Raw genomic sequence first — 72,089 nt, 5'->3', positions numbered from 1 at the left:
TAGTCACACTCACGTGAGCGCATACTAACAGGATCACTGCTGTAAGTAAAACAACAACAACAAACAAATTAAACAGCTCCTCACCTTTGAAAACGATCGCGACAGAGGGAAGTTTGTGTGTTTATTTGGCAACCTGAGAGGAGGGGGGCTAAAGGGGGGCTCGCTCGCGTTTACGGCCCCCTTCTCTCAGGTTGCCAAACAAACACACAAACTCTCTGCCTTACACAGACACAAACACACACGCGCACTCAAAAACACTGCAAGCACTAAGACCCAGCAGGGGAGACGATAGGTCTCGGCTTTACAGCGCCCATTCTCAGGTTGCCAAATAAACACACAAACTTCTCTCTGTCGCGATTGTTTTCAAAGGTGAGGAGCTGTTTAATTTGTTTTTTGTTGTTGTTTTACTTACAGCAGTGATCCTGTTAGTATGCGCTCACGTGAGTGTGACTAAGAATGTTCCTTGCTAATTTTTTAAAAGGTTTAAAAAATGGTCTTTCCGTTAATGTGTGTGTGTGTGTATTCACCCAGCAGGAGAGGCGATTACCTCTACTACCTGCTGCAAGAGAGAGAAAAACCGTTGGCTCACTTGTGATGATGTAACGCTCGTTGTTAAAACAAGAAGCGCATGCGTGAAACATGATACTCGGTGCTCGTGAACTAAGACAATGCTCGTTTTTTCAAGTCAAAAATGATAAAAAATTGTTGCTCGTTTTGCGAAACACTCGTAAACCGCGTTACTCGTAATCCGAGGTTTCACTGTATATATATATATATATATATATATATATATATATATATAGTTAAATATATGAGGAACTATTTAAAACACTACGAGTGCAGTTGACACAGTTCGGATAGTTTTAATGTAGTCTTTTGCTTCATTGCCCAGAAGAAAAAAATTTTCCTACACCATTGTAGGTGATCCTAAGCAGCGCTGGGTAAAACAGGCTGTAGCGCACGCCCTCAATGCCACGATGTTGTCTCTGGACCTCATTAAAAGAAGCACAATCTTTTGCAATTTTTGCTGTGCGTTCGAGAAAAACTCTCTGGCACGCCATAAAACATCAAGGCATTTACTGTAGTAGTGAAATCTGGCCACAACGGTTTAAGGTCGTTCACCGGACTTTGGTACAGGCTGCAGAGTGCGGTGAGATCTGTCCAAGGTCAGCTCCTTCACCAGGCTGAGTGCCCCTTTAAGTAATGCAGAGATACTAGAGGTAGTGCAGCTGTTAGGACACTCAGGAACACAAATTATGTGAATATTATTATGCCATGATTTGGCCTCCAAATCTTCACATTTGTTATGCAGTTTAACTAAATCTGCAGTAGGACGTTGTATCTTAATTTGCACCTACGGTACCTTTTAGCGCAGACAGTATGGCATCAGTGACGGCCGTATCATTAGCCAGTTGTGTCTTTACAGCCTGTAATTCTGATTTAATTGTGGACACGTCACCCCTCATTGCAGCACACAGTTCCGCCATTAAAAAATTTTTCGTTCCTCAGTGAGGGCAAGATCTCGAGATTTGAAGCACCCGTGTCAATCACAGAAACTGCCTGGTGAACCGTGGGGTCAGCGCGCGTTGGCGAATAACGCGAAGGTGAGGCTGTGACCTGTGGATTAGGCCTCAGTTGTGACTGCGTTGTGCTGTGGGTTTTAGTGTTTTTATCAGTCATTGTAACCACCTTTAGAGACAAATATACAAATAAAACTGATAATTGTAAAGAATAACAGTAAAATTTAAACTGGAAAGCGCAATTTAATAACAACTTTAACAATAATTCTCCTTGAAAAGCTATTAGGCCTGGAATTACAATGATTTGACTACCTAATTGTTAGGTAGGAATGATGATGTTGGATTGTTATAAAAGCCCTGACGCAGGGCTTTAGAGGGGGTCAATGAAATAGGAGGTGGTGAGAGTGCTTATCACAGGCACGGCAAGATCGTCCCGTTTGGAGAAGGCATGGGATTATTAATTAGGAACTTAAAAGGAAACAAAAGAAAACTGAAAACACAAAATAAACAAAGCTCCGCCATCTACGCGAGAACGGATGGGGATCTGGAAGATAAAACTTCCTCTCGCGACCTTTGCCCTTACCGAGTATTTATTGGAGAGAGAGGGGGGTTGTGTGAATTTTGCCATGCTCTCTATTTCTCTCTCTCTTTCGCCGGCATCTTAAGGAGGCAGAGGCTGCGTCCTTGCCTCTGTTTCTCGTCTTTCTGCGCACTTTATTAGAGTAATTTTTATTTGATTTCATGTGATAATCAGGGATGTGCATGCGAAGCGGAGCCATAGGCCTCTTGGAATGTGCTTGCACAGGAAATTTGAGCTATACATTGGGACATCTTTAGTGTGCGCTAAAGAGAGCCCCTAATAGAAAACAGATGTTGGAGAAATGTAAAGCGAACTGTATATATCTTTAAACGACAACTCAAGACGCATCTGTTTCTCCAGTACTTGAAATAACCCAGAAAAAAAAAAAACTTTTCGCAGTTGTGTTGGACTAATGGCACTTAGTTATTAACCTAGTTAACCCAGTGTAAGTATGTACAGTGGTTACCTAATCGGAATGTAGGTTCTACCCTCGCGGCGCTCGGCGGTACCGTTTGGCTTTGTGCGTTTGAGGCTTTTACCGCTGAGTGGCGCTATATAACTACAGACTGACGCCTCATGCCTTAGTCCATTCTCTGCTGGATTAATGAGACACGGAGTTTTAGAACTGCACGTAGTAGCGGATAAAATCAAGTAAAACATTGTAGTTAAACAAATTCATAATCACAGAATTAAAATGACACTACAAATGTAGAATTCAAATTAAATTAAATCTTATTAGGATCAAATTTAAACAAAATAAATGTTAACACAGTGAGCCTTTAGATTTTATCACGTGTAATTAGAAAAGACGCGTGTAGGGTTTTGTGTCATATTATATCTTGTGTTCTTTAAATTTATAGTAGATTTATTAACTGAAATAAATGACCATAAAATTATAACATTGTCAGGACGTTCTACTGCATCAGCTGATCATTCAGCCCCGCTTGTGTTTTTGCGCTATTATAAGAATGAAATGCAGTAGACTGTTATGATCTGTAATTTGTTCGACCCATGTTGCACGGGCGGCACCATAAAGCACGGACACGAGGCGAGGTCTTACGGGGAAAGGTGTAATTTATTTAGGTAAAATGGGGAAGGAAAGTGTTGAAGGAGGGAGAATGGAAAGAATGGGATAAAGGTTGTGCATGTGCAGTTCCGGGGGCTGTGCCACACTGGCATGCGGGCACACAGCTGACGATAAGTGGCAGAACTGAGCACGCGGAGGCAGCGCTCCTGCACGCTCCCTCGTGACGGCGCTTCTCCCGCTGTCAATGGCCGGTGCGAGTTCTCGCTGACGCAAAAACCTAACCACACTTTTCCTCTTCGGCAGTGGGGCTGCGAAGGCCGGCACGGTGCGGGAGTGAAGATGCCGCGGGTGCTCGCGCAGCTCTTTCTCGCGCTGTCCTCAGCGCGGAGATTAACGGGCGGAATTTTAGTGTCCTTGTTTAAAGTCCCTGGGGCGCGTCACATCACCTCACTGACATGCTTCTTTCATATTCTCCATCACATCACGTACTTCCCAGACCTCAGACAAAACTCCGCGCCTTGCTTTTATAATGCGGAGCAAGCCCGAGATCATATTAACGTTATTATCGCCAGCTGGCACGAATAGGCGGCTCCGTCCCTTTGTCGCCTATTCAGGGAGCCTACGAAGTGAGCGAGTAGCGATAGTAGATTTGGGCGCACACCCATCACAGGCACACGCCGTGGCAGATCATCATAATTGTCCTAAACTTGTATTTCATAAGGTTTTCCCAGCGGAGGTACAGAGCAACGGGGGTCATTATTTACTATTAAACATTAAACGAATTTACAAAACTTTATGCGTGCGATTAAGCGCTGATTCTACGTAGGAAAGTAAAGAAGAGGATCATGATGCTCAACATTCCGAAAACCAAACCCCATTTAAATTAAATAAACAAATATTAATTTGTTAATTTAATTTAAGTAAAAACAAGTAAAAACAACAGCCTACGTTTAAAAAAGCATTTTCATTTAGATTATAAAAAATAATCCTGCATCTGTTTTAGGTGTTCCAGCTGCCACTGTTCTAGAATTAAAATTAAATCAAATCATATTAGGATCAAATTTAAGCACAATAAATGTTAACACAGTGAGCCTTTTGATTTTATTATTTGTAATAAAAGGGTGTAGGGATTTGTGTCATCTTATTTCTTGTGTTCTTTAAATTTATAGTAGATTTATTAACTGAAATAAATGACCATATAATTAAAACAGTGTTAGGACGTTTTACTGCGTCAGCTGATGTCGGTCATTCAGCCCCGCTTGTGTTTTTGCGTTATTATAAGAATGAAATGCATTGGCCTGTTATGATTTGTAAGGGGTTCGACCCATGTTACCCAAACGACTCAGTTCAGATGTAAGTAAATGGATAGAAAGTAAATGGCTGTTTGGGGGAGGGACGTGCTAATGGTTTGGTCAGCTCTGTGTGTGTGTGTGTGTGTGTGTGAGAGAGGGGTGTCGCGGTCGTTTTCAGTGAAACAAAGGCTCAGCTGAAAAATGTTAGGCACATCAGTCACTTAACCCCCAATAAAAGGTATTTGAGTGTTATGATAGTTGTAACAGAATGCGCACTGAATACTAAACCTAAACCAGGCACGGAGATTAATAAACCAAGATAGCCCCCATACCCGTTTAAAAAAAAAAAAAAAATACCAAAGAATATTATTGTGTATAGACTGATTAAAAACATTGCAATTTACGCTATCATAAGGAAAATCTCAAGTTCTTCCATTCCAAGGATTAAAAAAGGTAACAATGTCAACTTTAGAATCTAGAATCCAGAAGATTAAAATTACACAAATTTAAATCACTGAAAGTCTCCAGAAGAGCCTCAGATTCAAGAGGTTTTTAGAGTGTGGAGAGGTCCATTTCAGTTCCTCTGAATGTATAGGTGAAAAGAGCTGATTCACACCTGGGGAGGGTGAATAATTTGTATTTGAATGTTGTCTGGCATTGTAAAGCACTATAGTGACACTAAAAGAACAACCCAGGATTAATAGGAATTATTATTATTATTATTATTATTATTATTATTATTATTATACTGCATAAATATTATTTAGCACAAAAAAAATCCTCGCACTCGGAAAAACTATGCGTGCGGTTGAGCGCTGATTAGACTTTAGGAAATTGAAGCGGAGGGTTTTTATTTAGACTATAAAAAAATTAACCTGCGTCTATTTTTAGGCGTGCCAGCTGCCACTTTTAGTTTGGAGTTTTCAATACAAATCTTATAATGCCCACATGAGATGATGGAATAAGGCACGGCTGGTGATGATTGGGGTTTGTTGGATTACAGTGAATTTTACTACGCAGTGTGAGTGCAATGGCTATCCGTCCGCTCGCGCTGACTCTGCTCTCCGTGGATGGCCGGACCGGCCCCTCCCACCTCTCGCTTTTTTGAAGTCCCTGGGGCGCGTTCCATTTGCTCTGCTTGCATGCCGCACTTCCGTGTTGTTGCACACGCGTTGCATACACAGCGCGTAGTAAAATCCACTGTAGCCCAACAAACCCCGAGTATTTTATAGCGCGGGGTGCAAGCCCGGGCAACGATAGCTCACCAGTCATGTGTAATTCTGCGGTCCCACTGCTTCGCATGTCTAAAGGGGAGGCCGCCTAACTAGTAAGCGAGGAGCGATATTGATTTGGGCGCACGCCGTGACAGGCTGAAAAAACTGTTGTCAGATTAATGTGCAAAAACTATATAATAAAACTATATAAGACTACATGGCCTTTATAAGACTCAACTTTTATTTAAGCGCACTCACAATAACGAAAAAACGTTGTGAGTTTGTAAGTGTTGTAAGCTGCGCTGTTCTGTATTGTTTTTGGTGAACTTGAGCGCGTCAGAAAATGAACGCAAAGGTTTTTTTAAATGGTCAGAGTCAGTCTACTTGCTGTTTTCCCGATGCGTTCATAATCATTAGTCTACTTCTGCCAGTGCGCTCTGGAAAACTTTATGCATGCGGCTGAGCGCTGATTAAAACTATGGGGTAAATTAAAGAGGAGAATCACGATGCCGAATCGAAGTCCTGAGCCCAAACCTCATTTAAATTAAATTAACAAATATTATAAGTAAAAAACAATAGCCCACGTTTAGAAACCGTTTATAAATTCTTTCCGACATGAGTTGGCCCGGTGTTATGCGCAGAGCGCCGGGAGATTTCCTGAAGCTCCGAAATCACTGGGGCATTTTTTCTAAATAGACGCTATCTTTAATAACTGATGGAGGTTTTGAGCTGTATACGGACGCATTCCTGCCTAAACAACTCTTAAAACTACACCTGTGACACAATAACAGTAATATTTTAAACATTCTGCAGGCTGATATTTGAAGAAACGAAAGAATAATGAATAAACCAGTTGTTAGGTCAAAATAACCCAATCAGGGGTTCATTTGTAAACTACATCTCATATCAGCCAACATGAGCAACCCAACAATGTGTTTAAAGTACCTAAAATAATCCAGAACTTAAATAACAATAAACAGATACAGAGATATGCTGTATAACAGTCACTATTGTATTTACTGCAACAAGCAAAAATGTCACTTTGCGCCACCTGGCGGCCGCTGACGTTTTTACACGGCGGTGAGTGCGATGGTAATAACCATTCCAATTGATTAACTACTGTATCCAATTATGTAAACTTTAAAGCACTTTTTGTAAGTCGCTTTGGATAAGAGCGTCTGCCAAATGCCTAAATGTAAATGTAAATGTATATATGATGAAAGAAACTGACGAGAAAGTTAGTTGCTCCAAGGACTAGCTCCGGGCGTTATTACTGCGAGCAGCAAAAACAGGTGGCCATCTACAAAGGTAAGCAACTTTTGCTTATATACTTAGTTTGTGTTGTTTGCTGAGGATTACCCATGGTGGTAAGGATGCCTGATAAAGACCCCTCCAAATTAAGTTATTTTTGTATGGGCCTTATTTCTAGAAGGAAATGAATGCATCAGCTTACTAATCGTTGTATTGGTGATACTGTACATAAATAGTAACTGGCAAAATAAGCATTGCATTGGTCTGTTTTGCTGTCAAGAGGGCTTTGATAGATGACAGCGATAACAGACGGGTGTGAAAAAGTGCATTTGAACGTCTATTTGTGTTGCTAAGAGGGCTTTGATAGATATCAATACAGGTAGATAGGCTCCATATTAATTTGTACTCATTGTCAAGAGGGCCTAGATGGATGACAATTGAGCAAAGCAGGTTAATAAGAAAAAGGTGCGCTTAATTAGTAATACTGCTCGTGTAAGGATCTGCAGTGGTTAATATAGATACCCTTTTATGAGGAATATACTGATGTATGTCAAAAAAATTGTGGAGCCACCTAAAAACTAGTATTGTATGAGTATTATGGCTGTTATAAATACCTATTTATGAGGTCATAGAGTTGTATGTCAAATGAGTTGTATTGCTGCTGGTTAATAAGTATTGTATAAGTACAGTGGCCATTGTAGATTTTTATGAAGAACATACGGGTGTATGTCAATGACTTTGTATGCTGCTGAATAACTGACATTGTATGAGTGTAGCAGCCATTAGACATATCTTTTCTATGAGGAGTACCGCCCGTGTGCCATTCGGTTGTATGCAATTGCATTGTTTGTGTCTAATTGATGTTGTACTGTCTGATAAACACAAAAAAATTCAAGATGGCGCCAAATATGGCAGCCTCGTCACGAGCTCCCTTAAGCAATAGTGTTTTTTTGTGTCTAATTCTATTTTTATTTTATTTTATTACTAGTAACATGTTTTGTCTTTTTGTTTATGATCGCCAAACCTTACTGGACATAAGAGCAAGACTTTCTTAACGTTTCCCGGGATTTAAGTTTTGGAACACACATCCTCCATTTACAAACTCCCCATTCATCTCATCGGAGACGCCTTTGTCCTGAATCCCTGGAACCCACAAACGACGGCATAGAGGCAGAAGATTCAGCGTTTTGGTTCGACTGAGACAGTGCACTAACAGACCACCACTCTCCAGCTTATAACTGGCTAACGTGCAGTCTCTGGAGAAAAAGCTTTGTGAACTTCGGGTACGAATTTCATTCATTCGTTTTTCATGACTGGAGACTTTAACAAAGCCAATGGAGTTTTGGTAAAACTTTCCTCAAGTTAACACATTCAGTTCAACACACAAGGAGAGCGGCTGCTCAACCACTGTTACACTTCCTTCCAGAATGCATACAAAGCCTTATTCGGCCAGTCAGATCACTGCTCCATCCTGCTTCTACCTGCCTATATGCAGAAGCTAAAACAGGAAGCTCCAACCCTAAGGGCACTCAGACTCCATGTTACAGAACTGTTTTGATCACATGGACTGGGAAATGTTTCTAATGGCTGTGGACAACATTGATGAATATGCAGACTCATTCTGCAGTTTTATCAGGAAATGCGTAAATGATGTTGTTCCATCCAAAACAGTGAAAGTTTGACCAAACCAGAAACCATGGATAAACAGTGATGAACCGGAACATTCCTCAGATCAATTTTGTTTGAAAGGTCGTCCAGTCACGCAAGCAGTGCGGCATTGGAGCACAGCATCTCGTTCCCACTTTTTCAGGGAACAGGGATACAGCAAAGTAACCCGAGATGTTCCCTTTTGAAAGCTACACTCGATGCTGCGTGAAAACGCTATGGGAACGAGAATACCAATGCTGCCGCACTGCAAGTGTCTGGACCCCCAAAGTTGTGTAGCGTGTGCGCACAAAGGCCAAGCAGGTCTCAGAGCTCCTGCCGTGTACACACTTGCTGCAGGGGAACACCTTTTGCAGCGCAATAGATGAGGCAATTCCCCTGGATGAATGAGCCCTGTATCCTAGAGGCGAAGTGTGACCACGTGCCTCGTAGGCTAGGGCAATAGCATCTCCCACCCGATGTGGCAGCGTTTGGCATAAAAAAGGCTGCTTTGATTTACGCCACTGGCTAGTGCGGGGATGTAAATCTGAAGAGTGCGTACTGAAGACAGTAATTGAAACCTTTTCTGCTCCGGAGCTGTAAAAGCGGAGGACAGAAGCTTCGAGGAAGACTGAGTGAATGGTCAAGAATGAAAATAGTTCAGGAAAATAGTTCTCTGACTAGCCCAGGGGCAAAGTCTAGGCATGATGGGAGGCCTGCAGATCTTCAGGTATCTTGAAAGAAGTAATTATAAGAAAAACTATCTTAAGAGTGAGAAGACAAACAGGCGCTGACTTTAGTGGTTTGGAAGGGGTGTCAACCAGACCCCATCAGTCAGAACATGATGAGCCGAAATGGCGGCTACACACATTCTGGGGTTACTAGGACATAAGCCTGAGGGCAATTTTTTTTTTGCAGAATTCCAGCCCTGAAACAATTCGGCAGTGGACTGGGTCTACATGTTTCATCATGCACCACTTTCAAACACCCTAAGTTCCTCTAGTGCGTGAAGGTTCCATATGCCCTGAAATGTAAATTGCCTTGAGGGACAGGAACTCTTTCTGTGCCCAAAGCAGAATCTGCTGTGCTAGCCTATTCAAGGCAAGGCAAGCACAGTCCGCTCTGGCGATTAGGTATGAGACTACTATAGTGTTGTCCACCCGCACTAGGACATGGTAGCCTCAACTGCTGGAGGAGGTGTTTCAGGGGCAAAATAAAGCCATCAGTTGGGGCAATTAATGTTCCACGCAAGAAGATGGCCTCTCCAGGTGCCTTGGGCTGGACGGTCATCTAAGACCGCACCCCGTGAGGGAAGCATCTGTCGTTAGTGCCTCGCGACGACAAAGACGCACATAGAGTGGGACCCAAAGAAAGAAACTGGGGTCTAAACCACAAAGAAAGGGTACGAAGCCCCTGGCACGTAACAATTATTTGCCTCCGGGGATTGGCCCTGAGTAAAATCCCCTTGCTTTTAGCAACAACTAAAACGATTTCATGTGCAGAAGGCCCAAAGATATTACCGTGGATGCAGCTGCCATGAGACCTAAAAATCTCTGAAAGGGGTGAACAATTACTTTCTGGCCTAGCTTGGTTTCCTTTAGGGTGTTGGAGATGGATTCGACATGCGCAGGAGACACCTGTGCCTGCCTTGCGATTGAATTCTAAGTGACACCCAAATATGTTGTGTTCTGAGCAGGAAAGCGAACGCTTTTATGGCGTTGAGTCTCAATCCTAAAGAATCAAGATAAGCTAGGACGACATGTCTATGTTGGAGCGCTAGCTTCTGCGACTCAGCCAGGCCAGTTGCCTATGTCGTACAAAATACGGATGCATTTTGTATATGTGCGGGTGACAGAGAAGGCCAAATGGAAGGACCCAATAATGGTAAGCTTTGCACCTGAAAGCGAACATTCCTGTGTTGTGGCAATATTTCTATGTGAAAATAAGGTTCCTTCAGATTGATTGTCACAAACCAATCCCTTGGTTGGATTTGTGAAACAATGATTTTGACAGTTAACATTTTGAACCTGTATTTTTAAGATAGCGGTTCAGTACGCGAAGATCTAAAATTGGACGCAGCCCCCCGTCTCTCTTAGAACCAAACAAATATTGACTGTAGTAGCCTAACTCTCTGTCTGGTAGGGGAACATGTTTTATGGCCCCTTTTCCCAGCAATGTCTGCAATTCGAGAGTCAGCAGATGCACCCCCTCCGAATTTCACGGAAGTGGAGACCACACCGTTGAAACGCGGAGGGCAATGTGTGAACTGGGTACTGTACCCCTTCTCTACAGTCCTTAATACCCAAGGAAATACACCTGGCAGTAGCTTTCACGCTGTCAGTTTCTCCGAAAGGGGCACCAGTGGCGGTGAAGCATGAACACTGACCTCCTGGGGGTGCCAGGGAGGCTTGTAAAGGGTGGCGAGCTGTACCCCAGTCTTTACGAGGGGGTGTGCGGCTGCTAACACTCTCTTTCTGCACCTCTCATCTGGCGAGAGTTGGACCAGGTCGAGACTGGGTGGCCGACAGTCCCGATTCATGAGCACGGCGGGGAAGTAATTTTCCGAAGGCCTGTTCGTGAAATCTCGCCTCCCTAAACCTGGTGGCGATGGAATTAACACTAGAAGCGCCGCGCCAGTGTCACCTACTAATAACGCGGTTTGCGGTCATTTGACCGCCTATTGTTTTGAATGAGAAGCTGCTGCTGACACACAATGATCGCTAGATGGCGCTTTCACCAAGAGCAAATAGTTTAGCTCCAAGATAAACTTGCACTTGGACAATGCGCCATTCATTCCCGCGTTAATAATCAGCGGTATCTTTTTTCATATTCAACTGAGAAAACCTACTACAGAGTCTCTAAGGGGACAAAGAAAGAGGGAAAAAACAGCAGAAAAAAAACAAGTCATGTTTTGCATTATAACCCAAAAAGTTTTTGGCATGACATTTTTCTGTCGTTTTTTCTCCTCCTTTGTCCATCTAGGGGCTTCGTACTATAACAAAAAGGAAAGCTCTACTTAATTTTATATCGTATGGAGAAAATTTATTAGTTTTTTCATTCTATTTGAAACTTCTGAACATCTCGGGTGGTGCAGGAGCAGCGATTTAGTTCTGAACTCGCTTCCGTGAAATTATCGCTAAAACAATATTGTGTTTGAATAAATCAGATCTACCACAACAGATAATAAACTATGCTATGTCATAACCGAAGCAAACACCAAGATTATGCCTCGTTTCGTTCGACGGGAACGTGGTTCACTTGGTCGCGGTGTATTATAAACCTGCGGAATGTTTCACTGTTTATGCCCACATAAGATTCATGTAATAAAAGCGAGTGAAATGTGGAAGTGACCACTCAATGAGAACTAAACCAAAGATTTCGGTAACTACACTGAGTGTATAGTGACACTAAACAGCTGAACAACTTTATCGTTTACCTCTGAGAAAAAAAGCTGTATTTTGTTTGTTTATATTTAGAATTTTTATAACAGTACAAGCAGACACACACACACACACACCTCCCCTGAGCCCTCGGTAAACATGCAATCACCGTCGGTATGCAAATGAGTCAAGACGTAGCCTAACGTGGTGTCGTGTCGGATTTCAGCGGTCACGGAGTGGAAAGACTTTTGAGTCCACGTTGTTTCACTGTTTATGACATAGTGACACTAAACAGCTGAACAACTTCACTTTTTTGAGAAAAATAGCTGTATTTTGTTTGTTTATATGTAGAATTGAATAAATAAATGAATAACACCTTCATATCCCCTCTCAAGAGAGTGCCATAGTCTATTGTTAGTTTTAATGATTTGGCTGAAACTAATTATCACTACATAAGTACCCCAACACCATTGATCATGAGTTTCAGCTGAAACTAATTCATATATGTGTGTGTGTGTGTGTGTGTGTGTGTGTGTAATCGAGGCCGGCTCTACGCAGGGCAAGAGGGGCAGCGTACCCTCAAATATATGTGTGCACATGTTAATATATATAATTCCTAAAATTTATATATTAAAGTGGACCAGTTTATATATTAATCTTAATATTAATATATTAATCAGTTTATATATTAATCTAAGCTTGAACTTATTAGCATTGTTTCGTTCAGATTCCGCTTCAGTGTGTTTCTTAATATTTCCCCACATTTTTGTGTCAATCAAACTATTATACACACACACACACACACACACACACACACACATTTGGATATATATATCAAATAAAATCGGTATTACTTGACCCTGAAGTTTAGTTTAGCACACAAAAAACAGAAACGTCCTTTCTGGTAAATCAACTGCATATGTGTTTTATTTACAGCAATTCTTTAAAAAATAAATATACATTGTACAGTACAAGGTAAACACGAGGAAGATTACAAAATGAAAAAACAAACAGTGTCTACTTTATAAACAGCTTAGTATACTGTGCGTTGAGATGCTGAAATCCCTTGCATGTTGCCCCTATATTTTGTGCTTCCATTCCAAGTGAAAAGATATTTGACCGACAGCCTAGAAACAAAAGAACTGTAGGTGTGATCACAACCCCCTCCGAACGACCGTGCCATCAATCACTGACCACCTCAGAAGTTCCCTCCAATGTATGCTGATGTTTTGAAAGTATTTTTAGCACCATTCAGTATTCTTTGGGGTTCTCAATCTTGTTGTTGTTTTCTTCCTCATTCATATTACACCCTACTTTTAACTCACTTGGGGTAGCTTTTGGTTTACAGTTTGACATTCCAAACCTTTCAAGCATTTTGAGGATGTACATTTTCTGATTCATTTTAATTTCTCCCTCTTTTTGCGCAAACTGAATCCCCAAAAAATAAGATATTTTTCCTAAATCCTTCATGTTAAATTTGGACTTCATTATTTCTTTAAAACTGTTGAGCTGATCGTTACTGCTTGCTGCAATTATCAAATCATCTACCCAGATGATCACTATGATTGTCTCATTTTCAATCTGCTTTCTATACACACAGTGATCAGACTGATTTCTTTTAAAGTTGTTTTGTTTCAAATGATCATTTAAAAGTTCGTACCAGTTTCTTCCAGACTGCTTTAGACCATACAGAGATTTTTTCAACTTGCATACTAACTTGTCTCCTATGTCAGATGTTTCTTCAAAACCCTCTGGTTGTTCTAAGTATATGTCTTCCTCTATTGGAGCATGTAAGTATGCTGTTTTGACATCCATCTGATGAACTAAGAAATTGTTCTGAGCAGCTATTTGCATTAATGCCCGTACTGAGGTGAGATTTGCTGTAGGAGCAAATGTTTCATGGTAGTCTATGCCTTCAGTTTGGTTGTATCCCTTTGCAACATACCTAGCCTTGAAGATTTTTCCTGTTTCTGCATTTTCTTTAAGGGCATATACCCATCTTCCCCCTACTGTCTTTCTGCCCTCTGGTAGAGTTGTCAATTCAAATGTGTCATTTTCTTTAAGTGAGTCCGTCTCTTCCTTCATAGCATGCTCCCATCCGGGAGCCTCAGGTGACATAAGAGCCTCTCTATAGGTTTGGGGGACTCCACACACTGCCCTGTAACAATAATCAACACCCACATTGGTTACGTCATCTTTGGAGTATGTCAGATAATCTTGTAAATACTTTGGGGCTCTCTTTTCTCTTTTTGAGTGGTAATGTTTTTGACTAGCCGTGTCTGTTGGACCTGTACTGTTTTTGTTGTCTTCTGTGTCTACTTTTTCTGTAGTTCCATCATGTTCTGACACCTCTGTATTGTCTGTATCAATAGTCTCCATGTTACCATCTAGGACCCTGTTCTCTGTGCTTTCCTCACTTTGTGGGACATCACTACTGTTCCCACTATCCTGTGTCCTGTCTCTGTATTGTATTTCTAAGTAATCTTCTTCGGTTTGTGTCTGCTGTTCAGCACTGCTCTTCCTAATGAATTTCACCAATCTATGTTTTGACACCTTTTCTGTCTGTGGATTGTATACCAGATAAGCTGGGCTATTTTTACTATACCCCACAAATATTCCCTTCTCACATCTAGGATCCAATTTCTTATGATTGTGTTTGTACGCATAGCATTCTGATCCAAAAACCCACATTTTAGAAAGGTCTGGCTTTCTTCCTGTCAACATGAAGTATGGAGTATTCTTAATTCTGTCATTATAGCATCTGTTTCGGATGTGAGTTGCAGTTTGGACAGCATAAGGCCACAGAACTTTTGGTAATCCCTTCTCTATTAGCAGACACCTTCCCATTTCAAAGATGGTTCGCCATTGTCTCTCAGCTGTACCATTTTGATGAGGAGAGTAGGGAGATGACGTATCATGTCTTATACCCTTTTTTCGTAAAAGTGACTGAAATGCATTGCTTGTGTATTCTGTGCCATTGTCTGATCTTATGCATTTGACTCTACCGTATGGTGCACTGTCTGCAAGGAACTTCTCTGTTGCTAGAGTAGTGTCACTCTTGTTCTTAAGGAAGTAAACAGATACTGCCCCTGAAAAATCATCTGTGAATGAAACTGCATACTTATATCCATCTTAAGAAGTTTGTTCAATGGGACCTGCTAAGTCAGTGTGAACCAACTCTACGGCCTCACCAGCTTTTGTGTCAGTTTTCCTATTTCTGTTGTTGATGAACTTTCCCTCAGTACAAACATTACAGTCTAATTTGGTATTACCTGTGATTTTCATACCCTCAACCACTTCAGGTAATTTCAACACATCACTAACATAACAATGTCCAATGATCTCATGCCATGTTTTAACATCACAAGTTAGACTCACTTTGTCCCTGGACATCATATCAGTAACTGATGCATCAACACATTGTTTGTTGTTATTTACCGTTTTCAGATAGTACAGTCTTTCGTGCTCTTTTATGCGGAACACAGCTCCATCCTTGCTTATCAGTTTATTCTGTCCTTCCTGGAAGATCACCCTGGCCCCATCTGTTGTAGCAGCTTGAACGGAGATGATGCTCTGTGGGTATAATGGTATGAACAAGGCCTTCTTTAGAGTGATCCTGACGCATTTCCCTTCCACGTCCAGTAGTAGCACCTCTGTGTTGCCCCGCTTTAATGCCATGTTGTTCATCCTGGCTCCATCCGCTAGCTCCATATAGTGTGATTTTGGGTCGAAACTCTCGTCAAATTTCGTGAAATTGTTCTTCTCTGTTAAGATGTGGGATGTTGCTCCACAGTCTACCATTAGTCCATTTTTTGTAATATTGTCTGGAAGAAATGTTTGACTGACTTTGAACACAAATGTTTGTTCTTTCTCATGCTCCTCTTGTTTTTCTGCAGCCTGTTTTGCTTCATCTTTGTGTCCGTCCTTTCTCCGGCGGCATGTCTCATCACTGTGTGTTGAACTTCTATGGTAGTTGCACCACTTAGGTACGCCTTTTTGGCGGCAATCGCGCGCAATATGACCGCGGTTTCCACATCCGTAGCAGGTCACGGATGCTATGTGCACTTTCATCACATTGTCAGATTTGGGTTTATCATCAAATTTTTCTGTCTCTTCATAGCTTCTTAGTTTGCTTTTGAACTGGGTTAAAGTCAATTCTTCACTACTTTGTGTAGTATGGATAGCGAAAGGTTTGTAGGAATCTGGCAGGCCCTTTAGGATCATAGCTATTATCAGACCGTCACTTATTACTTCTTTTGCGTTTCTTAGCGAAGTCACCGCTTTCTCAGCTCGGATAATGTAGTCTGTTATCGTCTCGTCAGATTCCTTCTTTAACGAAGTTAGTTCAGTGTATAGGGCGATAATTCTAGGCTTACCCTGACTAGTGTAGTGATTTTAAAGTATTTGCAGAGCTTTCCTGCCGTCATCAGTCGCCTCTCGCATCACCAGTGACAAGCTTTTATCATCGAGAAATTGAATTAGTTCAGCGTAGCACTCCTCATTTGCTTCCTCGTCTATGTCCCCGGTAGACAGTATTGTTTCTTTTAAACCCATTAATTCTCAGATGGACAAGAAATTTTACTTCCCATAGTTCGTAGTTGTTTTCGTCTCCGTCGAAAACTAGCCTCTGCCATCTTCCTCCTGTAGCATTGGCGCGCCTGGGCCCATAACCTGTTAAAGTTTCATTTCTATCCGTCATGTCTATGTGCAATATGTTGTTGTCATCCATCCATTTAATAATAATCCAGATATAACTTCTTAGTATTATTTATTTGTTCGTTTACATCTCAACGCACTGGTATAACATCAGAGCTCGAGGGAGAAGCAATCACACACACACAAAAAAAAACGAAGTACACAGCACTAATGTCAACATTCACAACTTGAGTCTAAATAAAAGTCCCGTTTGTTAACACTTGCGCACAACGAACTCTCGCACATTTTTGGCATACAACAGTCAGTAGTATAATCTAAAAAAAAAATAAAAATACATAACAAAACATAAATTTATATGATTAATGAGAACATATAACTCAACAGAGGAGGTCTCTCCTGTACAATCACGAGAAGCGCCGAAGTGTGCTCGCGAGGCGGACGAAGAAACGTTCCGATTGGGAGAGAGACTAAGAGAAGGGAGTGGAGACTCTGTCTCATACGGCTCTTCCAGATCCACATGTGAGCCCCAGGAATGCGCTTGTGGTTTCTCTTTAAAGAAAGCAAGGCGCGCGCGGAGCACCTTTATCGGGAGGAGGAGAAGCCCATGGAGAGCGTGATCTTCTCCCAAACACTGGAAACAAAAAGTATGGAGATCGCTCTCTGATAGGATTCTATCACATGAAGAAACACATCTCGTTTAAAACTCAGCCATTATATCGGTGAGTCAAACACTCTTTGTTCTTTGTTTACACACTCACACGTGAACACAATACATCATGAAGACAAAAAGATCTAAGGAATGTTCCGGTTCACTCCTATTTATAACCTGCATGCGTGCTTCATCAGATAACATCATCTGACCAAGGTTATATATGCCAAAATCTGGCGTGTTTGATACACACATGCTTCACATACGGCAACACAGAAAGATGTTCCCATAGCGTTTTCACACAGCATCAAGTGTAGCTTTTAAAATGGAACAGCGAGAGTTACAAGCAAACTAGTAAACAGTGGCAAACTAGTGATAAATTCCTTATAAAAGCACATACCTTTCTTTCTTCGAAACCAGACCCACATGTCTAAAACTGACGCTTCTACACCGCACTCACACCGCGTAGCTACACTCCCCGCTGTATTTTATATAATTTCTGTTTGTTATCACCCAAATGAGGATGGGTTCCCTGTTGAGTCTGGTTCCTCTCAAGGTTTCTTCCTGTTGCCATCTCAGGGAGTTTTTTCTTGCCACTGTCGCCATCACACTTGGCTTGCTCATCAGAGACATTTCATACATCATTCATCTCATTATTATCTGAACACATTTTGTAACACATACACACTTCCATAAATTTTCTTTTTTTTTTTATTTCTTTCATTTTTGTAAAGCTGCTTTGAGACAATGATCATTGTTAAAAGCACTATATAAATAAAATAAAATTGAAACTGAATTAAATATTTTATTGTGTGGGGTGCAAGCCTGGGGTCATTAGCAAGGATAGCTCACCAGCCGTGCCTAATTCTGGGGTCTTTCGCACATCTGAGGGGGAGCCCCCTAACTAGTGAGCTTTGGAGTAAGCGAGGAGCGATATTGATTTAGGCGCGCCTAGGCGCACGCCGTGACAGGCTGAAAAACTGTTGTCCTTAAAAATGTAAAATGAACCGAAACGTGTATAGTCGCCTCACAGACGTGAAAAAATATATATATTTATAGAAAGCGAAATATCTGCTTTTATATAACCCAACGAAAAAAAATGTAGACGATGTAATTTGTATGAAAAGTGGGTTTTTGGCGCATCCACTGCTGTCATCACCACAGCCGAAACCAAAGAGACACAGTATATTAAGCTGTTTATAAAGCAGACACTGTTTTTTTTTTCATTTTGTAATCTTTCTCGTGTTTACATTGTACAAGGTATATTATTTTTTTGTTACGAATTACTGTAAATAAACTACATACAGTATGCAGTTGTTGAGTTACCAGAAAGAATGTTTCTGTTTTTTTGTCCTAAATTCAGGGTCAACTTAAAATGATTTTATTGTAAAAGCTTTGTTGACAACATTGATTGCAACATACATTATTAAAAATAGCATGCATATTTATATATTTGCAATCTGCATCTACATTTTCTGTTACATGTATAGAATTAGTTTTAGCTGATGGTAGGGTACTTTGTAATATTTAGTTTCAGCCAAATCATTAAAACTAACAATAGACTATGACACTCTTTTGAGAAGGGGTTGGGGGGTGTTAATCGTTGTCTACGTACTTGTACGTCAGAGCCTGCCTGATTCATATTTCATCAAAGAAATCTTTTATCCAATATTTATTTTCTACAAGGGCACTAACTGCACAGACCAAACTGTTATTCCCTTGTACTGTTATAAAAATTCTAAATATAAACAAACAAAAAAAAGCTTTTTTTCTAAAAGGAAAAGTGTCCCTATGCATATGTTACACCCCGTGTAGTTACCGAAATCTTTGGTTTAGCTCTCATTGAGTGGCCACACATCACTTCCACATTCTCCTCGCTTTTCTTACATGATTATTATGTGCACATAAACAGTGAAACATTCTGCAGGTTTATAAAACGCAATAATAAAGTTTTATATACTCAAGAAGGGTTATTACATTGTTTTAGCAATAATTTCACGGAAGCGAGCTAACGAATTAACTTTTGTCAAATGAATGAATTTTTGTCAAAGCGTTTTAAAATTGAGTAGAGCTTTCGTTTTTGTTATAGTACGAAGCCCCTCGATAGACAAAGAAGGAGAAAAAACAGCGAAAGTTTTGGGTTATAATGCAAACCATGACTTGTTTTTTTTTGCTTCTGCCATTTTTTTTCTCTTCCTTTGTCCTCTTAGAGAAAAAAAAATATATCGCTGATTATCAACGCGGGAATGAATGACGTATTGTCCAAGTGCAAGTTGATCTTGTAGCTAAACTATTTGCTTTGGGTGAAAGCGCCATCTAGTGATCATTGTGTATCAGCGACAGCTTCCCATTCAAAACAATAGGCGGTCTTATGACCGGTACATCGCCAATGTTAACCAATTTTTTGCAAAAGTTTAAGGTGCTAGAAAAAAGCGTTACACTTTGCTGTCACTCAATGTGATGTCACTTAATATGATGTCACTTATATTGAGCTCATTAAAATGACCACTCACTCATACTCACTCGTCATCCATACTGCTTTATCCTGTATTCAGGGGTGGAGCCTATCCCAGGTTGCCAGTACATTGCAGGGCCCACACACATACACACTCCTTCACACACTATGTCCAATTTCGGAATGCCAATTAGCATAATCTGCATGCCTTTGTGCTGTGGGAGAAAACATGGGGGTACCTGGAGGAAACCCACCAATTACAGGGAGAACATGCAAACTGAGATGGGAATCAATCCTGGCTTAAGGACAGGAATCGACCCTGGCTAAAGGTAACCTTACTCACTCATCTTCTATACTGCTTAACCCTGTATTCAGGGTCACAGGGACCTGGAGCCTATCCCTGGAGACTTAGGGCACGAGGCAGGGTGCCCCCTGGACAGGGTGCCAATCCATCGCAGGGCACACATATACACACACTCACATTCACACACTCGGGCAATTTGGGAGAGGCCAAATAGCCTAACCTGCATATCTTTGGACTGTGAAAGGAAACCCGAAGTACCCGAAGGAAACCCACCAAGCACGGGGAGAACATACTAACTCCATGCACAAAGAGACAGGAATTGAGCCTGGCCGGGAATCGAACCCAGACTTTGGAGGTGCAAGGCGACAGTGCTTACCACTACACCACCGTACCACCTATTTAAGGTAATAACTGTGCAAAATATATTGTACAACTATATACAGTGGTGTGAAAAACTATTTGCCCCCTTCCTGATTTCTTATTCTTTTGCATGTTTGTTACACAAAATGTTTCTGATCATCAAACACATTTAACTATTGGTCAAAGATAATATAATTGAACACAAAATGCAGTTTTTAAATGATGGTTTTTATTATTTAGGGAGAAAAAAATCCAAACCTACATGGCCCTGTGTGAAAAAGTGATTGCCTGTGGTTTATCACACCTGAATTCAATTTCTGTAGTCACCCCAGGCCTGATTACTGCCACACCTGTTTCAATCAAGAAATCACTTAAATAGGAGCTACCTGACACAGAGAAGTAGACCAAAAGCACCTCAAAAGCTAGACATCATGCCAAGATCTAAAGAAATTCAGGAACAAATGAGAACAAAAGTAATTGAGATCTATCAGTCTGGTAAAGGTTATAAAGCCATTTCTAAAGCTTTGGGACTCCAGCGAACCACAGTGAGAGCCATTATCCACAAATGGCAAAAACATGGAACAGTGGTGAACCTTCGCAGGAGTGGCCAGTGTTGTGGAAATTGATTGAAGACCCAGGCTTTGGTTTCAGAAGATCACGACCTTTATTTATCATGCAATAACGGCCGGGGGAGACTGCAGAATCGCAACACTGTCCCGTCGGCTCCCCACTTATATAGTCAACCAGGACAAAAGAATTCATTCTACATGCAATGATGTCATCCTAAACATCTGGGGTTCATCAAGCTTCCCCAGTCTAAGGGCCTCAATGTATATATCAGACTGTTTATGCAAGCAGTATCTCAGGCCTATACGTGCAGCTTCGCACACACATTTCTGAATACTTGCATATGGGCTACCATTTATTCCTTAAAAGGAAGTAAAGTTACATAAAATCAAATAAAATCAAATAAAATTTACTTCCATATCCCCCCCTCTGGGGCTTATAACTCCCATATCACTGGTTATCTAGAGTGCAAATCCATGTGCTAGCCCTTCTTACACTAGCTAGCGATTAATTTAAATCACTGGACTTTTATCAATGACCAACCCATGTATTTGTACTCTAGCGAAGATCGAGCCAAACTTCTCCGCCCTCATTTGACTAGGACAGAGTAAAAGACTTGACCTCCTTTATCTTATACAGTACTTTCCATAACACAATAACATGACATGCATATATGAGTAATACAGTGATTTCCTAGGATTACATCAATTGAATAAATCATATAACCTACAATGTAACATACATAACACAATACAACTTTTAAGAATAGATAGAATTTTAAACAGCCTTGTCGTAATATAATAGTCTTCAACCCAGATGCTTTGCGCATCGTAGAGAGTCAGTTGGAGCCCACAAGAGAGGTTGCCAGCACGTCATTATGGGCTCATGCCATGGACGATACGCATCAATATATGAACCAGTAAAGTCTCTTATTAGAGTTATATATGGGTGAGTTAGGGATGTCCTTGATGACTGTGTCCAGAAATTTATCATTGTCTGTTGTTGCTAGGAAATGCTGTTAATTTAAGAAAACCTTTGGTTAAATATAAATCACATTCATAAAATTCATTAGACACAATAACATCACCCATTAGCTGCTTCAATTAAATTTCTGCATCTGGAATAAAAGAGAACATTGTTTAGTGGCATTACACATTGTCATAATTTGTTTAAGGCTTGCTTCCTTCTCGTGCACTTTTCCTGTGGAGGAAATTAAAATTAGTTGTCGCTGCTGCTGTTTTATCTGTGAAAGCAATATAATGTTAGTTAAACAGAAATGCATTTATACAATATAGAGGACATGAATCGTTGTCACACATAATTTGTACAGTTGTTTGTCCTGTCAATTGTGTCAGGGGAAAAATGGTTTCAGTCAGTCAGTCATTCTCGTCTGTATCAGGAGTGGGGTGCTGCTCTTGAGCAGTTTCTTATACTTAATTTGGAGCAGCGTAGTGTTTGACGCTGCGCATTTTGGTATCCAACTTGTGCCAATAGTTGGTTATTTCCCAATAAAGATTTACTTTCTTTGCACTTTTGTTACTATTTGATGTTAGGTCCTTCTCTCTTTTTTTTCATCGTTTTCTGTCTTCATGTTTTGGGGATTCTTGTGTAATGGCTCAAGTGATACCAGTGGTTTTGCCTTTCACTTGAATCACTGTTGGAGTGGATGCCACAACTTTGTAGGACTCCTTTCTCCTGGGCTTGTGCCATATCCTCCTGAACACTCGCAAATAGACCTGGTCTCCTGGAGTGGTGGGACATGGAGCGTCTTTTCCTTCATCGCCTCCTTGCTCTTTTCCTGCACATAAATTGCTTTATATATGGCAGTTAGTTTCTTCATATAAGATTTTTGCAGTTGTTTTAGCGGTGGGCCTTTATATGGCTTCTACAGAATGGCACAGGCATGTGTCGACCCGAAAGCATTTTATGCAGTGTTAAGTGTGTATTTCTGTTAGTTTGCATGCTTGTTAATTCATTTGTGCAAAAAGTAAAGCCTCAACCCAGTTAAGCTTTGTACTACTACAAATATTATTAATCATGGCTTTGAGATTGCCATTTATACTTTCTACCTTCTCCTGGGACTGTGAACATACCCAAATCTTTGCTATGTTCCCAACCGTTGTAATACCTGCCTTATATTTTTTGAATGAATACTGATCCATTATCTGAACTGATCTCTAACGGAATTTCAAATCTAGGTATCACTTTCCTTGTGATTTGATAACTGTTCCTGCCCCTTCGTCTGCAGATGGTATTAATTCTACCCATCTACTAAATCTGTCGAGTTAGTAGGAGCATGTACCTTTCGCCTCGAACCCTACTTTATCATGTCCACATAGTTCACCACAAAGTGCTTGGTACCGGTATATGACCAATAGGTGTCGCTGCTTCCTTCATGACATTATGCTTAGCACATATTTCAAATGAAGCTAGGAACTCATCCAGCATAGCATGCAGATATGAAGACCAATACCCAGGTTGCCTGATTTTTCTCACCACCTCTCCTCTTGCACAATAGTCAAATCTATGAGCATTTAAAACCAAAAATGTTCAACAGTGCTGTGGGTGCTATAATCAGACCTTAATGTGAACGCCAAATACCCTGTGCGTTCTTCTGCGCTCCCCTCTGGAGCCACATCGAGTGCTCGTATGGACCTGCTGGATGTTGAACCCGAATAATATCCTCCAACTGAGGCTGCGGTTCTATAAGGACTATTGGCACCTGCACTGCCAACTAAAACTTTGTTGCTCGCTTTGCTTTTAAGTCTGCTATAGTGTTACCCTTAGTGACATAGTCATTTCCCTTTTTATGGGCCTGGCATTTAATGACAGCCAACCGTCTTGGTAGCATCATAGCAGATATTAGGTTACTTGTTTGTTCAGCATGTTAAATGGAAGTTCCTTCACTCCTTTTAAACCCTCTTTGCTTCCATACTGCTCCAAACAGATGACATGCACCATGCAAATAGGCTGAATCTGTAAAAATGTTTGCCATTAGCCCTTTTCATAATTGGCAGGTGGCTGTGGGCACTTTTCAGCTCAGCTAATTGAGTGGAACACGGTTACGAACAATTCTAAGATAAGACGGTTTAAAGTTTTCTCCATTCTTCATTATTATTGAATACCCAGTGTGATTTCCTACATGGTCTCTAAAACTAGATCCATCAGCAAAGTAAGTGATTTCTGCAACCAATATTGGTTTAGACTCGATCAGGCCGTAACCTAGTAAATGCCAATGAACTCTCCACACAATCATGAGACACTCCTTCATAGGCTTAAGGGATTAATTTAGCTGGGTTAGCTGTGTCACATCGCTTTATAGTAATGTCGGGATATGTGAGCAGTAAAGAATGACCTAGAATGCGAGCTTGAGTTAGAACAAATTTCCCTTGTTTTATCAACTCTACAACCTATAAGTAACCGAGTCAATGTAGATGATTTTCCATATGCATAAGGTACAGCTGCAAGACCCTGTTGATAGCATGGTGGCTATCCTTAAGCTATATTATCTAGCTTAGTGCTGTAGTAAGCTAGGGCTGGTTTTTCCTATCACTGCAAGTTCACCACTACATCGATATAGCTGAGGCAGATCCATCAGCTCGGTTAGCCACATACAGATAGAACAGCTTGATATCATCTTGATATCAGATACTCCTCACTCCAGTCAGCATGAAACCTGTTACCCCTAGAAAGGTCATCACTGTTTATCTGGTTGTGACACTGGTGCTTTACTTATGCCTTCTAATTAGGTAGGCACAACGGCTATCGTCTTATGTGAAACTAGTCACCTTACCCATTCAACTTGAGGCTCGCAGTACTGTAGTTTAGCGTTGGACACTCTATGGCCTCCCTGAGCTACATAGCTTACTGAGTACCTTAATGGAATCCCCATGGCATGCTTCTAATGATAATAAACATATTAAACACTCATCCATATGCTGACAAAGGCTATTTTCTATCCTTAAACCTCCTAAATCAGCTTCCAAATCTGATTGAATATATGCAGTGAGTGGTTAAACCTCCATGGCATTTTTGGTACATATACTGTTTGCCAGTACATGTAAATGCAAACAAATATCTACTCTCTTCTGCCACTGAAACACTGAAAAAGGCTGAACAAAGATCAATTACAGTGAAGTATATGGCTTTGGGAGGGACATTAGTTAGCAGTGTATGTGGATTTGGAACATCTGCTGGATAATTTACCTGTTATACTATTAAACATCCAAATCATGCACAAGACGCCATTTATTTGTACCTGGCTCGATCACCGGGAAAATTAGAGAATTACAAAACTGGTTGTCTCTTCTAGTACAGATGCCTTAACTAGGCTTTCAATAATGTATTTTTTATGCCAGCTTCTGCCTCAGATCGCAAAGGATATTGTCTTATTCTGAGCAGTTTTACATCTGGTTTAAGTTGTACTTGAATTGAGCTGGCTGACTTAATTAGACCTACATCTGTATCATGCCGAGACCATAATTCAGGTGGGACCTGATTCTCCATGTCCCTATACAATTCCTCCTCGGCAGTATCAATTACTTCAGAGGCTGATGTCATTTGGGGTTGTGAGTTGCTGCTAATTACCACTTCCTGAAAAGTACAAATCAAGTTATTACCACACAAGATTTTCATATAGTTTTTATCTACAGAATGAAAAATCAATGGATTTATGGTTGATTCCCACTGGACCTCTTTAGCTTTTTTCATCATTGGTCCTAAGTCCTTTGAGCTGTAGTTTTTTCCTACATACAACGTCACATGAGGAACAGAATCAGTTACATTAAACCACCTTTTTACAAAATCACACTCGTCTACACTGATAGCTGCTCCTTGCTGGCCTATGATGATGTACTGTGTGATTAAATCAACCTTGTTCTCTCTTGTCTCTTTCTGCCATGTCTGTTCTAAGTCAGCGTCCTTAGCTGGGTCATAAATCATTGTGCAGTGGAAAGCCGAACAAGGCAGTTGTGCTTCAGGAATTTGTGCTTCAATAAACTTTCCCCATTTATGGATTATTTGACTAACGTCTTTTTCCAGCTGTCCCACCCAATACACATTTGCTTGTGGCTCAAGCATTACCATTTGATTTTTAATACCTTTCATGTCAACATACACACCTTCTGGGGAACACAATATTTGCAGTCCTAATTTACATAAAGCATCTCTTCCTAATAAATTTACCGGTGTCTGACTTGAAACTAATACAGGTAGGGTCACACTTTTGTTGTTAGTTTGTAGACGGACTGGAGCGGTCATAGGAATTAACTGCTTTTTTCCCGAGAATCCTACTGTCTTGGCAAATTTTCCAGACATGGGGAGATGTGAGGCATGACTTAAGTTTAAGCATGTATAAACCGCTCCTGTATCAACTAACATGGGTGTACTTTTACCGTCTACCTCAATGTGTAACATGGGTTCTTGTTCTGCACTAGTTGTTAAAATAGGTAACTGATTCTCCCCTGTAGGATTCTCTGGGCACCCCTAATATCCCTGTTTTGGATTCCCCTCTTCAAGGATTTACTGGGCCTTGAACTTGATCTCGAGGAGGATGTTGCCACCCCCCTCCCATCGCATCCCTCGGGGCTGGGGCCATGAATGTTAGGCAGTTTGATCGGTTGTGTCCAGCCTGTCCACATCCCCAACACACGACTTGTGGGATAGTTAGACTGAGTGTTCCTTTGTCCTCTCTGTTGCTGATTGGCTCTCCACTCCCTCTGCCCTGGCTTTTGAGTGAAAATGTTAATGACAGGCGCCGGCATCTGGTTTGAGTTTGGAGAGAATGCGGCTGGTGCTGTCATTTCAGTAACTGCCGCTGGCTGGACTGTGGGTGATGGATTGCTTGGGGCCCTCATGGACATTTGCTTTGCTTCCTCTGTTCTTAGAGTAGCTTGGACTTTTCTCTTGTTTTTCTTTGTTAATTCTTCAAGCTGTAACTGAGCCAGTTTTCTTTGCAGTTCTTTTTCTTGAGCTTTCAACTTCTGCTCATTTTTTCTATACTGTTCAACAGCATGTGTGACGTGATCACAGAATTCTTTGTGTGATTTAGAAGTTAAGCCGACCACATCTTCCAGTTTACTTTTCACTGGTTGAGGCATGGCATTTACTATGGTTTGTCTGAACAATGTAGACAACAATGCATCTCCTTCTGGATCACTTTTAGTCTCTTGCTTCCATCTTTTTAGCTGCTTCTGGATGTACAGAGTTGGATTCTATGTTTCTTCCAACTCTTCCCCTTTTAAAGCTTTTGGGTCCACTCTAGTTGGATATTCAGTACGCAAGGCTTGCCACACAGAAGGACGATAAGCATCAAACACAGTTCCATCCATATGGTATGTATCTATGGCCTCGCTCAGGTCAGAAGCCTGGAGGATCTCCTCCAATTTCTCTCCGCCTAAAATCTTTGCCAACAGAGCTTTCATGTCCCCCACCAACAACAGCTTGCCTGACGTCTCCTCTTCTAAGACCTTAATCCATTTCCCTGCACCCTCGTGAATGTTAGGGAGGCGGTTGACAAGCCCCTCGAGATCTTGAGCTGCCCACGGTACAGTATAACTGTCCCAGTGCACCTTTAACTAAAATTTAAGGTAAATTGGAAATTATGGAGCTAGGTTCCTAAGACTTCCAGTGTTCCTTCTCTGTTTCCAACTGCCCATATTAAATAACAATCCTCTTCACCTTCACCCCCATTACTGTACAAAGACCTATGCCCAGTCCTTAATGTTGTATCTATCTGACTTCTTACTTGTCCTGGTGTTAGTGCTCCTGTCTAACCTCTCTTACTTATCTGCACCCTTTTCAGTTCAACATTCAACATTTAACATTCCCTTAAACATGGGGAATTGACCTTCTGTCTGCACATATGGGGGAGGTGTAGCGCTTCCCCTCTATTACTGTTTTTCTGTGCCTCACTGTCTGACTTTCTCAACTTTTTCCTCACTTGCCTTTTCTTTCTTACCAACTCTACTCATTCTCCCTTAAACAGAGCTAGGACCTCTCTTTCCTGCTGTCTTTTCACGCTTTTTCTCTCTTGCTGCCATTTTATAATTATAATTAAGGTTCCATCTCCTCACCCTGCCACATCTAAGGTTCCCTCCTTTGGCCATTTTGTAATTATATCTTTAGTTCGCTTTTGCCATTTATTGGAGATCTTAGTTATGAGATCTGCACACAAAGGATGCTTCAGCACTAATATCTCCACTGGAGAGGCTGCCATTATGCTTTATAGCCTGTTACCACAACTTAGATATTCTTACGTTATCTTGTGCCTAAGCCCTTACTTAATGATTAAATTTGCTTACAACAACTTACAACAAGAACTTACAATCACAGAGACCTTTCTTAACAAGGCTTAACAGTTATAACCACTTTTTAATATACAATATTGCACTATTTGCCTATTAGCTTGCCAAAAAGCAGAATATTCTTTTACACAGTGAACACTTTCATCAATAACTGATTAATGCCACAGTACTAATATGGGGTTTAGACACATTCACCACTCCACACTATTTATTTATTTATTTATTTATTTATTTATAGGCTTATGCATTCATACTTTGTCCCTCTTTTCCTAGAAAATAGGGCTTATTCTTTGCATACTTGTCCCCTTTGCTAATTAGGGCTCATACACACACACATCTCTGGTCCGGCAACAAGCTGCCCCCCCTCTGAGGGTTGTACACACAATTCCCTCGGGAGGTCCAGCCCTGTTCACTGGACACAGAGCTTATGGTATCACTTATCCAGATTTCATCTCTCTCTCTCTCTCTCTCTCTCTCTTTCTCTCTCTCTCTCTCTCTCACACACACTCACACACACACAGACACACACTTAGGCGAACATAGAGCTCTCACACACTCAGACAGTAACAGACAGTAACAGACAGACACAACATCAATTAGGCCCAAACAATTGCAATTGCATTCAACTTAATGGCACAAAATAGTGCTCCACATAGGAAGTTATCAAATAAAAGCCACAAAACTCATACAATACCTTTTTTGGGTGGCTACACAATGCTTATGATGTACAACAGTACATTCCTCATAGGAAAAAAGATATAAAATAAAAGCCACAAAACCTCATACAATACAAATTTTAAGGTGGCTACCAAATGCTTACGACACCAAAAGGTGTTCCTCATACGAAAGGGTATTTTTTATTAATTGCTGCGTATCCTCACACAAGCAATATTACTAATTAAGCGCAACTCCGTATTAACTTGCTTTCCACTCCTTGTCATCCATCAAGGCCCACTTGACAATGAGTACAAATTAATATCAAGACTACCTTTTTACATTGCCCTCTTAGCAACTTAAATAGACACTCAAATGCGCTCTCTCATACCACCTGTTATTGTTGCCATCAATCAATGCCCTCTTGACAACAAAACAGACAAATGCAATGCTTATTTTATCAATTTACTATCAGTACAACAGTTAGTAAGCTGATGCATGCATTTCTTTCTGGAACCAAAGCCCATGTAGAGACTACTTAATTTGGAGAGGTCTTTATCAGGTGTCCTTACCACCACGGGTCATCCCAGCAAACAACACAAACTAAGTATATAAGCAAAAGTTGCTTACCTTTTTTAGGTGGCCACCTGTTTGTGCTGCCCGCCAAGGATGCCCACGGTGATCAGCCACACCTTTGCCCCTTCACCACCCTTGCTCGCAGCGCCAAGATGTTGTGGAAATTGATTGAAGACCCAGGCTTTGGTTTCAGAAGATCACGACCTTTATTTATCATGCAATAACGGCCGGGGGAGACTGCAGAATCGCAACACTGTCCCGTCGGCTCCCCACTTATATAGTCAACCAGGACAAAAGAATTCATTCTACATGCAATGATGTCATCCTAAACATCTGGGGTTCATCAAGCTTCCCCAGTCTAGGGGCCTCAATGTATATATCAGACTGTTTATGCAAGCAGAATCTCAGGCCTATACGTGCAGCTTCGCACACACATTTCTGAATACTTGCATATGGGCTACCATTTATTCCTTAAAAGGAAGTAAAGTTACATAAAATCAAATAAAATCAAATAAAATTTACTTCCATACCGGGCGACCAAAAATACCCCAAGAGCACAGAGACAACTCATCCGAGAGGCCACAAAAGACCCCAGGACAACATCTAAAGAACTGCAGGCCTCACTTGCCTCAATTAAGGTCAGTGTTCACGACTCCACCATAAGAAAAAGACGGCCTGCATGGCAGATTTCCAAGGCGCAAACCACTTTTAAGCAAAAAGAACATTAAGGCTCGTCTCAATTTTGCTAAAAAACATCTCAATGATTGTCAAGACTTTTGGAAAAATACCTTGTGGACAGACGAGACAAAAGTTGAACTTTTTGGAAGGTGCGTGTCCCGTTACATCTGGCGTAAAAGTAACACAGCATTTCAGAAAAAGAACATCATACCAACCGTAAAATATGGTGGTGGTAGTGTGATGGTCTGAGGTTTTTTTGCTGCTTCAGGACCTGGAAGGGTTGCTGTTATAGATGGAACCATGAATTCTACTGTCTACCAAAAAATCCTGAAGGAGAATGTCCGGCCATCTGTTCGTCAACTCAAGCTGAAGCGATCTTGGGTGCTGCAGCAGGACAATGACCCAAAACACACCAGTAAATCCACCTCTGAATGGCTGAAGAAAAAAAAAAAGAAGACTTTGGAGTGGCCTAGTCAAAGTCCTGACCTGAATCCTATTGAGATGTTGTGGCATGACCTTAAAAAGGCGGTTCATGCTAGAAAACCCCTAAATAAAGCTGAATTACAACAATTCTGCAAAGATGAGTGGGCCAAAATTCCTCCAGAGCGCTGTAAAAGACTCGTTGCAAGTTATCGCAAACGCTTGATTGCAGTTATTGCTGCTAAGGGTGGCCCAACCAGTTATTAGGTTCAGGGGGCAATTACTTTTTCACACAGGGCCATGTAGGTTTGGATTTTTTTTCTCCCTAAATAATAAAAACCATCATTTAAAAACTGCATTTTGTGTTCAATTATGTTATCTTTGATTAATAGTTAAATGTGTTTGATGATCAGAAACATTTTGTGTGACAAACATGCAAAAGAATAAGAAATTAGGAAGAGGGCAAATAGTTTTTCACACCACTGTAATTATATATAAATGAAGGATGCATTAGCCATTTTTTGTCATACGTTTAAGGCCTCTTTACAGCAGAAACATTTAAGATATAAAAAATACCATCGCAATTTTGCATCCTGGATGTCTTGAGTTTATATAAGCCGGATTTGGTGTTATGTTTATGGGAATTTTTGACCATTCCAGAAGCACATTTGTGAGGTCAGACACTAATGTTGGATGAGAAAGCTTGGCTCATAGTCTCTGCTATTATTAATCCCAAAGGTTAAGGTTTCAGGTTAAGGTCAGGACATGACTGCGTACCAGTGCACATGGCAAGGTTCATAAAGACATGGATGTTAGGTGTGGTAGAATTTGACTAGTCTGAACTCAAACCGATAGAACATCTTTGGGATCATTTGGGATCACTCATATTGAGCTTGTTAAGGTTATCATCATTGTCGGGAAGTCTTTTCCTCCGGCCGCCATTTCTAGTGAATGAGTGATAGGATGGCAAGAGCGATTTCACTATTCCTTGCATGATCATTGTGTGCATGGTCAGTGTAGCTAGATCAACGTATTTCTCCACTCTTAAAGAAAATAACAAAAATAATCCTAGATTTTTATTTAATACCGTAGCCAAATTAAGCAGAAATAAGACCACTGCAGAAATCTCCACAACTGCTTCATGTAATAGTGAGGACTTCATGAACTTTATAATAATAAAATTGGAAATATTAGGCATAAAATTGAGGCTTTGAAACCAAACAATGTAAGTTAAGCCAGATCGGAACCTAGAATACTTTACGCAGTAAATATTTAATATTTAAATATTAGCAGTTATTAAACCCGATTATTAAGAAACCTGACCTTGACCCCAGTCAGCTGTAAAATTAAAGGCCAATATCAAACCTCCCCTTTATCCCTAAGATTCTGGAAAAGATAGTAGTGGAGCAGCTATGCTCATATCTACAGTACATGGAAATGGCTTACATGAACTGTATCAGTCAGGATTTAGGCCTTATCACAGCACACAGACAGCACTCGTTAAAGTGGTAAATGACCTCCTATTGGCCTCTGATCAAAGTTGTGTAACCATGCTTGTATTACTCGACCTCAGTGCAGCTTTTGACACCATTGATCATAGTATTCATCCTATTGTTTTGAAGCCTTCTGTCCTCCGCCTTTACAGCTTCGGAGCAGGAAAGACTTCACTTACTTTGTTCAGTACGTGCTCTTCAGATTTACGTCCACCGCATCAGCTAGTGGCGTAAGTCAGAGCAGCTTTTACATGGTCTGGGGCCGCAACGGGGGGTGGCCCCCACTACACTGGGCTATTGCCCCCTCCTTTGAGGCGCGTGGGCTCACTTCGCCTCTAGGAATCAGGGCTCATTCAACCAGGGGGATCGCCTCATCCATTGCACTAGCAAGAGGTATTCCCCTGCAGCAAGTGTGTGACACAGAGGGTTTTTGCTGTAACCATGTTCCCTGAAAAGGCGGGAACGAGATGCTGCGTCCCAATGCCGCACTGCCTATGTGACCGGACGTCCGTTCAGACAAATTAATCTGAGGAATGTTTCCGGTTCACTCCTATTTATAACCTGCAGGTGCGTCCTATCAGATGACGTCACCTGACCGAGGTTATAAAAGCCAAAAATTTGGCGTGTTTGGTACACACATGCTTCACAATCGGCAACATGACAAGATGTTCCCATAGGGTTTCATGCAGCATCTCGTTCCCGCCTTTTCAGGGAACAGGGTTACAGCAAAGTAACCCGAGACGATTTTTATTTAATACCATAGCTAAATTAACTAAAAACAAGACCACTGCAGAAATCTCCACAACAACAACATACAGTAGTGAGGATTTCATAAACTAAATTCATAAATATTAGGCAAAAAATTAAGGCTTTGAAACCAGACAATTTAGGTGATACAGATGATAAATTGATCACATCACATCAGAACCTAGAATACTTTACTCCCCTTGAAGCGAGAGAACTAATTTCACTCATCTCCTCTTCAAAATCGTCAACCTGTGAATTAGATCCTATACCGACACATTTTCTCAAGCATATAGTTCCAGCAATAACAAAACCCCTGTTAAAAATAATTAACTGTTCACTCAGCAGTGGGTATGTTCTCAAATCCCTTAAATTAGAAGTTATTAAACCACTAATAAAAAAAACCTGACCTTGACCCCTGTCAGCTTTCCAATTACAGGCCGATATCAAACCTCCCCTTTATCTCTAAAATTCTGGAAAAGGTAGTATCACAGCAGCTATGTTCATATCTACATAGGAATAGCATACATGAACTGTATCAGTCAGGATTTAGGCCTCATCACAGCACAGTGTTACTCGACCTCAGTGCAGCTTTTGACACTATTGATCATAGTATTCTCCTTCACAGATTAGAAATTGTAGCTCAGATCCTATTTGACTGATCGTTATCAGTTTGTAGATTTAGATGGTAACCATTCCTCATGTTCTCAAGTTGAGTTTGCTGTTCCACAGGGTTCTGTTTTAGGCCCACTGCTTTTTTCCCTTTACATGCTTCCTCTTGGCAACATAATTCGTAAACGTGGTATTAGTTTTCATTGTTATGCTGATGACATACAAGTATACGTTTCAGCAAAACCAGATGAGAAAAACGAGTTTACTAAAGTTGAGCAATGTGTGCAGGATATAAGAGATTGGATGTTAATTAATTTCCTTCTGCTTAATCCTGATAAGACAGAAGTTCTAGTCATAGGACCACAAGCAGCTAGAAGTAAGCTTTCTGATCACACTGTGATTTTCAATGGCCTTTCTGTTCCATCAAGTGCAACAGTAAAAGACCTTGGTGTGATTATAGATTCAAGCCTTTCATTTGAAGCACATGTAGATAATATTACCAGAATAGCATTCTTTCACCTTAGAAATATTGCGACGATAAGAAATATATTGTCACCAAATGATATAGAAAAACTAGTTCATGCTTTTATCACGTCTAGGTTGGATTATTGTAATGCCTTACTGTCTGGTTGTTCAACTAGGTGCTTAAACAAGCTTCAATTAGTCCAGAATGCAGCAGCGAGAGTCCTCACTCGAACCAGAAGATATGAGCACATTACCCCTATCTTATCCACATTGCATTGGCTTCCTGTAAAATTTCGCATCGATTTTAAAATACTACTCTTGATGTATAAAGCATTAAATGGTCTCGCGCCGCAGTATCTGAGTGAACTGCTAGTATCTTACAATCCGCCACGCCTACTTCGATCAAAGGATGCAGGCTGCTTGTCAGTACCACGTATTATTAAAACTACAGCAGGGGGCAGAGCTTTTTCTTACAAAGCCCCAAAGTTATGGAATAGTCTTTCAAATAGTGTTCGGGACTCAGACACAGTCTCAGTGTTTAAGGCTAAAAACCTATTTATTTAGCCAAGCATTTTTATAAATAGATTAGCCTTAGGTAAAGGAGCAGATCTGGGGGACTCATGGACGTAGAGTATTAGGTGAACTGGTATGTTTAGATGCTGTCTTCCCCACTCTCATTGATCACTCAGGTTTGTTGACGGTAAGGTGATTGGTTGCTTTACATCTCTGGAAGCCCTCATGTCTGTGTTTCCTTCTGGCTCTCCCTTTTTAGTTATGCTGTCATAGTTAGTCCTGCCGGAGTCCCTACTTGCACTCTGCACTAAATATACATTCACCTTATACATTGTTCAACTGTGATCATACCTAACTGTTATTTCTTCATCTTTTTTGCTCTCTCCTTTTCTGCTCTATCCTTTCTCTTTCTCCGTCTCTTCTTTTCCCTCTACCTATCTCTCTGTTGAGCTATACATGTCGCTCCTGAGCTGCCAGTGACCCAGACCCCCTCTGCCCGCTGGACCTGTCTAACTCATCCTGGAGTCCTGCTTCTGGTTGGAGATCTCATCACATGGATGCCCCGTGTGGTCTGCCTGGAATGCGTGTGGTGACTGGGGATGGTTCCACTTTTCCATGAAGGTGGTCCTGTCCTCGACTGATGCAGACAGCTGTTCTCTGAGGACCTGTGACTTCAGTCACTCAATAGTTCAGGACTGGAATTTCTCACAGTCTACCTGAGCCTCCAGGAACAAACTGGACTTTAATCGTACACATCTCCTCTTATAGTGAACTTCCAGTCTCGCATATTATTATGCACATCAATCCCTGCTATCTGTTTTCACCCAGATGAGGATGGGTTCCCTGTTGAGTCTGGTTCCTCTCAAGGTTGCTTCCTATTACCATCTCAGGAAGTTTTTTCTTGCCACTGTCGCCGTCGTCCTAGGCTTGCTCATCAGGGATAATCATACACATTTACATTTCATACAAACTTAATTCTTTTGATTGTGTAAAGCTGCTTTGTGATGATGTAAATCGTTAAAAGCGCTATATAAATAAAATTGAATTGAATAATATTAGCTACCCTAGAGTGTTCAGAAGGGAAGGAGGACACCTGGAGCTCCAACAGCAAGGAGCATTGGGACAAAAAAGAGTGAGTTTCCAGGTTCCCCATTGTACGGTTGTGGGTTTGGGAGCTGGGGTTTATGATGTGAGAGTTATCTAGGAGTTGCCGAAGTTAAGTGGTAATGGAGGAAGAGTCTGGGTTACCTGCTGGATGTTTTGATGGTGAGAGCCCAGTATCACCCCTCATTGTGAAAGCGCCTGCCTTAACTGATCCAAGTCTACTGGGTCCGTCATGGCCTAAGTATACTGTCAGGGGCATGACTGAGCGGAGGGGAGGGGAGATCACTGGACAGACCTGGTAAGCCCAATTGGTAGTGCGGGTGAATTGGGAACGTCTAGGGGAGGCCCCTGTCTAAGAGGCCTTCAACTTCCACCTCCAGCTAAAATTTTCGAGCATCTCTGTAGGAGCTGGGGACATTGAATCAGAGTGGTCCATGTTTGAAGCTTCTATTGCTGAAGCTGCAGCTGTGAGCTGTGGTCTTAAGGTTCTGGGTGCCTCTAGGGGCGGTAACTGAAAAAAGAGTTCTTCAGGGATATGTTACCCCGGAGGACTATTGTAGCAGTTGCAAGGTACCGGCGGATTTGAAGGACAGCAGCCGCAGCGGTAGCAGAGGCAAAGCAGCGGGTGTTGGAGTAGCTTGGAGAATCCATGGAGAAGGACTTTTGAGTGGCACCAAGGTGCTTCTGAAAATCCATCCGGCACCTCAGGAAGGGTAAACGGGGAACAACTCAAGCTATGTACAGCAAGGATGGGACACTGCTGACCTTGACTGAGGAGGTAATCGGGCGATGGAAAGAGCACTTGGAGGAACTCCTGAACCTGACTAAGGCTACGTTTACACTGCAGGTCTCGATGTCCAATTCTGATTTGTTGCCTATATCTGATTTTTCTTTTTTTCTGTTTACACGTTCTTTCAACTATGACTCATATCCGATACACGTGTTTACACTTGCCATACCATCTGTGAACACATTAGCCAAGATAGATATATGCAAAGTTCGCAAATGTCTCCATGGTTTTAAAACGGAGGAGAATGAAAAAAACGGCATAATTGCAGCATAATTGCTTCATTTACCAAATACTGATTTCTTAATGTTATTTAGCCCAAATAAAATTGGGGGGGGGGGGGTGCTTTTCCTTTTCCATGTCACCTGTCACCTCGGAAAAGACACTTTTCTCCCTGGAAAAGTCTACTCTAAGGTGCTGGAAAGGAGGGTTCAGACGATTGTCGAACCACAGAGTGAAGAGGAACGTGGATGTGGATTTCGTCCTGGTCGTGGAACAGTGGACCAGCTTTTTACTTTTGCAAGAATCCTGCAGGGGGCTTGGGAATATGCCCATCCAGTCTACATGTGTTTTGTGGATTTGGAGAAGGCATATGGTCGGGTCCCTCTGGATTTTCTGTGGGAGGTACTGCGGGAGTATGGGGTGAAGGGGTCACTTCTCAGAGCCGTCAAATCTCTTTACGCCCAAAGTGAGAGCTGTGTTCGGATTCTCGGCAGTAAGTCAGACTTGTTTCCAGTGGGTGTTGGCCTTCATCAGGGCTGTGCCATGTCACCAATTCTGTTTATGATTTTCATGGACAGGATATCAAGGCGCAGCCGTGGAGGAAAGGGTTTCCAGTCTGTGACCTACAGCGCTTGCTGGAATGGTTCGGAGTGTGAAATGGCAGGGATAAGGATCAGCACCTTGAAATCTGTGACCATGGTTCTCAGTTGGAACCTATGGATTGTCTCCTCCAGGTAGGGAGCGAGTTGTTACCCCAAGTGAAGGAGTTTAAGTATCTCAGGGTCTTGTTTACAAGTGATGGAATATTAGAATGTGGGGTTGGCCGGATAATCAGAGCAGCGGGAATGGTATTGCAGTTGCTTTACCGTACTGTTGTGATGGAAAGAGAGTTGAGCCAAAAGGCAAAGCTTTCAATCTACTGGTTGATCTTTGTTGCAACTCTCACCTATGGCGTTGGGTCATGACCGAAAGGACAAGATCACGAATACAAGTGGCCAAAATGGGTTTTCTCAGAAGGGTAGCTGGCGTTGGGTCATGACCGAAAGGACAAGATCGCGAATACAAGTGGCCAAAATGGGTTTTCTCAGAAGGGTAGCTGGCTTTTCACAGATAAGATGAGAAGCTCAGTCATCCATGACAAACTCATAGTAGAGCCGCTACTTCTTTACGTGGAAATGATTTAGTTAAGGTGGTCCCAGGATTCCTCTCTAGGGAGGTGTTCTTGGCATCCAGCTGGTAGGAGACCACGGGGCAGACCAAGGACTAGATGAAGAGATTATATCTCCACACTGGCCTGGGAATGCCCTGGGATTCCCCAGTCAGAGTTAGCTGAGGTGGCTGGGGAAAGAAAAGTTTGGGGTTCCCTGCTGAAACTGCTACCCCCGTGACCTGACTTTGGATAAGTGGTTAAAAATGGATAGATGGATGGATAGATGAATGGATAAAACACAGTCAACATTTTGGTGTGAACTCTTAAAATAATCAGTAGTGTTAGATACAGAGCTTATGCAGTAAAACAGCTGTTAGGTTTTACTGAGCTTGCTTGAGTATAGGTCAAATTTCTTCTGGTAACATTTGTCACCCTTGATAATAATTTATTTAATTGTGCCTTGTTTAATGAAGCTGCTGTGAACATACCAGGTTGTGCATTCACACATGACTTCAGAGTATGATTTCCCGGAAAGCTCTTCTTTACCTGAACTCACACATGTTGTCTAACAACATGCTGTTTGGTGGGGGAGGGGAAATAATAGCCTATTAAGCCAACTGGCTGCTTCTTTCCCCCAGTTTGGTTTGCAGTTTGAAAGCAAGTGATAGCTCAATCTTAAGGTAATTTTTTTTTCTTTAAATTATAATGCTGTAATTATAAACATGATTTTATTGTGTTTATAAAATAGATTATACATCCATATGCTGCATACACAATTATTCAATGTATCTATAGAAATATAATAATTACAAAGAACTTTACAAATTTACCAATTACAAATTCTGCATAATGCATAATTTAATAAACATCTGCATAATCCTTAATTAAGCAGCATTTAAAATTATAAATGAAATGAAAATATAAACAATAAAACACTGCAACATACTTTTGGTTGAATTTTGTAATGTTACAATTAAAATACATTCATATACATATAATTAAATCTCTTTTATGTATGGCACCATTGCTATATAGCTTAGGGTTGATCTATGGAAAAGGTCATAATATTTGTCATATGTACATTTACAGTGAATTTTGACAGTAATGTATTGTTTTAACTGCTATAAATTATGTTACTGGTAAAAGCAATAAACAATGGGATTAATGTGATTTTATATTGGTTGTGCAACAAATTACTCTACATGGTAAGAAACTTCATGTTTAAAATGTATAAAAGAAAAAAGATACTAAATTTTTAATTAGATTATTACAAATGAATAAAATTATAAAAAAATTGTGGACTGAAACACTTAAAATATAATTCCATCATAATTTCAATTTCATCACAACCTGTCTGTGAAAGTTCTCATTAGAATACCCAGAACGTCTTAAGACGTTTTTTTTATTGAATACCGCCCCCTGCTGTTTTTCCAAGGATGTAATTAAGTTGTCTCCCTATTTTTTGGCTGATGATCTCTGCAGGGCTACAGGGACCAGACAAACACTGGACATTAAGTTATTTAAAAAACTCAGTTGTTTAAATGGCAGAAGAGTTTAAAATGAGAATTACCCATTTTAATTAATTGTTTTAGAATTACTGGTTATGCATTTTGTGTTTTGCTGTATATCAAATTATGGTTCCTTAGATGCCAAAGTTGCCAAAGGTGGAGTTATGTACTTAACAAAAAAAGGTGAAATAACTGAAAAGATTTTTATGTTCTAGTTTATTCAAAATACAGTAGCCACCCTTTGCTCTGATTACTGCTTTGCACACTCTGGGCATTCTCTCGATGAGCTTCAAGAGATAGTCACCTGAAATGGTTTCCAACAGTTATGAAGGAGTTCCCAGAGGTGTTTAGCACTTGTTGGCCCCTTTGTCTTCACTCTGCGGTCCAGCTCACCTCAAACCATCTCAATTGTGTTTAGGTCCGGTGACTGTGGAGACCTTTTTTTGTTAAGTACATACCTCCACATGTGTTCATTCATAGTTTTGATGCCTTCAGTAAGAATCTACCAATGTAAATGGTCATGAAAATAAAGAAAACACACTGACAACATTTATCAAGTCCCTCTTCCCAGCTGTCGGGAAGAGAATCTGGATTGTGTGCTGTAATGGTCATATTGTACAGTTTATTTTTTTACAGTTTCTTTGTTTTTACTTTTTGTGTTATCTCTTCTGCTTGTGTTCAATGCCCATATAAGAATTGCAAGGGTAAACAGCAATGACATAAAGCTTGATCCGCAAGATGGTATGTAGTGGATGGTGAAAGTAAAAAATAAATAAATAAAAAATAGGGAGCTTTTTTTGGATTTCAGTATTTTTTCATTTCTCTTGGACAGTATAAGCTTTGATTTATCATCCAAATATCATTTGTTAGGCTATTTAGCATATTTTCTGATGTAACTTAATATAGCGTGTTACCATTAGCCAGATGTATATGTTCAATTAAATTCAATTCAATTTTATTTGTATAGCGCTTTGGCAATTGGCATTGTCCCAAAGCAGCTTTACACAATTAAAAGAATTATTTAAGTTTGTATGGAATTTGAATGTGTATGAATCAAAATGGTCAGATAGTCCCTGGTGAGCAAGCCAAGGGTGACAATGGCAAGGAAAAACTCCCTGAGATGGTAGGAGGAAGAAACCTTGAGAGGAACCAGACTCAACAGGGAACCCATCCTCATCTGGGTGAAACAGAAAGCAGAAATTGATCTGCATTCATACTGTGTGTTAGTTGGCAACCCAAAGAGACACACGGGGCATCCATGTGACGAGATCTCCAACCAGCGGGGCACCAGGATAAGTCAGACAGGGAGGGAGTCTGGATCACTGTCAGCCCGGAACAACATGTGTAGCTCGACAGAGAGAGAGGGAAGGAGAGAGAGGGGAAGAGAGGGAAGAGAAAGAGCAGGAGAGAGAGCAGAAGAGAAGAAATAACAGTTAGGTCTGGTCACAGTCATATAATGTGTAATGTTAATGTATATTTACTGTAGAGTGCAAGCAGAGACTCCGGCAAGACTGACTATGACAGCATAACTAAAACGGAGAGCCAAAAGGCAACACAAACATGAGGGCTCCCTGAGGTGTAAAGCAACCAATCACCTCACCGTCAACAAACCTGAGTGATCAATGAGAGTGGGGAGGACAGCATCTAAACATACCAGTTCACCATAATACTCTACGTCCATGAGTCCCCCAGATCTGCTCCTTTACCTAAGGCAAATCTATTTATAAAAATGCTTGATTAAATAAACAGGTTTTTAGCCTGGACTTAAACACTGAGAGTGTGTCTGAGTCCCGAACACTAATTTGAAGACTATTCCATAAATTCGGGGTTTTGTAAGAAAAAGCTCTGTCCCCAGCTGTAGTTTTTATAGTACGCGGTACTGATAAGCAGCCTGCATCCTTTGATCGTAAGACACTAGCAGTTCACTCAGAGACAATTAAATGCTTTATATGTCAAAAGTAGTATTTTAAAATTAAGGCGAAATTTCACAGGAAGCCAATGAAGTGAAAATAAGATAGGTGTGATGTGCTCGTATCTTCTGGTTCTAGTGAGGACTCTCGCTGCTGCATTCTGGACTAGCTGAAGCTTGAATTGAGACAAGATAGTGATCTGATATAACTTCAGACAATGGACTTGTAAATAAATTTCTTATACTTAATCCGAAGAATATTATTGAATCTAAAGTGTGACCTGCTTTATGAGTGGGTCCTACTACACACTGATTTATTCCTACTGAGTCCAGTATGGACATAAATGCTTTACGCACAAGGTCTTCTGGATTCTCAAAATGAATATTAAAGTCTCCAGCAATTAACGCCTTATCTACAGAAATGACTAGGTTTGAGAGGAAATCTGCAAATTCACTAAGAAATTCAGAGTACGGCCCTGGAGGTCTGTAAATGACAATTAGTGGAATTGACTGAGCTGACTTAATATTTGTAGCTACACTTGTTATGTTACTATAGAGAACTTCAAATGAATTAAATTTGTGTCCGTGTTTTTGTATAATAGTCAAATTATTATTGTGAATAACTGCGACGCCTCCTCCTCTACCAGTTAACCGAGGCTGGTGTATGTAGCTGTATCCTGGAGGACCAGCTTCATTTAAAGCTACATACTCATCCTGTTTAATCCAGGCTTTTGTTAAACAGAGTATATCAAATTCTTGATCCGTTTAAATTTCATTAACAATAACTGCTTTAGATGCGAGAGATCTAATATTTAACAGTCCTAGCTTCAGATCAAAAGGTGCCGGCTGCGCATTTAGTGTGATCCGAGTTTGTGGTATTTATGTTAATTAAATCACTAAAACAGACTTTTTGGGTCTTTCTACATTTTTGCTTAGCTCGGGGAACAGACACAGTCTCAATACAGTGAACCCTGAGTGACGACTCTATGCAGCTAGTAGACTTTTGGTTTAGCCTGTCTGTCTGCTCCCTGGCCTGGGCTCTGGATTGTCACCGATTAACTAGGCCTCTTCTGAGACTATAAGCTAAAGTCTGGATGCGCTCTTCTAACGCTAATATCTTCTCTGTCAGAGTGCTCACTAACACACACCTATCCCAAGTAAAATTACCACTAATGACAGAGGAAGAATGTCGAAACATTTTGCACTCCACACACTGGACGAGCTGAATATTATCCATTGTACTGTACCTGAGTCGGAGTTTAGTTGTTCTGAGCTAAATTCCGTTTGTTTTTCTTAGAAGAAGAAACTCGTGCGTTCCCCTAAAAGCGCAAAAAACGGGAAAAAAGGCGAAGCCAAATAGTATGAAGATGTAAAAACTAGTTGCTATTAATATTATTATTGTATAAACAAAAAAGCTATATAATTTAAACGCTGATACAAACGTGAAACTTTCGCGGCAACGATACTATACTAACGATACTACTGTGCGTATAAAGCATGTGTGTACAGCGCATGTGTACTGTTTATTATAACACACGTGTGTGCACATCTTGTAAAGCAAAAGCCAGTTTCATTACAAAGGTTACAAACACAGTGTTTCCTTTAGTGTGTGTGTGTGTGTGTGTGTGTGTGTGTGTGTGTGTGAAACTCAAATAAGAGAAGAGGAAGTATTACTGTGTAAGATGAGAAGAGTGACACACATACACAAACACAAACAGAAACACACACTGTGGCTGTGCACACAAACGGAAACACTTATCTGTCGGGATTCATTTTTACTTATTTTTAAAGGTATAGTGCAGGTTAATTTGTTTTATTTTTTAAAATATTTTATATTAATTATTTTTATGTATTATTTTTGGGGGCTGTGGAATTAATATTTTGAGTTTCCATTATTTCTTCTGGGGGGAAATGCTTTGGTTTATGAGTGTTTTGATATACGTGTCTACTTCTGGAATTAATTATGCTCATAATCCAAGGTTCCGCTGTACATTTGAAACTAAAACAGTTAAATATAACATTGTCTTACATCGACTTTTGCAATACTTAAGACGAACCCTTTAGGTAAAAAAAAAAAATTCCTATAGTTTCTTTTTATCACTCTTTCTTTTCCATCTTTGATGATAATTTACAGAAGAGAAAGAGCAAGCAGCAGTGTTGGAACAGCTGTGTAAAGCAGAACAGAAAAGAAATCTGGAGATGGGACAGCTAATAGAGTGGGAAAAAGAGCACCATAAGCAAAGGATGCAACAGCTGGAGATGAAGTTTGAGGAGGAGAAGCTTCAGCAGCAGCAGGAGCTACTGTAGACCGAGCAGTGGAGAGCAAAATGGCTGAACAAAAAGATCTATTAACAAAGGGGTTTCAAGAGAAAGCCCAGGTGCTAGAGCTTGAAATTGGGCATCTTAAAAAAGAAAAGGATAAACAGTCTAACAATGTTTTTAAAAAATACATCATGCCTATTAAAGACGTTGACAAAGATGTGTTTTCCACAGTGCTTCAGTACAAACTCATGAAAAAAGCCTTAAAAGGCCATTCATATAGTTATTTGCAACTTATAGTGAAGCTTTCATAACAGTAAGAAGCAATTTCTAGTGGAACCTCGGATTACGAGTAACGCGGGTTACGAGTGTTCTGCAAGACGAGCAAAGATTTTTAATAAAATTTTACTTGAAAAACGAGCATTTTCTTAGTTCACGAGCACCAAGTATCATGTTTCACGCATGCGCTTCTTGTTTAGACGCCGAGCGTCACGTGATCACAACTGAGCCAACGGTTTTTCTCTCTCTCTCGCTGCAGAATCGTCTCCCCTGCTGGGTTTTAGTGCTCGTCTCTTACTGATATAATCACCATCTGTGCACTGTTTACTATAACACTGTGACTACGTGTGTGTGAAACATATTTTATTATGTGTTCGGAAGCACGTGTGTACAGCGCGTGTACTGTTTCTTATAACACGTGTGTGCGCGCGAGTAAGGCAGAAGAAATTCTCAATGCAGAGGTTAAAAATCTATTTTCTTCCTCATCGCAATGTGTGTGTGTGTGTGTGTGCGTAATTAGACACTGTGCCGGCTGTGTGTGTGTGTGTGTGTGTGTGTGTGAAACCCTCATTCACAAACACGCGCGCACAAAAATGAAGGCAAGAGACACACACTCTGCTCTCCGAAGAAACTCGCGAATCTTTTCAGAGGTAAGGTGCTGGGTCATTTGTTTGTTTGTTTTACTTTACAGCAGTGATTCTGTTAGTTTCGCTCACACGAGTGTCTTTAGCGATGTTTATTGCTTTTTTTTTGATAACAGTGTAGCGGGAGAGACGTTGATTTATAACCGCTGTTTACAGAAGTGTAGTCCAGTGCGGGAGATGCATTGTGGGTAATGCAGTCCGGTGTGTGTAAACGCGAATGTGAGATTTAAGTTGGGATATTGAGCCTGAGGTTTGTTCTTCAGTAGTTTTTTTTGTTGGATTTAAGTGCAGGATCCACTTGAAAGTTTGTACTATAACCTGAAAATGCAGAAAATAAAAGAACGGGCATCGACGAGTTTGTCCTTCACATCATTACACGAGCATGGATTAACAAGCTGTTACGCTGTCGCGAGCAACATAAAAATAAAGCGGAGAAGATTTAATATTTTAGAACAGAACAACAGCCTTTCCGTTAATGTGTGTGTAAGTGTGTTTAAACGAGAGAAGAAAGTTTTAATGTAAGATAAGGAGGGGGAGACAGGAGGGACTGAAAGGAAGAGTCTCCACTTACTCTAACCTCACACACACGCACATACATACACGCACACACACACGCACACATACACAGCGCCTGCGTGCACAAAAGGAAACACTTTTCTGCCGGGATTTATTTTTAACTTTTTTGAAAGGTAACGTGCAGGTTAATTTGTTTTATTTTTACTTAATATTTTGTATTAATTATGTTTATGTATTTATTTTTTTGGGCTGTAAAACCAATTATTTAAGTTTCCAATATTTCTTATGGGAAAATTAAATTTGGTTTATGAGTGTTTGGGAATACGAGCCCACTTCCGGAACGAATTATGCTCGTAATCTGAGGTTCCACTGTATCATTAAGAAATATTTACACACACCCACAGAGAGAAAAAAAAATTATATATATATATATATAATTATTTTCTTTCTCAAAACTTTTTAAAGAAGTAACTCATATCCTGATATGATATTCTAATGAAATTGCCTTAAAAGGTCCTGATTCTCTGGTACATTCTGATTTTTTCTCTAAATTTACCAGCCTGAGATGTATCTTGCTTTGAAATGAAAAATAAATTAACAATGGTGACATTACTCTCTGAGTTCAATAAATAATGTTATTAAATTTAAAATGTTAAACAAACTTTAAAAACAGCAACACTAATAGCTTTGGTATCTGAGGTTGAGTCAGTTGGAATAGAACTCTCTTAAATTTGAGAAAGCTGTCAAATGTTGAACAAACACACACAACCTTGGGACAACAGTAATTTTTTATTGCAAATAACTGACAACCAGTGTTTCCTCACTCCAATGAACGTTTTCTCACGACAATGAAAGTAAAAGGAGTTACTTGCTTACATCTAGCAATAGAGCAGTTGCTGTCATCCATTAGCTTTTAAATGCTCTAATTTATAACACAACTCAGTTGAGGAGCTGAGCCCTAATACAAAGAAAGGTTAGAAAAATTAGCATACACAATGGAAGGTGTCAAAATAATATATAAATTTGTGTTTTCATGTTTTCTTCCCCATGTACACACTAGAGTTTCACAATACTGTAAATTTCTGATAAAATTACTGTTTGAACGAGACATTGAAACCAAACACACATCAGAAATGTTTGGAGAAGATAAAGCATGCTTACTTTAGGCTTTTGAAGTCCCAACCCAGACTGTGCTCAAAGCAGCATGTTGTATAATCATTCATCCCCAGATTAAAAAATAAAAATATTACTGTAACACTTAAAGAATGAGACATGACGACTGATTTGATTTGGAACTTATACTACTTATCTCTCCTCTCAAACTTTGAATCTGTTTATTCATGTTATTAGCTATTTCCTTATACTGTGTCAGAATTGCTTCAGAATTCATCATCTCTCCTTTCAAACTGTTAATTTGTTTATTCATGTCATCAGCTCTTTGCTGAAATCCACCTTCCAACAGAAACTTCTGCTCCTGCAATGCAACACACACACACAATGCATTATGTATATTAAAACCCATTATATACTTTTTAAAACACATTGTCCATTTATTTTTAAATATTTCTTCAGGGTCTGGTCTTTACCACATAACTTTTAAGTTTTAAAAAGATGCATATAGCATTTTCACATATTTTATTTACTTAATTATAATAATGCTCCATTGGTAAAGAACGCAACCAAATCTGTTTAGAATAAAAATGTTATTTTTATCTACATGTATAAACAGTATTGTAACATTTATTGACTAAACCTTAATCGCTATAATGCATCAGACTGTTTTAATTATATAAACCTGAAGTCATGTTGTCAAAACTCCTTACACAGTCATCTAAACAGCAGTTTATGTGGACCAAACAATGAATCACTTTTCATTGCTTTCAGACAAAATGCATTCAGCAACCATCTCTTACAAAATACTCCACCAACTGTAAACACTAAAAATTTGCAATTAAATTTTTGTAAAATAATTTAAAAAACTAAATATTTGTAAATTTCATTAATCTCTGAAATTTGTCTAAACATTTATAGAAAATCTTCGCAGAATGAAGTAAAAAAGTGAAAAAATTCCAAACACAGCTAAGTGTATTGTCAACTAAAAGATTACTCAGCTGTTTTTAGTCTTGGTATTAATTAGTAAAAGGGGTCAGCTTTTGATTGATTTTGTTTTAAAACATGGAAACAAAATCCAAGGAAGACAGGTTATTGGGGAAAGAGAAGAGTGGAAGAATACGTAAAAGAACAAATGAGAAGCTCAAGAGCAGTGGTCCATGATGAGATAAGGGCCACAATTAATGATTCTGATAAGTCCTGGCTAAAGTGCATAAAGTAAGAATCAATCAGTTGTACACTGTTCCTTTTTCTGAGACACAGTGTGTATATTAAAAAAAAGAAAAACTCAGTATGTCAGTATGATATCAGTATGTCAAGTTAGATTCAGCTGTTCAATAACCAAACATAGTACATATAGAGATACTGTATACACAATGTAAACTGTGTATTTTGAAGAGCGATGGTGATGGAAGTCAGATGAACTGGACATCTTTGTGGATAAATTCCAGTGAAAGTGCACTGTAAAAAATGCAACTAAATGAATGTTGAATAAATTCACATTGTACTGTTGACATAACTTTTTAAAGTAGTATTTGTTGAGACAACCGGTAACATTGTGTTCTTGAAAACTTACATGCACTAAAAAAAAATCAAGCCAGCGATTTACCTTTGCTGAGATGCAGTTAGGTGATTTTATTAAAATAAAAAAGTAAAAAACCCTCCCCCGCCAGGCCGACCCTTTCAAACTCCACTAAAGGGGTAAAGATGGCCATTTGTGGACTCTTTATCCTTTTTGGTAAGTATTTATTGAGGGTTTTTTTTCTTTATAAACTATGTTCCAGTTAGCTTACAGGTATTTTAGACAGTTAGCGTTATATATATAGAGGCCGGTGTGTTTCCTCTTATCGTTATACTGAGGCACCCTGACATAGCTTAGCTAACGTTAGGCTTCATGTTACCGCACTGTACAGGAGTTAGCGAGCTAAATGTTCATAACCGTATCTAGTTTTTTTGCTCACTTTGCCCTGTCCTGTGTTGCTAATCAACAGCGTCCTGCTCCTCCCCAGCACACACGACCACGCAAGCTTTCAGCTAACAAAAGTTCGAGAAAAACTCGAACTGTTTACCAGTTAAGGAGTAATAGTGCTTCAGTACTCGGTTAAGGGATATAAAAATGTCTGTGTTAGTTTGGCTTTAGAGTTGATAATGCTCATCTATAAGTCTAGCTTCTTAGCTTATCTGTATAAAAACCTAATTGAGTAAATACCCGGTTCTACTAGATATTTTGTGAAATTTATCATCTTTGTCTTTACAAGACTCCTCTTGTTTCTTTAACCAGAGCTCTGCAGTGGAGGATTGAGTCAGAGGGGTGAGGCTGGTCTTTTGGAGCTACAGTACAGGAGGAGTGTGAACAAGTTGTTGGAGGGGACTGGGTGACTATGCTGGAGTTTTAGGAGTGATGTTTGGTCAGGTCTGTGCTCTACACATTGAATTTCAAAAGGACTGGACGGACACCTATGAATCCATCCAAACTATTTTTATTGGATTTGGAGAGACTGTCTCCCTTCAGATTTACATGTTAAAAACAAACTCTTGTTGACATAGATTTTTTTTTTGTATCAGACACATTGGGGGAAAAGTCTTTAAAAGTCAAATCTTTGCTAATTTTTTAAAAATGGTTATAATGCTGTAATATTAAAACATCAGTAAAAATCTGATAAACATCTGGTGTCAAGGAATTTTTTAACCCTGCAAAATAGAACCTGTATTCCCCCTTTTTATGCAGATCACTGTTTTAACTTTGACTACTTTTGGAAGAATAAAGTTTTTCTTCAGTAATGTGTGTTTTAATTGTCAGGGTCTTGGTCAACTTGTTTTTATAGAAAAACAATTACTTGAACGGACTACATCAATGGGCTAAAATAGAAGACAACTTTCCTTTTTCAGTAGATGAAAAGTTGGGCTAATTAAACTAATTAGTTTAACTAATTAGACTAAAGACATATAAGTAATTAAGACCACAATAAATACTACTTGAGCTGACTTAAATATTTGAATTACAAGTTGAGTCAACTTAAGATTCTGAACTGGGTACACAATGTTGTCAACTGAGGAGAAATGTAAAATATTTTGTTTTGGGCAGCAAATTTCTGTCAAAGTTGAGTAAACTTAAAAACGCTGCGCAACTTGTTACTATATTGTTGTTTTTTTGTTTGTTTTTTACTTATGAGGCGGCTTATTTATTTATTTAATTTTATTTTTATTCAGGGTTTTGGTGGTGTGTAAGCTGAGATTAACTGTTTGGCAAAGATGTATGTTGGTAATGTATGAAGAGGTTTGAAAAATGTGCCTTCGGTATTGACCAATGGTTAGCATTTGAAAAGAAACTTATATAAATTAATTAACTTAATATTGATTAAAATATGTAAGCATAAATGTTTAGTATTTTTAATATTAGTGTGGCATTTTCAATTACATGTGTAACCCATCACATCAAATCAGGTATTAAGTAGGATTTTGACTAATTTGATGATATTTTCATTCCTGGCTCAATAAGCTATATTTTTTATCGTTTATATTTTTGTGCTAAGTTTATTACTGTATCATGTCTGGTTGCTGAGATATGGCCAGTGAGAATTTATTTATGATGAGGGTCTCTGAGGAAGTGTCAAAATCCAATTTTGATAACATTTACATGTGATCCCTCAACCTTATTCTAGGAATGGCCTGCTATCCCTAAAAATAACTTCACCATAAGTTTTTCTATTACAACTGGAATAATCAGTTTGGATAGTGTTTAAAGCAATTATGATTTAAAACTTCTCAATTCTGTTAAAAGATATCAACCGATTTTTGCTGAACATTTAATAAATTTCACATACGGCACTTTACTTGTCATAGAGCAAAGCTAACGTGCAACTTAATTGGTATGATGGGTCACAAATATGTATAAAATGCAATTAAATAAACAGTAAGGTTGAATTCAGATTTCTGATTGTACTGTTGTCTGTCATTTCTTACTCTAAGCTTAGCCTCCATCACTCGTTCATTATCCTCTTTTGCTCGCTGCCTTTCTTTATCCATCCGTTCCAGCAGCTGGGTCACATTCTTCTCATAGGTCCTTTGCTGTTCGCGGCGTTCCTGCTCATGAAGCCTTGTTGTATTCACTAACATGTTATTCGCCCGTTGTAGAGCCTCCTTTTGCAAACGCTCCGCTAAGAAGTATATAAACAAATCTATTAATATGTACAGACAGTACAAAAGAGCTCTGAAAAAGATTGAAAAATATTTTTTGCAAGGTTTTACAAAGGTTATCAAAACAATCCTGATGTGTACCCAGTTCCACTCTTAGCTTTACAATGTGTTTAGTATGAGCATACAGTAGGTAAAAGTGTGTGTGTGTGTGTGAGTGTGTGTGTGTGTGTGTGTGTTAGTGTGATTTGTAGCACCAGCAGCATGTTTACCAGTGCATGTGCAGTATGTGAGGGATTCGTTTTAGTTCTGAACCATGTGTAACAGTAAACATGATTTAAAACAATTTAAAATACTCTCTCTCAAGCTGATCTGCAAGCCATGAATGGACCACTGTCTCCACTTCTTCATCAGAAGTAAATTCTTATTAAACTTTTTTTTCTGATAATGTTCCAATACTGGTCTTTAAGAATCCCAAAAAACTATAAGCACCAATATTATATCACCAATATTATGGTTGACATTTTAAATATTTCCATTACAAAATCTGTAATTTACTTTAATGGCACATAGTGGTGAACCTATGACTCATCACCAGAAATTATTCTCTTTAAGAAACTTTCAACTTCCTTAGAGGATCAGTTCAAAACTGTGCTGCTCTTCTTTCATGCAAATCACAATTGCAGCATCCTTTTTTACTCATTCAACAGATTTAAATGAATTGATGTAACACATGCAAACCTGCAAAGCAGTGTTATCAGTGCTTTCCGTTTAAGGTTACTGTCCCCAGTCACTGCTGTGCAGGTCTTCACACATGTTCACACATGCAGGTGTACACCATGCACAGACATATTCAGGACATGTGTCAGGCCACTCTTGAACCAGAGACAATTTTAAACTCGTCTTACTAGAGCTAAGGACAAAAAGGACTGGACTGTCGCTTAGTGGACCTCTTTCAGATGAATGTAATTTGGAAATCAAGGTCCCAGAGTGGAGAGGCACAAAATTAAGTTGCCACAGACTGATTGCTTCCATGCCACGCCGCATTGCTGCAGTAATTAATGCAAAGGGAGCCCCGACTAAGTAATGAGTGCTGTACATGTTCATACAGTACATTTTGGTGGTCCATCATTTATGTGTAAAAATATATTTTTTTATATTGGACTTTAGTAATATTCTAATTTTCTGAAATACTGAATTTTGTGTATTATCTGTAAGCCATAATCACAAAAATAAAATAAATATAAATAAATATAAAATAAAATAATAAAATATCCGTCAGAGTAATAAAACTATTTAATTTAATATACTGTATCTATAGCAAATTTATGGAGATGCACTTGTATACAGTGGCAGTAAAATTCCTTTTGAAATTTCATGGTTTTCTGCATTTATTTGTCATAAAATGTGATATAATGTGGCTAAAATAATAAACCAAAAAAAAACTGATATTTCATGTCTGGATTGAGAATAACCATGAAGACATAATGATAGTGGAAAAAGTATGTGAATTCTTCTGTCAATGACCTCATAAAAGCTAATTGGGGTCAGCATACCTGGAGTCTTGGTAAGAAAATGAGTTTGAAGGTACTGACTAGAGCTTCTTTGATTAAAAAACACAAACTTTTGGGGGTAATTCCGTGCAAGAAGAATACTCTAATGTAAACCATCCCTCACCAAAAAGAGCTTTTAGAGGATTTATGATTTAGAATTGTTTATTTACATAAAGCTGGAAAGGGTTATAAAATGTTTTTAAAAACTTTTTCTCCAGTCTACAGTGGCAAATAAAGACACTTCCGGACTGAGCATTGATATCTCATTAATGAGGTAAAGGAACAACCCCAAGTGACAGCCAAAGATTTGAAGGCATGATTGGTACTGGCTAACATGAATCTACAGTATGGAAAACATTGACCAATAGGGTATCCATGACTGGACACCATAAAGGAAGCCGCTGCTTACTAAAAAGAACATTGCTGCTTGGCTTAATTTTGCCCCTTGCATCATGATTTGAGCCTGCTTTGCTGCATCAGGGCCTGACCAGCTTGCAGTCATAGAGAGGTAAATGAATTCTCAGGAGTATCAAAAAATTATTGAGGATAATTTGGGAATGTCTTTTTCTTTTACCCGCAGAAACCTTCACTCTTTCTTCTCTTACTCTGAGTCTTCATGTACCCTGTCATCTCTCCCAGACCCAGACTCCTTTTCCTCTCTACCACTAGAGACTTCAACTGATACTTTTCTCTCCTCATCCATGGGTCTCATATGCCCTCTGTCCTCTAAACCAAAGAAGACTTCTTGTCTGGCTATCTGATGTATTGCACAATGTTGTGGAAAAAACTCAGCCTTGGGTTTTGTTTGCAAAAGATAAAGGCTTTATTGTCGGTACTGTAAATAACCGGGCAGGCAGCAACCTCTCTCGCCCATTTTGCCCATTATATACATTATATATATTTTTAGCTCAACTTGCTTTCACTTTCCACAACACACGTTGGTCATACATGTATCCATGTATACAGTATCGAATGGCACATTTCTGTGCACATATAAGTCAGACATATAATACATGCATACCATATGCCTTTCCTGTGCACACACACACAGCAGGCATGCTGACTCCTACAAAAAAAATCATAATGGTCATATTAAATATATTTCTTTATAGCTCAATAAACTAGACCATCCTACAAAAACAACAGAAGAGAATTAGGAACTGCAGAGAGAAGATCACAGTAGTCTCTTACCAGACCCTTCTCTCCAAATTCTCATGAGTTCTGCCAAAACTGCCTTTTACCGGGAAAAGCTGAAAGCCTCTGCACATAATCCTGGCAAACTCCACAATATCTTCTCTTCACTACTTAACCCACTGGCATCCTCTCTGACTGCTGATGACTTTGCCACATTTTATAATGGGAAAATTGCAGCAATCCACCAGTCCTTTGCTTCCAAGCCTAATCCTACACCAGATCTTCAGGACCTTCCTTCGCCTCCCTTAGCAGTATTCTCCAACCTGTCATCTGATGAGATTCAGCATGGATTTTCATACCACTGTTATGCAGATGTCATGCAACTTATTCTCTCCTTTTCTCCCTCAGACACTAAGGTTTCCACCCAGATTTAAGCATGTCTGGCAAACATCTTATCCTGGATGGCAGCTTATCATGCAAGCTCAATCTGGATAAAACCATACTGCTTTTCATTCCTGGTGATTCATTCACCGGTCAAGACCTTGTGAAAAATCTGAAGAATCCGACCCTTTCTTTCTTCACAGGCTACTCAGGTGCTTTTTCAGTCCCTTGTTATTTAAACCCTGGACTACTGCAACTTACTCCTGGCAGGTCTGCCTTTGTCCACCATTCGTCCTCTGCAGCTGTTCCAGAATGCAGCGGCACGTCTTGTTTTCAACCTTCCCCAGTTTTCCCACCCCATTTCTCCTCTCCCTGCACTGGCTTCCTGTAGCTTCCCGCATCAAATTCAAAACCCTCATGCTTGACTACAAAGCTTTGACAACCACAGAGCACAGCAGAGTCTTTGACAACCTTTAAACGACAACTACTGTGTCTGTTTCTTCAATACCTGGACTAATCCTCTTTCCCAGTTTAATTTCAAGAGTTCACATACTTTTTCCACTTTTAGCCATTTTAAATGTTGAATGAATGTATTTACTAAAACATGATTTTTTAAAAATTATTATTTTAGCTTAAGTGTTGCTTGTAGAGCCATTCTGCATAGTTTAGAAAAAAAAATTACTATTTATTAAACTGAATAATGTGTGTGTTAGGGGGGCGGATATTGTGTACCTTCTTTTTTCTGTTCTGCTGCATTGAGGCACTGATCAGCTAAAAGAATATTCTTCTCAAACTGTTCATTATCCCTCAAATACTTACTTAACACTTCCTCACTCTGTAAACACACACACACACACACACACACACACACAAATTACTTTATGTATAGTATTTATGTACATGTAATTATTCCTATTTTAAAGGGATTTCTCACACTAGTAAGAAAATATGTTAGCAGTCATACCATGAATGTTTTGCTTGTGCGTGCCTTGTAGTCATTTGTGCAGCTCTGCAGTTTATTGCGATACTCTGTGTAGCCACCAGGCCGCATAAATGAACCATTTTTCATTGCTGCCTCCAACTGGCTAAACACCTGGTTGAGTTCCCTCTTACAAACATTTGACCACTCCTCCTTATTCTGATTACACCGATTCTGATACAAAGTCTGGATCTCTTCCTTTGAGTGGTGGGGAGAGAGAGAGAGAGAGAGAGAGAGAGAATTTATCTCAATATTTATGTTAGAGGGACAAAAAATTGTTTAACAAAATTTGTGCTTGCAATGTACATTGAGCTTCTGCTGTGCATTGTGCTCAGTGTCATTAAAGGAAGTGCTGATGAAGACTTTGATAGCTGCTGTTTCTGCTTTGCTGTGGTTGTTCGATAGTTCAGATGGGTCTACTGGAAGGCGGATTGCCTCCAAAACATCATGGTAGACCTGCAGGCCCTGTTCGATGGCCCGCTCATTCTGGATTTTAGCTAAAGTCTCCACTGCACTCTCCAGACAAGGAACCTCACCACTACGAATTGCCTCCACATAGATCTCTGCCAGACTCCCAAGAGCTAATAAAACAAATAGAACATCCTTGTATTTTAGAAAGCAACATTCACAACATCTGCCATTTGTTCAAAGTGCTGCTGTAATGGATATTTACTGACCACTGCCAGTGAGCGTCTGTCCTCTTGCTAAGGTTTTTGGTTTTGCATTGCTAAACACATAGCTGCAGAACTCCTTAGTGTGCTTTAGAAATCGTGGGTTGAGGTCATTCTCAGTTAGCTCCTCCATTCTTATTAGGTCATCATCATCTCTAGTTGGACGTGGGAATACAAAACACCTTCGTTCTGCAAAAAAGCTACGCAAATAGCGCCTGGGCAGGTTGAACTTATCAACACTGGCAGAAACACCTAGAAATTTAAATAGAAAAAGTCCTTATAAATATGTAGATTATACAGTGGTGGCAGAGGTGACTCAGACATTTAAGGCACCACTTCAATCAGCCATTCAACATAATGTTCATAAAGTTCTGTTTTATAACTCCATACATTCTTTATTCTGTTGCAATACCTCTTTTGAATCACTTCAGATTTAAGCAAATTTTGTTTTCATTTCTAGTTTTGGGTGCCCTTGCTCTTTTATCTTATAGTATTATTATTATTACATCTAGTAGTCAAAATGGTGTCTTAGTGGTTATCACTGGGAGTTGGATGTTTACATATCGCCTCGAATCTATGATTTTGCTTTGTTCTCCTCATGGTTGGTGGGTTTCATCTGGGTACTCCAATTTCCTCCCACAGTCCAAAGACATGAAATGTAGGCTGATTGGCATTACCAAATTGATGGTAACTCATCATTGGATGTGTAAGTATGTGTGACCTGACTTGTTTCACTGAGTTCTGGAATAGGCTCCAGGTCTCCTGTGGCCCTACAGAGGATAAGCAGTATAGACACTAGAAATTGTAGACTGCTATTATCAAATATTTACATGGATTCTCATTAGAATTCAGACCTGGATTTTGACTTGGCCGTTGTAGAACAGTTTGTTTGTTTGTTATTTAATTATTTTTGCATTGATTTACCATAGTGTTTGATACCACTGTAAAGATTGGATTGCATTACCCCTAAATTTACCCAGAGGTATAAGGTTTTAATTTAAGTGCAAACAATAACTTGAAGCATTTTTTTTCTGCCAAGAGTCAAGTCAAGTCATAGACAGGGATACTGAAAGGCAGGGATATTGAAAGATGACACGTTAATACTTACCACTTTTAAACTTCAAAGCAAGTTCCAAATATTCATTAGCTGTGATGGCCTTGCCTTCCTTCTCCAGCTTCAGCATAAAGTCTCGCACAGCCCAGATGAAGGAGGGAAAATATCTCATGAACTCTGCTGAGTTATCATGGTCATCACCTGTCTGTGCTTTCACCTGGATGTGCTCAGTCAGTTCTGTCACATAGCTGCAGAGGGTATAGTTCAAGAAAACAACACTATCATGTGTATCTGGTGTTTGTATACTGTATATGTGTGTTTTTCAGCAAAGGATACTGTAGCTTCTCGAGTGCATTGTTGTCTATGACTCCAAGGCTGTTGTAGACCAGAGTGCTACTTAGCAGGACAGCCAGGCAGAACATCCATGTGTCATGCTTTTCATCACCCTAGAAGGCCAATGACTTGGTGTGATTAAATGACCTGACACATCATCATCAGTGATTGATTCCTATATACAGCATCACTGTACTAAAATTCACCCATTGATATAAACTAATACATAATTGTACAGTTTTCAAAATCTTTTTTAAATTTATTTTATTTTATTGCACTATATTTTAGAAGACCATATTATGAAACTATATATCTTAAATGCAACTTGAATTTACAAAAAAAAAAAAAAAATTACAGGTGTGTAAATATATTTTCATTATAATGGAAAGAAAAGAAAAAAGAGATATTGACACTGTTAGTAATTGCCTGGTAACTGTCTTTGTTATTGTCTGTACCTTGTCCACATCCCCGAGGCCCTCAGTGTCCAGTAGAACCAGTGTGTATCCTGGGTTAGTGGGGTGTGGGACACACCACATCCAGATGCCTTTAGTTGTTGATTCTATGGTGCTGCCCAGAGCAAAGCCTGTAACAAGCACAAAATACTGCATAACCATCTGCATTACTATCTGCCAGCCTCGCACTCAACCAAGTAGAGGTAAACCCAGCATAGGCTCAGCACCATGGTCAGCTTCACCTCATACACACAGAAGGCGGGATGCCTTAACTCCTTGTGGCCAAAGCAGCAGAGCACCTACCATACTGGTGTCACAACAAACAAGGGGCAAGCCAACACCAGAGAGGGTGTGAGTAACCTGATTGGTGAGTGTTCTGTAAGATAATTTTTTTTCCTACTAAATTTTTTAATACATTTTGTCTTGACAGACAAAGAAGACAGACTTGAAGAGTAAGTCTTGATATATGAGTACCCAATATTATTGTGTATCAGCATGTATCACTGTAGCTAGGATTCTTGTTGTTGTCAATAAAGGTACAAGTTACATAACTGTCTGGTAGTACATGGGGGTGGGGGTAGAATGTCAGAATCATTCAAGCTAAACTACGTTCAATAGGCAGAGTTAGTGCACAGCCATGTAGGGTTTTAACTCTGGGTCAGAGGTGAATCGGTTCTTTAGCGATTCGGGTCAAATTGATTAAACGAAACGAATTTATACAGCTATAAATTCATATACCTAATTATTTATCCGTCCAGCGTTTAGCACGATTTAGTGTTATTTATCCCGCAGCGATGATAATACAAAATCAGGTATTTACCAATTTATGAGCAAGGTAACGTTAAATCTGGGCAAATGTTTCAAACTTTAGAATACATGACCAACACAACAGTTCTTTATAAAGAAACAAGAATTTATTTGAATAATCGTAGATTTTGAAAGTATTGTCAAAGTAAAGTCAACATCCATGCATGTGTGAGCACACACTGTATATGGACATTGCTAGTGCTAGTTTCTAGCTATTGCTCATTGCTGGTGGAGTTTGTGACTGTTAGATGTAGACAATTTTATTTACTGCGGGAATTCACTACCGTTTTCATTATAGGAGTGCATATTCCACCTAGCGTTAATGCTAAGGAAGCGCTATGGGAACTGTATTCAAAGATCAATGAACTTTATAACACACACCTGGACGGACTGTTGTATTGTTGCTGGAGATTTCAACCATGTAAATGTTAAGTCAGCGCTTCCTAAATTCCATCAGTATGTGGACTTTCCAACGAGAGGGGAAAACACGCTGGATCTTGTTTATACAAACATCCCTGGTTCATAACGGGCAGAGCCCCGGCCCCACCTTGGCTTCTCAGACCACATCTATCTTATGCTAATTCCAGAATACAGACCACTTGTCAGGTGTTTGAAACGAGTTCTGAAGCAGGTGAAAACCTGGCCAGCCGGAGCCATCTCTGCACTTCAGGACTGTTTTAAGAACACTGACTGGAACATGTTTAGGGAGGCTGAGACTTGGAGAAGTCCACATCATCAGTGACCAGCTACATCAACAAGTGCACCGATGACATCACTGTCTCCAAGAACATTATCTCATGACCCAACCAGAAACCCTGGATTACTGCAGAGCCAAGACTCCGCTCTTAGAGCGGTGGACAAGGTGGCCCTAAGAATATCAAGGGCCAAACTGAGATGACCAAACAGTCCATAAGAGAGGCGAAGCGCGCACATGCCAGAGAATTCACAAACACTTCAGGGACAGCGGTGACACGTGGTGCATGTGGCTGGGCATACAAGCCCTTATAAACTACAGGATGACATCACTATACCTATCACGGTGACGGCTGCCTTCCAGATGTGCTGAACAACTTATATGCATGATTCGATGTGCAGAACGACGTAATGGCGAGGAAGTCCATCCCTTCCCTGAACGACCAGGTGTTGTGTCTCACCACAGATAATGTGAGGAAAACTCTACGAAGAGTCAACCCACGTAAAGCTGCTGGACCAGACAATATCCTGGCAGAGTGTTCAGGGAATGTGCTGAACAGCTGGCAGATGTTCCCACTGATATCTTCAACATGATGAACATAAACATCTCTGAGCAGCGCTGTCGTTCCCACGTGCTTCAAGTCCACCACCATCGTCCCCGTGCCAAAGAAGTCTTCTGTATCCTGTCTCAATGAATTACCAATCTCCAAAAAGGAAAGGGTCTCATTTATAGCAACCCTTAGCGAGCCTTTCATCCGTAAATACACAGTTTGGTTGGGTGGCCAGATCTGGGTAGACTGTGGTTGTTTAAAATCTCTTCCATTTGAGAATAATAAAGGCTGTTGTGCTCCTGTCTACATATAATTCTCCTAAACTCTTGGATTAAGAGAACAACTTGGATTGGTTTTCACACTGACATTGTACTGTGAGACCGTATATAGACAGTGCATGCCTTTATTAATTAGGTTGAGTGAAGTCAGTTGGGCACAGGTGAACTCCAGTCAAGTTTTAGGACTTAAGAACCACTCATAATTGTTTGATGCACCAAAGCTCAATTGTCACAACAAAGGATCTGAATACTTATGCAAATGGGATATTTCAGTGTTTATTTATTTTTAATAAGTTTAAAAATAACTATTGTTTTCATTTTGTAATTGTGGAGGATTGTGTGTGGAAAATAAGAATTTTAAATTTTTATTTTTATGATAAATGTGGAAAGACTTATAAGGCTGTAAAAATGTTACATTGGCAATGTAACACACACACAGTCATGTTTAAAAGTTAGTACATCCTCCTTTTTTTTTTACAGTGCCATTATTTTACTGGAAAAAAAATACTTGGACATAAGTAACCTTATGATTTAGGAGTTTGTAGATCCACCTTTAGCAGAGATTGAGATATTTTTAAGATATGTTTTTTGGTATAACTTTCTCAGTCACTCACATCATTGTGAATGAATTTTGGCCTATTCCACTTTACAGCATTGCTTCAGTTCAATTAGGTTTTTTAGGCATTCGCGTATGCACATCGCTCTTAAAGGGGTCATCCAGACACATTTTTCATTAAATGTTAATATGATCTTTAGGGTCCTAATGAAAAGTTATATATATTTAATAAAAAATTCTCAGTGGTTGTGTAAAAAAACACTACTTTTAACTGGTAAAAACTAGCTCTGTTCTCAGCAACCTGTTTCCTTTACCATGTTACCATGTTCCTTTTAATGCTTATGATCTCTGCTGAGCCCGCCCCCCAGTTCTGTGGGGCGTGTCTTCACAACACATGTGGGGTATAGCCACGGGAGTGTAGTCCAGTGCGGGCAATGCTTTGGACTGCATTACCCACAAAGCATTGCCCACACGAGCAATGCTTTGTGGGTAATGCAGTTCAAACTGAAAAACGCTGGAATATGAAGCCTGAGCCTGTTTTCTTAAGTCGTTTTTGGTTTAATTTAAGTAGTTTTACAAATTGAAGTTTGTAATATTGCCTGACAAAGCAAAAATTAAAAGAATGGACATGCATCGACTCGATTTGTCTTTCTTATCACTGCATGGGCATGAATTAACGGGCTGTTATGATGCCGCGAGCAACAACAACAAAACCGGAGAAGCTTACTGTGAGAGATACAAACGCGATGTGTTTACTGATGTGTTTACATGACTTCTTAATCTTCGACAGACACCGTTATAAACCATCTAACGTTACAAAGGTAAGCATAATATAGTTTTCCGACTACCCACACAGTTTGCAACTAGACAATCACCTTAATCCATTGTTTATTATAAACGGGCGATTAGGGATTATATAGAGACGGATGTACATAGAGAAGAAGCCATAACCATGTTCTGTGAGAGTATAAGTTAACTTACACTCCGCATTCATCGTGATTATTAAAAAGGTGATCTGCAAAGATTCATAGAAAAAGGAATTACACTCACCGAGCCTGGTGAAGATGAAGCAGGAACACGAAGTTAGTACAGATCCATTTTTTAGGAGCAGCTTCGTAGCAAAACCTGCTTTATACTGACCTGCGTTTATAAAGCAGTCTAGTTAAAATGATTAGCGCAAACATGAACGCATTTAGGTAGATCGGCGGGACGTTAGTTTTAAAAACAAAATTCAGCCACTGCATCCTCAGCGGCTCAGATGTCGATAGTGAATGACGACTGCTGTGTTCGCTATTACACCCAACAAATGTACACCACACTTACTTAGGTGACATTTTGCTCCAGCGGCGAAAAACAATGGCCGACAGCTTCTTCTCACTCGGGGCGGGTCTTTGCTAAAACACCAGTGTCAATCAACTAGTGTAGGAGCGGCCTCTTGTGGTGTGGCGTCACAGTGACAGGCATTTGCGATTGGCCTGATTTCAGAAGGGGCATGTTATTGTAATAAATGAAAAGAAAACAATGCTCTTTATCATCGTAGAGTGGTTGTGTACGCACTCTCCTAACACACAGTTCAGTCCAAACAGCTTAAAAAATTGCATGTAGGCCTGTATGACCCCTTTAATACTTCACCACTACCGGCCTACAGTTTTAAAACCTTTATTTATTTATTTTTAGCCATTCTGACATAGATTTACTGGTGTGCTTTGGATTACTGTCCTGCTGCATGACCCAACTTTTTAGCTTTAGCTGTTGGACGAATGGCCACCTATTTGCCTTTATAATACTGCATACAGAGGAGTTCATGGTTGACTCAATGTCTGCAAGGTGCCCAGGTGCAGCAGCTGCAATATAAGCCCAAATTATTCAATTCAATTCAATTCAATTTTATTTGTATTTACCAATTGCCATTGTCACAAAGTGGCTTTACACAATCAGAATAATTATTTAATTTTGTATGTGTATGAATTAAAATAGTCAGATAGTCCCTGATGAGCAAGCCGAGGGCGAAAGTGGCAAGGAAAACCTCCCTGAAATGGCAATAGGAAGAAACCTTGTGAGGGACCAGACTCAAATTTGGGTGAAACAGAAAGCAAGAATTGATCCCCATTCATACTGTGTGTTAGGCGGCAGGCGGTTTAATATAACAATTTACCAAATTATATAACAATATAACAAATTATCACACCTCCAATGCTGTGCTTGTGGGTATGAGTTTGTGTTTAAATGCTGTTTACTTTTTGCCAAACATGGGTTTGGGTATTAAGGCCAAACAACAGCATTCTGGTTTTACCTGTCAATAGGACATTATTCCAGAAGCTTTGTGCTTTTTTCAGATGCAGTTTTGAGAACCTTAGTCATGCTACTGTGTTATTTTAAGACAAAAGAGGTTTCTCCTGTCAACCCTTCCAAACAAACCTTACTTGTTCAGTCTTCTAATTCTTCTAACCAATCTGATAATTTTGATTCATACATATTTTCTTTTGATTTTGTAAAGTTTTTTTGGACTGTTGTTAAAAGTACTATACAAAAAAAATAAATAATTTTATTTAATTTTCCAGACTGATGTGCAGCAACAATTGCTTCTCTAAAACATTTGCCTATGTCTTTTCCTCTTGGCATTGTGTTATCACACACAACTGAATGCTCTAGACCAACAAACTGATCTCTGCATACCTTGTAATGGTCAATTAATCAAAGGCTAATGCTTAGCTGAACCTGGCTGCAAATTACTCTCCTAAATCCTATGAAAGCAATTTTTTTTTTTTTTACATAAAATAAAACACATCAGATCAGATCAGTCCTGATGTCATATACTGTACTGTAGGCTGCCGTTAAAGAATTAGGATGAAGTTGTTAGGATGAAATTGTGAGATTAATCTTTTAGACTGATGGTTGATGTTGGATCCAAGATGGCGGCGCGGCAGTAGCTGCTACGTTGTTTACGTTTTGTGTGTAGCGCGTTTATTTTTCTATGTGTATGGATATCTTTGCAACTGGTGTCCGTACATACAACAGCCAGACACTTTTCAACCTAAATAACCCGGTTAATGATATCGACGATGAGCTGCGGGAAAAGCTACGCGACCTCGGCTTGCTGCGTGAACCAGGCCTCGAAGCCTCGGCGTTGCCTGATGCCGGAGGCCGGAGGAAGGGTCATCGGAAGCGGTGCGCGAGGAAGCGGAACCGCGGCAAGCGGGCGGGAGTCTGTGCTAGGCTAAAAACAAGCCCTAGCCGGCCGGCTCTCCCGTCCATCATCTTATCTAACGTCTGCTCCCTGGACAATAAACTGGACTACATCCGACTCCAGCAGGCTACACAGCGTGAGGTTAGAGACTGCTGTGTCTTTGTTTTCACGGAGACATGGCTCAGCGACAGAGTACCGGACGCCGCTATTCAGCTAGACGGGCTAGCCTCGTTTCGCACCGACAGGAATGCAGCTCTGTGCGGTAAGACTCGCGGTGGCGGCTTATGTGTTTACATCAACACGAAATGGTGCAAGAACTCTGTGCTAGTTTCTAGTTATTGCTCATTGCTAGTGGAGTATGTGATTGTTAGATGCAGACCTTTTTATTTGCCACGAGAATTCACCACTGTTTTCATTATCGGAGTGTACATTCCACCTAGCGCTAATGCTAAGGAAGCGCTATGGGAACTGTATACAAAGATCAGTGAACTGCAAAATACACACCCGGATGGACTGTTTATTGTTGCTGGAGATTTCAACCATGCAAATCTCAAGTCAGTGCTTCCTAGATTCCATCAATATGTGGACTTTGCAACGAGAGGGAAAAACACGCTGGATCTTGTTTACACAAACATCCCTGGCGCATATCGGGCAGAGCCCCGCCCTCACCTCGGCTACTCAGACCACATCTCTGTTATGCTAATTCCAGCATACAGACCACTCGTCAGGCGCTCAAAACCGGTTCTGAAGCAGGTGAAAACCTGGCCAGCAGGAGCCATCTCTGCTCTTCAGGACTGTTTCGAGAGCACTGACTGGAACATGTTTAGGGAGGCTGCAACTTACGGCGACTTCACTGACTTGGAGGAGTACACGTCATCAGTGACCAGCTACATCAACAAGTGCACCGATGACGTCACTGTCTCCAAGAACATCATCTCACGACCCAACCAGAAACCGTGGATTACTGCGGAAGTGCGTGCACTTCTGTGGACCAGAGACTCTGCCTTCAAAGCGGGAGACAAGGTGGCCCTCAGAACAGCAAGGGCCAAACTTTCTCGGGCCATCAGAGAGGCAAAGTGCGCACACGCCCAGAGTATCCACAATCACTTCAGGGACAGCGGCGACACACGGCACATGTGGCAGGGTTTACAAGCCATCACTCACTACAGGACGACATCAACTGCCTGTGACAGTGACGGCTCCCTCCCAGATGCGCTGAATAACTTCTATGCTCGGTTTGACAGGCAGAATGATGTGGCAGCGAGAAAGACCACCCCTTCTCCGAACAACCAGGTGCTGTGTCTCACTACAGCTGAGGTGAGGAAAACTCTACGCAGAGTCAACCCACGTAAAGCTGCTGGACCAGACAACATCCCAGGCAGAGTGCTCAGAGAATGTGCTGAACAGCTGGCAGATGTTCTCACCGACATCTTTAACATCTCTCTGAGCAGCGCCGTCGTTCCCACGTGCTTCAAGGCCACCACCATCGTCCCCGTGCCCAAGAAGTCTACTGTGTCCTGTCTCAATGACTACCGTCCCGTTGCACTCACACCCACCATCATGAAGTGCTTTGAGCGGCTCGTCATGAGACACATCAAGACCCTGCTGCCCTCCTCACTGGACCCACTGCAGTTTGCGTATCGTCCTAACCGCTCAACGGACGATGCCATCTCCACTACACTACATCTTGCCCTCACACACTTGGACAAGAAAGACACATATTTTCGAATGCTGTACATAGATTTCAGCTTAGCATTCAACACTATCATCCCCCAACAACTGATTGGGAAGCTGAACCTGTTGGGCCTGAACACCTCCCTCTGCAACTGGATCCTGGACTTTCTGACCGGTAGGCCTCAGTCAGTACGGATCGGAACCTGCACCTCCAGCACCACCACACTAAGCACTGGGGCCCCACAAGGCTGCGTGCTCAGTCCCCTGCTGTTCACACTGCTGACTCACGACTGTGTAGCAACACACAGTTCGAACCACATCATTAAGTTCGCTGATGACACGACCGTGGTGGGTCTCATTAGCAAGAACGACGAGTCAGCGTACAGAAAGGAAGTGCAGAGGCTAACGGACTGGTGTAAAGACAACAACCTGTCTCTAAATGTTGACAAGACAAAGGAGTTGGTTGTTGACTTTAGGAGGACACGAGGCGACCATTCTCCGCTGAGCATCAACGGCTCCTCTGTGGGAATCGTCGAAAACATCAAATTCCTGGGTGTCCACCTAGAGAAGGACCTCAGCTGGTCCCTCAACACCAGCTCCCTACACAAGAAAGCCCAACAGCGTCTCTTCTTTTTGAGAAGACTGAGAAAGGCCCAGCTTCCACCACCGATCCTGACCACCTTCTATAGAGGAACTATCGAGAGTATTCTGAGCGGCTGCATCACTGTCTGGTTTGGGAATTGTGCCATATCGGATCGCAAAACCCTACAGCGGATAGTGAGGACAGCGGAGAAGATCATCGGGGTCTCTCTCCCCTCTATTGAAGACATCTACACCACACGCTGCATCCGCAAAGCCACCAGCATTGTGGCTTATCGGACTCACCCCTCTCACACACACTTCACACTCCTGCCATCTGGAAAAAGGTACCGAAGCATTAGGGCACACACATCCCGACTGTGCAACAGCTTTTTTCCACAAGCCATCCGTCTCCTCAACAAAAAGGGACTGGACTGATAAACACACACACACACACACACACACACACACACACAGACACACTAACACAAACATTATCACACAGCTTAACTCAACTACCTCAAAATATTGGGACTGGACTGACTAATCAACACAAGTGCAGACACACTGACCTACACCACCAAATTATCGTACACACCAACCTGTAAATGCTTCACTGTTTATCTTTTTGCACAATGATCATTACTGGACTAATTTTTGCACTAATTCCTCTATTCTTGCTGCTGTTTTTAAAGAATGTTTACGTTTACCCACTTCCTCAACACCATATTTTATGTTCTGTAACTGTTACGTTTACGTTTACTCACTACCTCAACACCATATTTTTATGTTCTGTTATGTCGTGGTTGCGCACTGTCACTTTGTTGTTGCTCATGTTTGCACATTTGCACGTGCACTTTATGTTGTCTGTTAAAATAGTTATACTTAGCTAGTTAGTTTTTGTTAATTTATGTTGTAATTTATGTTAGATCTCTCTGTCCTGTCTATGCTAGCCAGTTAACTAGGCCTCTTAGTTAGCTAGTTTAGTGTCCCTGTTAATTTATGTTGTAAATTTATGTTGCATGTAGCACCTTGGTCCTGGAGGAACGTTGTTTTGTTTCACTGTGTACTAACTGTATATGGTTGTAATGACAATAAAGCCTACTTGAACTTGAACTTGAACTTGATGATTCGGGTGTAGTGCTGGCTGTTGTTACCACCGTGGGTTAAGAAGGGCAGGCATAGGCGCAGAGGGTTTAACAGATAACCAGAGTCTTTTATTAAAAACCAAACAACTGACTGGCTACTGAGGCTTAACAAACACATAGGCTCTCTAAACTTAGCACACACTCACCCTGATTCTTCACATATAACACACTCAGTTTCTTTAGACATGACATAACACAACACACACTCCAGTTTCTTTAGAGATGGCATAACACAACACACACTCCAGTTTCTTTAGACATGACATAACACAACACACACTCCGGTTCCTTCGACATGACATAACACAACACACACTCCGGTTCCTTCGACATGACATAACACAACACACACTCCGGTTCCTTCGACATGACATAACACAACACACACTCCGGTTCCTTCGACATAACACACACACACTCCGGTTCCTTCGACATGACATAACACAACACACACTCCGGTTCCTACGACATGACATAACACAACACACACTCCGGTTCCTACGACATAACACACACACTCCGGTTTCTTCGACATAACACACACACACTCCGGTTCCTTCGACATGACATAACACAACACACACTCATAACATACACAGGGTCTTCTAAGCCTGGTACACACTCTCGCGCTCCTATGAGCGAAAAACACACTTGTGCTCCTCCGAGCGACGTACCACGCATTTCTGCTCCTATGAGCGACACTCACACCTGCGCTCCTACGAGCGATGTACAACACATTCACGCTCCTACGAGCGACACACGCATACTTGCGCTCCTACGAGTGACATGGACTCGTACAAGGCTGCATCATATAATGTTTGGAAAGTAGTGAGGTAGGCAAAGCAGTGCTATGTGGGCGTGTCTTTGGCAGATGAGCTGAACATCTTCTACGCACGCTTCAAGGCTGCAGCTAATAATGCTAATGCTAAAAATAATGCTAATGCTATGGACTGCAGACAGAAAGAGAATGCCAACTTTGGAAACACGTTCATCCTCTCTGAACATGATGTGAAGAGAGCCTTTAGGAGAGTGAACACTATGTAAGCAGCAGGACTAGATGTGATCTCAGAGCCTGCACAGACCAGCATCTGTGTTTACAGAAATATTCAACCTCTCCTTATCCCAGTTAGTATTTCCCACAGGCTTTAAAGAGTCTATCATTGGTCTAGTCCCAAAGAAACCCCATCCTGCTTCACTCAACGACTACCGCCCTATAGCCCTGTCCTCAGTAGTGATGAAGTGCTTTAAACGGCTGGTCAGAGACATCATCTCTTTACTACCCAACTAAAAAGATCCACTACAGTTTGCATACCGTCCAAACTGCTTAACTGATGATGTCATTTCTTACCTCCTTAATACATCACTCAGTCACCTGGACACTAAAAAGGGCAATTATGTTAAAACTACCAACTCCACCACCATTATCAAGTTTGTTGACGACAAATGTGGTGGGCCTGATATTTAACAACATTGAGACGGCCTACCTGGAGGAAATTAAGAATCTGGAGAACTGGTGCTAGAGGAACAGCCTCCTCCTGAACATTATTAAGACAAAGGAGCTGATACTGGACTTCAGTACAAAGCAGGAGAGGAATTATCAAACCCCCATTATCAATAGAGAGCTCAGTGGAGAGAGTGGACAACTTCCGATATTTCGGTGTTCACACAACACACGATGTCATGGTCCTGTCACACTGTGGTGAAATAGCCCCGGCAGCGTCACTAACATCTCAAACGACTGAAGGGCTCAAAACATATATGTTGCACATTCTGGTTCATGCTTAAATACAAAAGAGGACTATTGCACTACTGGACTAGAGGAACAATAGCACTGCTGCTCATTTTTCCATTTCACACACTATGACCACACCATACTGCTGCTGTCTGCACACTGAACATTCCACATACGTAATACAGTTTATTTACTTTTTATACCTTACATATTTCCACTTTATTTTATTGTAACAAAATTGTTGTTGTTTTGTATTTTATATTCTATACGTTGATTTTATATTTTGTTATTTTATATTTTTATATTCACTCTTATTTTGCCTCCTTACTTCCTTTTTCCTTTTCAAGGTCACAAATAGTCGTATAACAATTTCACTGCATATCATATTGTGCATGGTTGTGTATGTGACGAATAAATAAACTTGAATTTAAATTTGTATTAATTTTTTTCTCCACCTAGTTTAAATCGGTTGTCTTTTTGTTGTTATTGTTATCACTTGAGGTTGAATTGGGAGATTTGTGTTTCCTGATCTTTTTTAGCTAAGACTTTCTCACATTTACACTAAATAAGAGCACAAGATTATAATAAATTTTTATAATACTACAATAGCACACATTCAAAGTAATTGTGTTATATGTAGAAGTATTCTGACAATTTTATTAGAAGGTGAAGGTCAAACACAAGGTGTTATACACTATAGACTAGACTGCTTTTACCTTACCTGTTTGTTGTCCTGCTAGATGGTTCATGAGGTAAGACTTCCCTGTGCGGTAGAGACCCACTATAGATACCACAACAACTGGCTGAGAAATCCTCTCCAGTATTTTCTGGGCTTCCTTCACAACATACAGACGTCCTTCAGAATCAGTGCTTATCAGACATTCCGGCTTCTCCATTGCTTTAATTATCTGATTATTACCACAACACAGCAACACACATACATGTTGTTTAGTTTCAGTTCAACACAAATGCAAACATAAAATATTTCACATATGATTCATGATTTTTATTTTTGTAATAATCTGGATTTTTATTGTTTTGAAGCAGCAACTAATTTTTTTCTGAGCTTTATTTAAGATTATGTTGATATCTGTCTTGTTTTATTGTGGATAATACATAATTTTGTACCTGCTTCCCCCAGTGTTATTATAGAGTCTCCTTGCGATTTAAAAGCACAGAGACAACTGTGTGTAAGGTTGCATTTCATTTCATTAGGTGTGTTTTTTGTCACATGATAGCAATGTGGGGAAATGGCACAGATGTAGTCAAGTGGATTTGTTTGCTTTACATTGTATATTTGTGTCAAAGGCATATAGGACTCACTTTTTCGGACTTAAGAACAAATCCGACGTACGAATTTGCTCCTGGAATGGAAGTAGGGACTACCTGTACATAATTTTCTCATAGATAACTTTGGCTGTTTATTGGATGGACAAAATGCGGATTCTGACCGCAAACAAGCCTTACATGTATAACTACATCTTTTATTTTAAAGCTATAAAATTAAAATTCATGTGTAAATAAATGTGACATTACTACCATTTCAATAAAATGTACCATCTATCAGTACCACACAACATCCTGTCATCAGATACGGATAGAAATAGACTCTTCAAAATATTAAAGTCACCATGGAGAATAGAAAAATGCAGCGAACAAAACTGCCATGAAGTTCACCAAATTTAAATATAAAGCCCACTCACTAAGAGAAGGGATCAGTTCACTTTGAACAAAAAGATTCATACTACAAGAAGTGATAGGGGCTTTTGGGAATAGAAATTATGAATGAGTATGTTCTCTCTCTCTCTCTCTCTCTGCGGAAACCAACTTCCACGATATTGCAGGGATCTGCTATTAATGTGTGGGATGTCAGTATTGCTCACTCTTACTCATCATCTATATTGCTTAATCTTGGATACAAGATTGCGGTGGGCCTGGAGCCTATCCCAGGAGACTTAGGGCATGAGGTGGAGTACACACTGGAAAGGTGCCAATCCATTAAAAAGCACACACGCACATACACTCATTCAAACACTACGGACACTATGGGCTGTGGGAGAAAACTGAATTAACTGGAGGAATCCCACCAAGCACTGGGAGAACATGTAAACACCAAGTGCATGGAGGCGGGAATCGCACCTAGCCAGGAATTGAACCCAGACCCTGGAGGTGCATGGGAACAATGCTAACCACTAAGCCACCATGCCACGCAAGGATGTCAGTATTAGCAGTATTAAAACCTAAAAAAAACACAGTTTTTACTGATTATGTTCCTCACCCTGCATGTTAACAATGCTCATGTTAACATTCTTTAATTTTAAACAGAACAATTTAAATTACCAAAAAAAAGTGAATGTTTTCAATTAACAGTGCTCTTTTATTGTGTTCATGCACCATACTGGTTATACCAGATCTGTCAAGGGAAATGGGCTAAAATTCCAGCAACCTATTTTAAGAGGGAATGTAATGAAAGCAAGACAATGTTCAAAATAATGTTCCATGATGTGCAAAATATGCAAACGTGCATTAATATTTAATGTGTAATGTGCAGTTTGAAGAATAGTGAACTATATAAATTCCAATAATGGAATGCAAGATGTTACGGGATAGCTGATAAGGTTTTTTGTTTGTTGTGGAAGGAGAATTTACAGTACAGTAGTTTGTAACAGCACAGTAGTTTGTCTAAAAGGCTTAGTTTACTAATGCTTAGTTATGCTTTTTTTGTATCCATATTTGTATAAAAATCCTACAAAAACAAATACTCTGTCATAACAGCAGTGAAATAGGCAAGCCATACACCCACAGAGGAAACCAAGCCATAGGAAGCACTTCTGGATTACCCCGGGGGGGTGGGGGTGGATAAAGAAAGAAAGGTATTCTGTATAACCTAATGAAAACATATACAGTGGAACCTCGGATTACGAGTAACGCGGTTTAGTTATGCTTTTTTTGTATCCATATTTGTATAAAAATCCTACAAAAACAAATACTCTGTCATAACAGCAGTGAAATAGGCAAGCCATACACCCACAGAGGAAACCAAGCCATAGGAAGCACTTCTGGATTACCAAGGGGGGGTGGGGGTGGATAAAGAAAGAAAGGTATTCTGTATAACCTAATGAAAACATATACAGTGGAACCTCGGATTACGAGTAACGCGGTTTACGAGTGTTCCGGAAGACGAGCAAAGATTTTTAAAATAAATTTTGACTTAAAAAACGAGCGTTGTCGTGGTTTACGAGCTCCGAGTATCATGTATAACGCATGCGCTTCTTGTTTTGACACCGAGCTGAGCCAACGGTTTTTCTCTCTCTGGCGCTAAGGGTGTTCATCTCCCCTGCTGGGTCTTAGTGCTCGTCTCTTACTGGTATAATCAATCCGTGTGTGTGTGTGTGTGTGTTTCTTTCTTTTGCGCTGCAGAGTGTGTGTGTTATGTGTGTGCGCGCATAATTTGACACCGCCGGTTCACACACACACACACACTCTTTCTCTCTCACCTTTACTGTGTGTCAGTGTTTGAGTGTGTGTGTTATGTGTGTGTGTGTTTTTTTCTCTTGTGCTGCAGGGTGTGTGTGTGTTATGTGTGTGCGCATAATTTGACACCGCGACTGTTCAAACACAAACACACACGCTCTCTTTCTCTCTCGCCTTTACTGTGTGTCAGTGTTTAAATGTGTGATATGTGTGTGTGTGTGTGTGTTTCTTTCTCTTGCCTTGCAGAGTGTGTGTTAACTCTCTCTCGTCGTTAGTTTTCTCTCTCTCTCTCTCTCTCTCTCTCGCCTTTAATGTGTGTGTGTGTGTGTGTGTGTGTGTGTGAAAAAGAGAGGGGGTGCTTCACTCACACACAACCGCCACGGTGTCAAATTACGCTCGCGCACACACATAACACACTCAGCAGCACAGGAGAGAGAAAAACACACACAGCGCCTGTGCCCATAAATGGAAACACTTATTGGTCGGGATTTATTTTTACTTTATTTAAGGTAACATGCAGGTTGATTTGTTTTATTTTTACTTTATATTTTCTGTTAATTATTTTTATGTATTTATTTTTTGGGGCTGTGAAACAAATAATTTTAATTTCCATTATTTCTTATGGGAAAATGTGGAATACAGTACGAGCCCGCTTCCGGAACGAATTATGCTCGTAATCCAAGGTTCCACTGTACTGTACAGTGTACAAAATTCAAATTCAAATTTTATTTGTCACATACACAAACATACACAGTACGAAATGTAGTGAAATGCATTATACGACTGCCATTGACCCTAAAAGAGAGTTAAATTTTACAAATAAGAAATAAATATGAATAAAAGAAATACGATAGAAATTAAATTAAAAAATTA

At 40.2% G+C, this 72,089-nt stretch overlaps 1 protein-coding gene across 1 annotated transcript; it reads right to left on the bottom strand.

The window, feature by feature from the left end:
• Window positions 1-45,609: 45,609 nt before the first annotated feature.
• On the bottom strand, window positions 45,610-68,646 carry LOC128512856 (guanylate-binding protein 1-like). The gene is made up of 10 exons (XM_053486327.1): window positions 68,464-68,646; window positions 56,541-56,668; window positions 56,089-56,198; window positions 55,807-56,000; window positions 54,705-54,950; window positions 54,334-54,608; window positions 54,013-54,225; window positions 53,781-53,883; window positions 49,810-50,003; window positions 45,610-46,210 (listed from the first exon to the last, which is right to left on the bottom strand). Exons 1-10 carry the CDS (start codon window positions 68,636-68,638, stop codon window positions 45,995-45,997), a joined length of 1,854 nt encoding a protein of 617 aa, XP_053342302.1. The 5' UTR covers window positions 68,639-68,646; the 3' UTR covers window positions 45,610-45,994.
• Between the last annotated feature and the right edge of the window lie 3,443 nt (window positions 68,647-72,089).

This window comes from Clarias gariepinus, chromosome 25 (assembly GCF_024256425.1).
Source record: "Clarias gariepinus isolate MV-2021 ecotype Netherlands chromosome 25, CGAR_prim_01v2, whole genome shotgun sequence".
NCBI classification, from domain to species: domain Eukaryota; kingdom Metazoa; phylum Chordata; class Actinopteri; order Siluriformes; family Clariidae; genus Clarias; species Clarias gariepinus.
This window is presented reverse-complemented; position numbering and strand designations above follow the sequence as displayed.

What these genes read in the sequence shown, in the direction of transcription:
- LOC128512856 (XM_053486327.1), bottom strand. Translation starts at nt 68,638, where the DNA reads ATGGAGAAGCCGGAATGTCTGATAAGCACTGATTCTGAAGGACGTCTG. An exon ending in AATGCACTCGAGAAGCTACA is followed by an intron (nt 56,001 to 56,088) that starts GTATCCTTTGCT and finishes TACCCTCTGCAG; the next exon opens with CTATGTGACAGAACTGACTG. An exon ending in ACAGACGCTCACTGGCAGTG is followed by an intron (nt 54,609 to 54,704) that starts GTCAGTAAATAT and finishes TTGTTTTATTAG; the next exon opens with CTCTTGGGAGTCTGGCAGAG.